Source organism: Amaranthus tricolor, chromosome 6, assembly GCF_026212465.1.
Source record: "Amaranthus tricolor cultivar Red isolate AtriRed21 chromosome 6, ASM2621246v1, whole genome shotgun sequence".
NCBI classification, from domain to species: domain Eukaryota; kingdom Viridiplantae; phylum Streptophyta; class Magnoliopsida; order Caryophyllales; family Amaranthaceae; genus Amaranthus; species Amaranthus tricolor.
This window is the reverse complement of record NC_080052.1, coordinates 20,761,513-20,833,601: the sequence shown is the minus strand read 5'-3', so window position 1 is coordinate 20,833,601 and position 72,089 is coordinate 20,761,513. Positions and strand designations below refer to the sequence as shown.

Genomic DNA, 72,089 nt, shown 5'->3' with positions numbered 1-72,089 from the left:
TAGAATTTTCCTTTTAACTTGCTTGGGAATTTCCTATCACATAGCACTGCGGTGGCTGCTTGCCACTTGAGCCAACCCGCTTGTATACGATGATTTACATCCCTGTCAATCTCCCCATCCCTTTGAATGATCGATCCCAAATACTTGTACTTGGTACTCTTAACAACTGTTTCATCAATGGAAACCTCTGGTTCACCTACTGGTGCTGTCCCACTAAAGTCACAGCGTAAATACTCGATCTTCGTATGCCTAATGCGCAATCCTTTACCTTTTAAAGCTTCCCTCCACTCATCCATTTTGTTACCAACCTCTTCTCTAGTTTCTGCTACCAGCACTATGTCGTCCGCGAATATCATGCACCACGGTACCATCTCTCAAATAGATTTAGAAATCTCTTCCATTATGACAGTAAAAATGAAAGGGCTTAGAGCCGATCCTCGATGTAGTCCCACTTTGACCGGAAAAGACTCTGTTATCCCCACCGGTGTTTGAATGCTAGTCAAAACTCTGTTATACATATCCCGTATGGCCTCAATGTACATTGAAGAAATACCTCTAGCCTTGAGGCTATCTCAGATGACACGTCGTGGTATGCTATCATAAGCTTTCTCCAAGTCAATGAACACCATATGCAGATCTTTCTTTCGCTCTCTATATTTCTCCATCAGTCTCCTCAAAACATGAATTGCCTCAATGGTTGACCTTCCTGACATAAAACCGAATTGGTTCTCTCTAATCACCATTACCTGTCTAATTCTCCCCTCTATCACTCTTTCCCACAATTTCATTGTGTGGTTTAAAAGTTTGATACCTCTATAGTTGCCACATACTTGTGCATCGCCTTTGTTCTTAAACAGAGGTACTCCAACATTTGAGAATCGAATTACCAGATACTCTAAACTTCAACCTATAAAAATGTCGATCAACTATAATGTATGAGGTTAATATATCGCGTCTTCAGTTGAACCCTTATGATTTGGGAATCCAATTACTAGATACTCCAACATTTTGGGTTGAGACATAGGCCACTAAAATAGTTACTTAGCTAACTAGGTAGTCGACTTTTCATCACTTGATACGTCATGTATCCTATTATAAACATCCTTATTGGGCAATAATTTACATTAAATTTATATTTGTAAATTGGTCCAATTCTATAAAAATCCGAAGTCACACCCTATAACAATTACTATTCCAAGTAAAACCTAATTAATATCGTTAGAAATACCTTACCACAAAACTTAATTTTGAAAATTATCATAAAAAAGTATTTAAAAAGTTCCAAGCAAATCGGTGAGACTAACTCAACAAATGACCACACGTATGCCCCTCCCCAACTCATATCGTAGATATAATATTATATTGGAAGAAGAATCCTAATTTGTTATTCCTTATCAATCAAAAATTTTAAAAAACACAAATCAAACCTAAGCCACAAGGTGATGTGGTGTAAAAATTTCATTTGCGGATACTTAAATGAATTCTGTTGGCATGAGATAAGATTATGGTTTTCTAGAATTGCCGAATAATAATGAACCATTTATATTTTAAGAAAAAAACAAAAAATTATGCTTCACGGGTTTATGAATTAAAAGTCCTCAATCACGAGAGAACATATTGAAATGCATCAAGGAACCCACTACTATTACTCTATTTTATACTCTTGGTTTCAACGTTAGGTTATACAAGGCCCGGCTCCGAGATTTTAGATGATCAGAGTGAAATATTAAATATGGGCTTTTAAATACAAATTATTATAGCAAATATTGTATAAGACCGCTGCATAATTAGATGGGTTATTATAATTAGCTTATTTCTCTAATAGTTCACTTTAAGATTGTAAATAATCTCTTTAAGGTTATAAGTGATAGGTATTAAAGAATGCAATGTAATATCCCTCAAAAGAAGAAATACAATGTAATATGATATTAATTATTATAATCTACGCTAATAGGGGAGAAAATCAAGGGACAAATATGATATACATGATTTATTCAAATAAATTAATAGTGATTTGCATAATATTAGGACAATATTACTTAACATTTAAGTAGGGTTGTATGAAAGAAATCAAGTTAGATAGTGATCAATCAAAGAATATCTCTAGAATTAAAATCCATCAATCATAAAGAAAAACATAAAGATGCAATGTAGCTATGACCGTAGTTTTTAATTTTCTAAGTAACGATTACATGAGTTGTGTAATTGTAGCTATTAAATATTAATCTTTTAACAGTTAAATTAAATATTTTAAATATTAATCTTTTAACAGTTAAATTAAATATTTTTATTTATTAATAATAATTATTATGTTAGTTGTTGGAATGTAATTTTTTAAGAAAAAAAGAAAATATATTGAAATGTTACTTTTAATTTTAAAACACTAAAAGTTACGGCGTAAAACACCTATCACCACTACTAATGGTCACTTAAACTATTCCTTAATCCAACAATAATAAAGTTTTTTTTTTTATATTATAAAAGTAGTGTTTTAAGTTCATTTATAAACTAGGTAATTAAATTGTTATGTCGAATATGTTCACATCTTATTTGAGTCATGTTCACTTTAATGTATTTTTTGCTTGAATTTTGAAGAAAAATTGAGCATCATGGTTAGCCTAATGGTTGAGGGCTTTTTCTTTCACTGTTGTGAAGGAATTCAATTTTCACCATTCATAAGAAGGCATAATTTTCTCTTTCCCTTGCCAAAATATTTATCCTACTCGAATAACTTTTTTATAGAACACAAACTATCAGTAAAGATTGTCTCATAGTGTGATGAAACATATTTGGCCAGGCCTTTTTTTAATTTTAACCTACAAGAAATCAACTCTGACCTTAAAGTGACCAATTTCAACTTAAAGTGTATAACTTCAAATGGATCAATTATGATCTTTTTAAAGTGATCAATTCTGATCTTAAAGTGATTAATACAAACCTTAAAGAGATCAATTATATATAACAACGGACAACTTTAACTTGATAACTAACAAGTTTAAAAATAATCAATTACAACCTTAAAATGATCAATTTAAAGCTTAAAGTGCTAAATATAAGTCATCACTAGTATACCGATCAATTATAATTTATTATCTTAAACGAGTTCATTATAACTTTAAAGGACAACTACAATCTTAAAGTGATTAATTTTGACGGTCAAGTAATAAATAATAAATGATCAGTTATAACTTTTGAAAGCATCTTTAGTAATCGTATATTAAAAGAATTGAAATAGAATCTTGTCGTAAGGCGATCTTTCACAATACTTACTGTTTAACGAACTATTACAATTGGACCTAAGTTAGGTGTGATATCCATACAATAAAAGTATTTTAAATAATAAAAGTTGAGATTATAAAGGATAATGAACATGTGAACCATCAAAGACTATTAAGGCACTCTTGTGACCACATTCTCTTGAAAAAATTTCAAACAAATCTTGTTTTCACTTAACAAAATCAATATAAATATGAGCATTTCCTTTGGCTTAAGTTCAACCATATTTTTGGCATATACAACTTCTTCATAAAACCATGAAGCCCTATTACATTCTCCTACTCTCTATTTCCACTCTATTAACCCTCTTTTCTTTTCCAAACCTCTCATTTTCCAACCAACTACAAGTCTCCCCACTAAACCCTAACGAAAACTACCTGCAGATATACAACATTTCCAAGCAACTTTGCTTAGGTTGCTTGGCCGAATCCCTTGAATTCTTAGTCTACCACAACCTCGTACGAGCCAAAAAGTTTGAACTACCAATGGTTTGGGACACGAAACTCGAGAACTATGCAAAGTGGTGGGCAGAACAAAGGTACCAAGATTGTAAACTTCAACATTCCTTTCCCGAGGGAGGTTTTCAACTAGGGGAGAACATTTTTTGGGGTGGTGGAGCACAATGGAGAGCTAGAGATGCTGTTCTAGATTGGGCTGATGAAGAAAAATATTATGATTATGGATCAAATAGTTGTGCTGATGGACAAATGTGTGGGCATTATACCCAAATTGTTTGGAGTAGTACTAGGAGTGTTGGGTGTGCTAGGGTTGTTTGTCAAGATGGGGATGTTTTTATGACTTGTAATTATTATCCCCCTGGCAATTATTTAGGTGAAAGGCCTTACTAATTTGGATTTTAGGATGTATAAAATATAATAAGTTAATCTAAAAAACTTTTAATTGAATCAATCATTTTAAAAAATACTATAGCATATATATATATATATATATATATATATATATATATATATATATATATATATATATATATATATATATATATATATATATATATTATTACACTTTATTTTGTGTTTTATAATGCGGATATGTACGGTATTTTTATTTGATATAATATGTATATTCATTATAGCTTACTAGGTAGTTAATGAATACGAAAATTATGAATTTATCTTTGTGCAACTAGTGCTTTTGTTTTGTTATCAAATTATTCCATATAGTTATATATGTTAGTTATATAAACTTCCTTAAAAATATTAATAATGAATTTTAATTGTATATAAAAGGTTCTTTTGTATTATGATCATTATAACGTTCAACATCTTAAGTGGATACACTAGAGTATATAAATGAACCTATGCAAGCAAACAACTCATTATTGCTAATAGAGAAAGCATAAATATATAATGGTTATGGTCGTGGTGATTATCCTAGTATTCCACATAAAGTCGGGGTCTGAGAAAGAGATAACGGACATATTATATTCGTATTCGGCTCTTTGAGAGAGAAGAATGCGCACAATCAATGTAAACTCACTAATAAATAATAGAAAAAAGTTATAAAATTAATTAATTAAATATACGTTATGAATATTTGATCAAAGTATTTCATCAAAAATTTTAATCAAATTATGAACGTTCAAATAATAGGGAGTTTTTTTTAATCAAATGTACGTTATAAAATACTTTGAACAAATACTTCTAATAGGGAGTTTTGATGACCAACAAAACGTTTTGGTCAGCACATATAAAGGTAAGAGCAGAATTATAATTAAAAATAGAAACTTCTAGACTGCTACAAAAAATTATGTGGTACGAGTACATGGATATGTATCTTTTTGAGCTTTACAAACCACAAAAATTTAGGGGATTGTAAAACGTTGGTGGACAAATAAGGAGGAATTAGTAAATAAGGGTAATTTGTGAAGTTAATAAATTATTTTTATGCGGTAGGATTTAATAGGGTGAGAGTTTTGTTATTTTAATTTACCTTTTTTAATGTTGTTTATTTTATTATTATTTTTTTGTCTTTTTGTGAAAATTTACAAATCACAGTTATTAATTACAAATTATAATAGATAAACTATTTATGTCCCCTGTAAATAAGACTTCAGGACGTATATAGATGAAAAAATCAAAATAATAATAATAATTGAGTGTGTTATAATATATACTTAATTATTTTTATTTTGGATTGTTTTTTACTTTGCAACATTTTCATTTTAGATATAACCATTAGTTTTTTTAATTTTTATATAATTTACTATTATATCATTGTCATAGACACAAAAGAGTATTATATCATTTCTCTTGGTAATAGGATACTATATCTCCATGATTATATCTTCCTAAATCAAATTATTCTCCTAGATTAATTGAGATATTATATTTGATTAATGGGAGATACTTGGAGAGTATCAAAGAGACTATATATAATTATGCTATATGTTTTTTTAATTGTGCTATATTAAATGATATAGTATTATCGAATGTGAATAATTATGTAACTTTAAATTCATCTAGCTTAAAAAATTCACATTGAACAATAATTATGTGATATGTTACTTGGACTCGAGTATTGATGTTGGATACATCTAAATATTCAATTTTACGTTTAAAATGAAGTGTCGAAGTGCCACACCAATGTCCGATTATCAAGAATCGGACACGGGTACGTGAAGCAAAATGAAAAGTTCGAGTAACATAGCTTATGTAAGATAACAATTTGATCTACTCTGAGCATTTAGGCTTTCGACTTAGCAAACTTATCTAACATTTTTGAGCGAATCTTCAAGTGACAAGCTGAATATTATGGTATAGCCAATGTTGTCTCAAATTATGTTGGTTACGCAACTTACTTCTTGAGTTTTATTGTTCTATCTCTCAAGCAACTTTGGTATGTTATGATAATATTAGTGCAATCTACTTACACTACAAAAAAAAAAATGCAACTTACCGACTATATATTTCGACTACCCTCAAACAGTCGGAATTTTCCGACCAACACTAGTGGAAAAAAATATTTGCTGCTTATCATTTGCTGCGTATTTTGTATATACGCAGCAATAAATAGGAAAAAGAATAAGAAAAAAAACCATTAATTGCTGCGGTTTTAGGCCTTGACCGCAGCAAATACTTAGTAGCACAATTAATTGCTACGGTTTTTTTGGTGACCGCAGCAAATAACACACTCAAATGCTGTGGTTGATGGTGTGCCCGCAGCAAATAGTCCACGAAGAATGTCAACCGCTGCGGTTCTTGCTATGACCGCAGCAATTAACTGTATTAAAATGGCGCCTTTTAAATTTTAACGTATATTTTCATGAGAGAACCCTTAGCTTCTGTTTCATTATACCACAAACGAACACAGTACACACACAAACACAACGGTTTTCTTCTCCCTCCAGACTTCAAACTTCAAAGTTCTACTGTTCTTGTTCATCAACAAACTTCAAACTTCGAATTTTCATAAACCCCCTACTATTCTTCTACTGTTCTTGTTCATCATCATTCTTCAAAACCGTTTGAAACCAAAGGCATTTGGTCTTGTTCATCTTCAAAACTCACGAATTAAGGTATTATTTCTCTTTTTAATTTCAATACATACGAAAAACCTTTAAAATGTGGTTTGTTAATCTACTGCATACGAAAAACCTTCAAAACTTAAAGGTCTTGTTCATCTAATACTGCTTTAAAAATTACTACATACGAATTAAGGTATTATTATATTTCTCTTTTTAATGTGGTTTGCAAGTTCAATATATACGAAGATTAGTGCTAATTTTTTTTTCTTTGTAGATTATTACATAACCAATCCACGAAATCAAGGTAATTTCTATTTGTTTTGTAAATTTGCAAGTTTATATTTTTATTGTTTCACTTGTAATTTAGTAATTTAGTTAAAAATGTGGTTTGTTAATTAATTATTTGCATATTTAGTAATTATTTGTGAATGTGGTTTGTGTGGTTTGTTAATTATTTGTATATTTTGTTAAAAATGTGGTTTGTTGTTATACTTGTCTTTAATTATTAGAATTAGAATACTTATATTTCTAAGGTTAAATGATTTAATTTTATTATTTATATTTTGAATGTTATATTTCTAAGGTTATACAATGTTAATTATTCAAAGTATATATTTTTAGGGTTAAATATGTTTGTTATAAATAAGTATATATGTTTAAAAGTTGTGTATTAATTTTGTTTTGAATTAATTAATCACACTAATTAGGATGACAAAAGATCGTTCTTGGATATATGGAAGCATTGAATCGTCGGAATTTATTGATGGCGTATAAGAATTTTGTAGTATTGCGGTTGAAAATCAAGTTAGGACGGCGGGAGTTGGTTTTTATTTCCCATGTGTCACTTGTGGCAATGTATCAAAGGTAGATAGTGTTGATATCCTTAGGGAGCTCATACTTCGACGTGGGTTTAGGCCTCAATATCATGTTTGGGTTTGGCATGGTGAGAAGGGAGTTTACAAAGAGAAAAGTATTGTTGAGGACGTCAATAATGTGGCCGATGTCAATGAGGATGTAGTAGATCATGTTGATGGGTATGAGACAGATGAAGAGAATGTCGATGAGGACGTCCTCGTGTTTTTGACTTGTTGACAGAGTCTTCTCAAAAGCCTTTGTACCCTGGATGTACAAAGTTCACCAAACTAACAGCAGTGTTGACAATTATCAACATTAAGTCAAAGTTCAATTGGAGTGACGCTAGTTTCACAATGTTATTAGAAGCGTTAGGTGAGATGCTTCCTGAGGGAAATGAACTTCCAAAGTCGATATATTATGCCTAAAAGCTCATGTGTCCTTTCGGCTTAGAGTACCAGAAGATTCATGCGTGTCCGAATGATTGTGTGTTGTATCGGAATGAAAATGAGAACTTAGAAGAGTGTCCTAGGTGTGGGTTATCGCGCTACAAGCGTAAAGGGGCTCGGGATGCTAAAGGGCCCCCGGCTAAGGTATTGTGGTATCTTCTAATAATACCTAGATTCAAGCGATTGTTTTCTATAAAGAAAGATGCGTCAAATTTGAGGTGGCATGCAGATAGGGTGAAGAAAGGTCACTTGCTCACACATCCATCTGATTCTCCGGAGTGGAAGAGTATTGATAGGTTGCATAAGACTTTTGGGGACGAGGTTCTTAATTTAAGGCTCGGACTGTGTACGGATGAAATGAACCCATTCAGCAATCTTAGTTCTCAACATAGTACTTGGTCGGTACTTTTAGTGATCTATAATTTGCCACCTTGGTTGTGTATGAAGCGTAAGTACATTATGCTTTCGCTTCTTATCTCGAGTCCTAAACAACCTGGCAATGATATAGATGTATATCTTGCACCTCTCGTTGAGGATTTGGGAAAGATGTGGGATGAAGGCGTTTCAGTGTTTGATGCATATGCTAATGAGGAGTTCACCTTGCGTGCAATGTTTTTATGCACCATTAATGATTCTCCGGCATATGGAAACTTATCGGGGTATAAGAACAAAGGGAAGAAAGCATGCCCAATATGTATCGATGACATGGAATCCACGTGGATTCCTAAGTGCAAACACGTATTCATGCACCATCGAAATTTCCTCCCACGAGACCACCAATATCGTAAGAAGAAGAAGATGTTCAACGGGGAGGTTGAGGACCGTGTAGCTCGTCGACCGTTGACCGGTTATGAGGTTTATGAACAGGTTAAGGGAGTTGAGACTATATTTGGTAAAATAGGGCAAGTGCAAGGGGGTGAAGACCGATTATGGAAAAAAGAATCAATCTTTTGGAAGCTTCCATATTGGAGAGATCTATAGGTTAGGCATTGTCTTGACGTTATGCATATAGAGAAAAATGTATGCGATGCCATACTCGGGACTCTCATGAACATTCCGGGTAAGACAAAGGATGTTAGGGTCGTGCGAGATTGGGTTGAATGTAAGGGTCTTCGTCCGGAGTTGTGGGCACATGTTAAGGTGAGTAAGAAAGGAAATAGAGCTGATAAAGTTGGTGGCAATAAGAAGAAGATGAGTAACGATAAAGTTTATTTGCCTCCAGCTTGCTACACATTGTCCAAAGCAGAGAAGCGGACATTTTGTGAGTGTTTGTATGGTATTAAGGTTCCGTCTGGGTACTCATCCAACATGAAGAGATTTGTGAGCCTAAATGGTGAGCTGAAGTCAGGAAGCATGAAATCTCACGATTTCCATGTAATGATGCAAGTGTTCTTACCAATTGCAATCCGTGGAATACTGCCAAAATATGTGAGATATGCTATTACCGAGCTATGTTCGTTCTTCAACACAATTCACAATTTGTAGTAAAGTTCTTGATCCTTTTAAACTTGATGCACTTCAACTCGACGTGATTGTAACTTTATGCAAGTTTGAGATGTATTTTCCACCTTCTTTCTTTGACATAATGGTTCATCTTATTGTCCATCTCGTTCGTGAGATCAAGCTTTTGGGTCCAGTATTTTTAAGGTGGTGTTATGCTTTTGAAAGACATATGGGTGTTTTACAAAACAAGGTGAGGAATCCAGCACAACCCCAGGGGAGTATGATTCAAGGCACTGTGAGCGATGAGATTAGTAACTTTATAGCCGAGTATTTGGCCATGGCAAAGCCTATTGGACTTCCCACCTCTAGACATGAAGGAAGGCTTGAGGGAAAAGGAACAATTGGCTCCAAATCGGTCACACCTCCTCGAGACAGCCTTCTACAAGCACACTTGTATGTGTTGCATCATATTCCGGAAGTTCATTCTTTTTTGAGTGAGCATCTTGATATATTGCGCGCAAAAAATCCTTCTAAAGGGGATAGGGCATTGATGCAGTTGCATAACAAGACGTTTATTAATTGGTTTCATAATCAAGTAATATGCGAAGAACTCAAGGGTGTATCCGAAATTGTTAAGTGGTTAGTTTTTGGTCCGCGTGATGATGTCAACAAATATGAGGGTTACGATGTCAATGGCTTCACATTTTGGACTGAGGGTCAAGACAAGAAGTCATCTTATCTATAGAATAGTGGGGTTTCTATTTTGACGTCATCTACATTTTACGCGAGTGCGAAGGATCAAACGCCGGTTGATGCTAAATTGGTATACTATGGGAGAGTACATGAAATATAGGAGCTTGAATACTCTACTTTCAATATTGGTCTTTTCAAATGTAAGTGGGTAGATAATAATCGACGATGCATAAAAAATGACGACCCTTGTGGATTCACTCTTGTAGTCTTAACTCGTTTGCATGATAGTAAGGAGCCATTCATACTAGCCACACAAGCCAAGCAAGTATTCTACATTGTAGACTCGTCTGATAAAAAATGATCTATTGTTGTAGCCACAATAGATAATACTATTTGCTGCGGTTTTGAGGCTGACCGCAGCAAATAATGCCCCTTTTTGCTGCGGTTTTTAACCGCAGCATTTAAAATAGGCCATTTGCTGCTATCACTATTGCTTGGGGCCAAAACCGCAGCAAATGAGATTTTTTACACTAGTGCAAATTACCGACTAAACTCAAACAGTCGGAATTTCTGACTAAATTTCTCCTAACAGGTTCTTGGTAGGAACTTCCGATTGCTTACCGACTAAAATAAGAGTCGGAATTTTTCCGACCGCCATAATTGTCGGAAGTTAGTCGGTATTGTTGGAGAGGAGAAGTTTGTCGGAGGGTTATCGGTGATTAGTCGGAAGAACTTATATTCCTTCTATAAATACCCTCAACCAACGAAACAATTTTTTTCACTTATTTCACATCTCACTCTCTATAAAACTTTTTTTCTCCTAAATACTTTAATTTCTTTCATACAAAATTATTATATTACATTATCTCTTAAAATTAACAAGTATTCTTAACACTATCAAGGTATGTTTTTTTTTTTGTAATTACATCATTTATCGTTTCATGAATTTTAATTATATTTTCATTAATTTAATTTTAGTTATATCTTAGCTATATGCATTATTTATTATGTTATGATATATGTTGTATTTATTTTGAAAAAAAAATTTAATAAGCTTTTAGGTGTTGCCATTTTTTGTAATAATTATAAGTACTTACCCGAAATAGTATTATTTTTCTTAATTATATTTTTGTATGTACTATAAAAATGCGTTAGAAATGACGAAAATATGTTCCTCAAATCTAAGGAAATTCAGCATCGTATTATTTACTTATATTAAGTTGCAATAATAAAATCTTACTAAAATTAGTAAAAGAATAATTAGCGAATTGAAGATTTTAAATTGCACAGTTGTGCTAATTACGGCCTATATGTTTTTCTTCAAGGCTGTGATTCGCAAAATTGCGCAATTTTAAAGCTCTGATTCGCAAATTATTCTTTGTAAAATTTGATGTTCCAACAAAACCAATAAGTAAAATTTATAATAAAATAATACATCTGGTCAAATATGGTCAAAATCATTGACTGCATTTGACCAAATTAATTATTTTAATAATAATATTTTCCGAATAAATACTGACTAAATTGTAGTAGCAATTCAGTCGGAAAATTTAACCGCCTTTTCTTGATAAAATCTAGTCAAATTTCAAGTTTGACTTTTCCGACTAAATATCGACTACATTCTAGTAGCAATTTAGTCGAAATCTGTAGGCTGCCTTTTTCTGGTAAGATCAAGTCAATTTTGCAGTTTGACTTTTCCGACTTAAATCCTACTATTTATTAGTCGAAAAATTAAATTAATATTTTAATACCCAATTTTCTAAAAAAATCAAGAGAATTTTGATTTTCTGATTTTCCGACTAATCTCCGACCAACCTCTTGTCGAAAAGTTGCGACTAAAAAATAGTAGGAGATCGGTCGAAAATTTCGACCAAATGCCTACCAGCTCAATTAGTCGTAATTCCGAATAAATACCTACCACCAACATTTTAGTCGGAATTCCGATTGATATACCGACTAAATGCGATTTCCTACCATTCTAAGCCGACCGTTTTGGGCATTCGGAAAGTTATTGTTTTTTTTGTAGTGCTATTAGGCAACCCGGTGAAACGTAGAAATGGACATACATCTTTTTCCTGAAAGGGTAGCAAAAATCTTCATCTCATCCTATTTTAAGATTTTTAAAGACAGCCTCAGCGTTCATTAAGCTCCCATTTTGACTGCGGAGGTGCAATGAAATATAATAATACTGCTCGATATTATATTTTCTTCTTAATATATTTTTATATTGTGTATATCTTCTTTTAGGTAGATTAGTATATTGTAATGCAAATATTACTTTCAAAAACTTCTAGGATAAACGTTTTTAAATATTGGTTTGAGATTCATTGAGGGTGAATGAGTCGATCGAGGCGAAAAAGCTATTACTAAAATACATATCTTTTGAAATCCTTGATATAATTGCATTAAACTAATTAAGATTGGTACATTTCTAAATTTGATCTAGCATTATGATGAACATCATCAAACTTGAAAATATTGATCTAAAAGCACAAGAATTAGAGTAATAGTAATTATAAATTTTTATCTTTTCGCCGTGAATAATTTAGTTTTGAATTATATTTAAATAATAATAACATTTGTCATTTATGTGCCCATAACATACCATATAAGTATATAACTAATAATAGGTAATAATATGGTATGCTGTCAAAAAATCTAAAAATAAAAGTTGGATTATTCACATCACAGCAAACTAAGGGCAAATATTGAATTATTAGAAAATAATCTAAAAATGGAATTACTCACAGCAACAGACGAGTAAAAGGATAATTTATATCAATTTTTTCCTTATATGTTTCTCTTATTTTTAAACAATTTTATGCACAACTATTTTACCTCACTTATAGTCATGTTTTTGTCCGTATTTTATTGTTTGTATCATATATTAATTGAAAATAAAATGATACTTCAGATAATATAAAATTTTCCTATTAGTCATTTAAAATATATTCTAGCTTACATAAAATAGATAAGCAAGCACAAACCACTTATATTTTTTTAATATTATTTTTCATAATAGGATAGACTGAGAGAACGAGTGAGTTAGATGAGAATCAAATCCAAGACTTTATCTAAGAAAAGTAATACTTGTTCCTAACTGACTGAATCTCTTTTAACCCCATGTACTAATAATGGTCATCAAACTATTTGTAACCCTTGGGCTTACATGGGGCAAAGCCACTTATTGGGCCAAAAACTAACATTTTTGATGGATAATCAGATATTTCCTAATACACAAACTGTTATATAATGCCTCATATGTAGATTAAATAATACATCACATACATATTACATAAATACAAACTCCTAATTTGAGACCGTCTCATCGAAAATCAGTCTTTTAAAAGAGTATCTCTACTTAATAGGGTCTTGATCCAATATAGTTACCCGGTGGGTCATAATTACAAGTAATAAAAACACCACGACCATTATAACAAACAACCTTAGCACAACCAACTCTTCTAGAATTTCTCCAAACAATTTGGGTGTAATGTCCACAATCCTGTCCATAAGAACAAGAATTAGAGTAATAATTATAATACTTTCCCTCAGCAACCCAATATTGTACTGCAAAAGCTGGTGACCAATTATCACCGCTCCCCCAAAATATGTTCTCCCCATATGGTCCACTAGAGTGCCTTAGAGCACAGTCGTAACGCCGTTGGTTAGCCCACCATTGCGCGTACGCTGCTAGACGGTTGTCCCACGACAGAGGGGGCACTCTGACAGCGGCCCGAGCAGCATTTTGGCCGTTTAAGTATAGATAAATGTCGGTTGTTGGCTGCGCTGGAGGAAGATTTGGGGTACTATAGTAGGTTGTAGGAGTTGGGGAGTAACTATATGTTCTAGTTTCTGAAGCATAGGTGGTTGAGAGTAGTAAGAGAAAAAAGTAAAAGGTGGTTTGAGTCATTTTTGTTTAGGGTGTGTTTGGTTTTGGTTATGAGAAAAGAGGTTGGTTATGTTGCTTTATATAGGTAGAAAGCTTTTTTTTGGTTTAGAGTATCCCTATAAATTTACAGCAAAGTAGTGTCTTCTAATGAGATAGATTTACATAATGAGTCTAAATTTGAAAATGGTAATTATTATATGAGATGGTTTTATCAAGAGATATATCTTATACTTGCGCTAAATAGTCCGTTTAATATATATTATGAGAATATAAACTCCTTATTTGAGGTCGTCTTCACTGAAAAATGGTCTCTTATAAAAGTAGCTCGTTGAGTGTTTTAGTATTCAAAATGAATATTTTATTTAAGTTTATAAGACTATTTAGCCCAATTTAAAAGTGTCTTGATCAAGAATTTATGATAAATTTATCTCATTTACTTAGTAAATAAAGAGTGTTGCAAATGGGTTGATTAGCTTCATATGATTAAGGTCTTTGGTTTGGTAAAAACATATTTTCGTCAAAAAATATTTTTAAAAATTTTCATTCTTTAGTTCTATGATGACTTTAAAACCAAAAATGTTAGGTTAAAATGTGCTTTTAATCTCTTTGGATATTCAAAGAAAATAATTTTCTCCACATATTCATCTCCATATGTACCCAATTAGATTTAAGGGAAAATCTTGTTAGAGCTTGTACTTATTTAAACCGTAGTTCAGTTTATTTGATTAAAAATCTTAGGGAAATTTGCAAAGAAACACCTTTTAAAACCCCTTTTTTGTAAAGAAACACCTTTTATAATTTTTTTTTGTAAAAAAACACCTTTTAAGAGACTTTTTTTAAAAAAAACACCTTAAATCAGTTTCCGGTGACTTTTGTCAACTTTCCGGCGTTGACTATGCCAGTCAACGCCGGAAAGTTGACAAAAGTCACCGGCATCTGGTTTAAGGTGTTTTTCTTTAAAAAAAGTCTCTTAAAAGGTGTTTTTTTACAAAAAAAATTATAAAAGGTGTTTCTTTACAAAAAAATTTTTTTTTTTAAATTATTATTTTTTTTATTTTGTTATTATTATTATTATTATTATTATTATTATTATTATTATTATTATTATTATTATTATTATTATTATTTTTATTATTATTATTATTGTTAATTTTTTTTTAAAATTTTTTTTAAAATTTTTTTTTATATAATAATAAAAATAAAAATTTTTTTTAAAAATAATATTAATAATAAAAATAAAAATAAAAATAAAAATAAAAACAAAAATTTTAAAAATAGTTAAAAAAAATTAAAAAAAATTAATAATAATAAAAAAATAAAAAGTATAAAAAAATATAAAATAACAATAATAATAATTAAAAAAATAATAATAATAATAAAATTAAAAATAAATATAAAATTTAAAAAATATTTTTTTTAAAAAAAAGAAGAATAATAATAATAATAATAATAATAATAATAATAATAATAATAATAATAATAATAATAATTATTATTATTATTATTATTATTATTATTATTATTCTTTTTTTTTAAAAAAATATTTTAATTTTAATTTTATTTTTAATTTTATTATTATTATTATTATTTTTAATTATTATTATTGTTATTTTATATTTTTTTATACTTTTTATTTTTTTATTATTATTAATTTTTTTTAACTTTTTTTAAAATTTTTGTTTTTATTTTTATTTTTATTTTTATCATTAATATTATTTTTTGAAAAAAATTTTTATTTTTATTATTATATAAAAATTTTTTTTTTTTAAATTAATAATAATAATAATAATAATAATAATAATAATAATAATAATAATAATAATAAAAACAAAAATAAAAAAAATAATAATTTTTTAAAATTTTTTATTATTATTTAAAAGACACACCTTTTAAAACCCATTTTTTGTAAAGAAACACCTTTTATAATTTTTTTTGTAAAAAAACACCTTTTAAGAGACTTTTTTTTAAAAAAAAACACCTTAAATCAGTTTCCGGTGACTTTTGTCAACTTTCCGGCGTTGACTGGCATAGTCAACGCCGGAAAGTTGACAAAAGTCACCGGAAACTGATTTAAGGTATTTTTTTTTAAAAAAAGTCTCTTAAAAGGTGTTTTTTACAAAAAAAAAATTATAAAAGGTGTTTCTTTACAAAAAAGGGGTTTTAAAAGGTGTTTCTTTGCAAATTTTCCAAAATCTTATTAATATTAAATTGTGTAATATGTAAAACAGGAATTAAGAACAATAATTGATCATTGTTTAGCAAAATATGCAAAGGCGAGTGCTCCAAAATTCTTAAGATTAAGTCAGAAATTCACAACTTCTATTGTTATATATTCCGCTTTTATTTAGACTCAACACATAAGTATATCATGAATTTGTCGCTGCTTAAATTAATAGTTTTCTATAATTCTATCAAACTTTACATAAGGAAACCAACAATCATTTGCTTTTTCTATTAAAAAATAGTATTAATGAAAAATAAATTCTAAGAAAAATGTTTTTTCACCAAATCAACCTCCTCCCTAATTTAGATATGCTAATTTTATTGGTATAATCATGTGGGAGGTGGTAGCTAAAATTAGAAATCAAGTTCCATTAACAATTTATTCTTTGTGGGCAATTGTGGCTCTCTATATGATCCACAACTATAATACATAAACTTAATAGGTACCAATCATTAAAATTAACATCTATGCTGAGTTATTGGTTCATTTTGTGTCTTTCTAGTTATGTTTCATTGTTTTTATAGAAATTATAATATTTTTGTATTTTTTATTAAAGTGATGTTTGGACACGCGAATGTAAATATTTTGGTATGCTAAAATAAAAGGAATTATTACCAACTATTATTTTTATATATATCTTTTAAGTAGCATAAATTTTCTTCTTTTATTTCATAATATTTATTTTATATGAAATTTTAAAACTTTTATAATCATTTTCATTTACTTAGAGGCTCAATCTGAACCCAAATATATTTCTACTCAAAATTATCAATTATTAATGGAAAAAAATGTATAAACTACCAGTTCACTAATATTCACAAAAATAATAAGAATCAAAAGTTTCATTATCCAATCAGTCTAAATACGTACAAAGCTTACTAGTTGTCCAATATTTTTAAATGAATATTGAGTACTCCTCTATCTCATGAGATTGCTCTAGCAAAATGGCACAAATCCTAATAAAAATTAGAAAGTGAATAATTTTGTAGGATATTTATTTTTTTCTTTAGTATAATAATTATTTAATATAAAAAAAATTATCGATTTTAGTGGAATGGTGGAATTACAATGATCACTCTCAAAAATAATAATATATGGGGCAAAATCAAAGCCAGAACAAATTATATGTGGCCAAATATAAAATTTACTTTTTTTTTTGAGATGATATAAATTTACCTAAGATTTTTTAAATTTGAACTAAAAGTGAATGGTTATATTATTTTAGTTGTAGATTTGTGCATGCGTAGTTCTACTAATTCTGTAAGCATTGGATAGGATAGTGTAAAACAAGTACAATCCAATACTTAGTGCATCATATGGAATATCATTTGATTGCAATGTTTATAGAATTATGGCAGACACCTAAAAGGGGATTATTAGCCCATCCATATGGGAAGAATTAATCAACACATACATCAATTACCTTAATTAGTACCCCTCCAATTCAAAGTAAATATCTCATGTAAAATTTGCAAGAAAGGAGCCACAATTTAAAGATGTCTACATCTATCACAATAAAAAGCTTCTCAAATATACAAACTTAGAAGGACACTACAAAAAAATATCCACATGTACAAATTAAGGAGGGGATCACCACAAAAAGTGTCCATATGTGTAAAAAATCATTACTTAAAATAAAAATGAGATAATTAAAGAAAACAGACCTAAAAAAGGTATGAGATATTTACTCTAAATTGGAGGGAGTACTAATCATATATGTTGGGATATTTTAAAGGAGTACAATATCAATCAATTATGTAAATAAGATGGAGGGTCTTATTAATCGTAACTTATATATTCTCTACTATAAGGGTATAAGTTTATCATCTTCAATCTAATTTTCGTAAATCTTGTTTATGATTTTTATGAGCCAAATACACCAGATATGATGATGATGTAAATTAATATGAAGTTATTTTTAATAAAGTTATCTAGCTTGTTAATATTTTTAAAGTTAGTTACTTTAATCTTAGCATTGGCGAATCTGAATTACCACATAGATACCAATGTACGTGAACGTTAACAAACTTAGCTAGTATAATCACACAACTTTGTAGGAAAGTGCATAAATCAAGTTAATAATTATTCTTTAGGATATTTGTAATCTTTCTATTGTTACCTTATTTACGAATTGTTATTGTGTATAAATTAAAGATGTAACAGTCTATCAAAGTAATACAAATAGTATTTAAAAAGTGACTATACATGCAACATGAAATTGAATTTCACCTATATTACTTTGGTCTCTCTAATTATAGTTTCGTACTAGAGGTGTTTATTCGGGTTATAGGGTTGATTTAGGATAAGATGTTTCGGGTATTCTATCCATATTGGTTTTTAAATAATTATTAATTCATTTTTAAAGTTGGAACAAATCGACATTCAGTTACAATGTCAAATAAATATCGAATCATCAAGTCTAATTTAAACATCTCTAACTTTGTAAAAAAAAAATGTCAATGCAAAGGATAAATTGGTGACAGCTGATAATCAATTTTGTTTAACAATATGTCTTAGTGATAGAAGTCATAAAGGTGTATTTGACAAAGGATAATGTGCTTATTAATTCAAAAAGCTATTGGAAATATTTGAGAAGATGAAGAAACACTCACAAATTGAATTCATGAGTACTGCAACGACTTTTTTCCTTATCCCAATTGCCAAGTTGAACCATTTTCGCCGATGATTTTGCACGGCGTTGGACACCATTTGCATACCGTGATGAGGGCCAGGATTTGTGGTAGACTAGTAGGGAGTAGGGCATGCAATATTAAAATTAAAGGAACATTATCTAATTGACTTTTGATTTTGCTTCATCATATGGGATTGAATATTGTGTAAATATTTTTGTAAAATTCTAAAGAAGATAGTTATACTATTTCACTTCTTGACTATTTTAGTTGCATTACCTTTTCTTTTTGTTTTAGAAAATGTAATGAGATTGTTAATAGACTAAACTGACTAAATGTTTTCTTTCAGTATTTGTGGTAAGGCTGGGTTGATGATGGTCCTAACTAATTAAATTAATAATATTATAGCTACAAACACTGGCGGATGCACAATGGGGCATTCGGGCATGTTCTTCTAGGCGTTTTTTAAAAAAGAATTTCAAAGTATACTTTTCTATTGGTATGAGTAAAGTGTAAAATTAATGCTGAAGTATTTTGATGATAAATATTTCCTCATTTTAGTAGTTTTGTCTTATTTATTTATTTTGTCCTTTTTTTATTAGGTCAGTTGATATATTTCGGGCATTAGGTCTTGTATATTGTCTCACCGTGAGATGAGCCCATACAAGCAGCCTATTAGTACAAAAAACATTAAATAAAATAATGAAAACTAAATTCACACTTGTCTATGAAACAATTTTTTAAAAAATAATCTAAGCTGACCTAATTGAGGGCGTCTCACAGTGAGTCGACCTCAATAATGAACGTTCACTATTTATTTACAGCATACACATTATTTTTAGAGTATATTTAACTTTTTTTCTAGTTACATTATTTTGAATAAAGAGGAATGGATTTAATAAATAAGTTCAAATTGTTATCAATTCAGGTAATACGTATGATTAAGATAGATCTTAATTACTAGCATTCTTTTATTCGAAAACACTATTTAATTACAGGAAACTCTTTCAAGAATAAGATCATACGTGTCATTTTGCAGAAACAAAAAAATTAATTGTTAATTTTATAAACGAAACTCTACTGAAATTTCGTCCTTTAGTTAATACCCTCTGGAACTCCGAACTCTAAATCCGCCACTGACTACAAACTTTCAGCTTTAATGAAATAGCCTCACTTTTTCTTTAAAAGAAACATTTTAATTTTATAGATATTTTTATGAATTTTTTCCCAAAATAATGCCAAACACAAAAATATTTCCCAATATACATGAAAGGGAAAAATATTTCCCTGAATAATGTCCACGTAGGACAGCTAGGGGAATATTTTTTTTCTTTTTTTTTTTTATAAAACCGCTACCTCGAACAGCGGTTTGCATAGGAATTTTAACAAAATCGTTAGATGAAATAGCGATTTGCAGTACATGGATTTTTTTTTTTAAAAAAAAGGGTAAACCGCCACTTGAGATGGCGGTTTTGTTGCTGTACAAAAGGAAAACTACTGCCTCATTTTTCACTTCATCCTATTTTCTTCTCATTGCTGCCGGTTCTTAAAAAAAAAAAGAAATTTCTACACTCCTAAATTATTTCATATTCACAATTCCTCTCATTCAACTAAATTAATCAACTCCATTGTCATATTCTCCTTCGTTACTTGTTCATTATCATCCTCATTTAAGGTATGAATTTAACCCTAAATTTTTCAATTTGTAAATTGATTTTTTTGTTCATAATTGTTGTCATTTGAAGTTATAATAGATTGATTGCTTGAAACATTCTCTTGATTTCATGATTTAAGCTTACATTTTACACATTTGTAGTTGAATTTTATGATTTGTTTTGTATGCATATAAAGTGTTCAATGAAATGCTTCAATGAAAGTTTACTACTTTGTAGGGTTAGTTTAATGGATTTAGTATATATTCATGGTATTGTTAGCTTTATATTTGAATTGACCCTTCTAATAAATGTTGTAATACTTTAATTTTACACATTCTTGTGTACACATTTATACTTCCCTTACTCACAATGAACAATAAAGTGTATGTGAAATCACATGAAAAACATGTTTGTGTGTGTAGAATATGGATCATTATCCCGTTATAGTGTATTGGGGTGGGGAAGTAAGTTATACTGGATCCGATGTTGTGTATAATGGAGGATTGAATGCAGTGATGTTTATCCATCGTTAGAATACTACTTTTGAGGTGTTTCATAGCAAAGTCTATGATGTAATTGGTTGTGATCGCAACTCTTTTATATTAAAAATGGAGATGAAATATCCGGTGACTGGGAAAAATGTGTTAGTCCCGGTTAATAATGATGAAAGCATAAGTGCTCTTGCTTATGCGGCATCACAAGCCCCTGGAACGACAATGGGGGTTTATGTCGAAATGGTTGCAAATTTGGGTAATGCGAGGGAAGTCATGACTAGTATGAAACTTCCAGAATCAGGTTCTAGTGTACGCTATGATACATTCACAGAAATGTTAACTAACCCAAATTACGTTAATGAGCACTTAGATGAGTTTACTTCTCCAACTCATTCACGTGCCATTGGTTGTGGTGCAATGAACATCTTCTCCATGACCCACTTGGGTAGGCGTAATGCCAACGAGGTTGACTCTTTAGATCAGGAGGATGAGCATATTGATTCTAATTCAGATGAGGATGATGAAAAAAGAGAAGCTCTAGATGCAGCGATTAGAGATGGTGCTCCATCTCAAGACTGGCTTAGAATTGATGAGGTTGATCAAAGATTGATTGATGCATGGATGACCTGGAATGATGACAACTCCATGACTGAAAATGGTGACTTTAGGATAAGGCAAGAGTTTAGCTCCTTAGACCACCTTAAGAAGAATGTTAAAGCATGGGCGATATCTAACAATAGAAACTTTCGTGTAATTGAGTTGGAGCCTTCCAAGTATGTTATCCAATGTGCTAATGCGAAGGAGAAAGTTTTTTATGGAGGATGCGAGCTATCATGACAGCCACTGGCTCATTTAAGATTGTGCGATATAGAGGTAGTGGAATTAGCTGGTTTTAGTTACATTCATAGGTTGTTGGACGGGGGTCTGGAGCTCGATCGAGCTCTTATCACTGCATTAGTGGAGAGGTGGAGGCCGGAGACTCATACATTCCACCTTACGGTTAGCGAGACAACAATTACGTTACAAGATTTTGCAGTTATACTTGGACTTCTGATTGAAGGAGAAGCCATGATTGGTCATGGAGAGGGACATTGGCCAGCCTTAGTTCTTGAGCTGCTGGGGGTTTTCCTGAAAAACCCTTAAGACCCCACGGAAACGAAGATCATCACTGGATCCTCGTTGAAGTTGACTTGGCTTAGAGAACATTTCAGCGTTCTAGAAGACAATGCAGATGATATTACAGTCGAGAGCCATGCGTGCGCGTACATTTTGTACCTGTTTGGATGCATCTTGTTTCCAGACAAGAGCGGTGACTCGGTTCAGTCTAGTCCATATTGAGGACTTTTTTTTATTGTGTTAGCCAAATAGGAATTTTCAAGAATTTGAAATCGATATACTTGATTGAAAAACTGATTTCTTGTCGGCCGCTTATAGTAATAGTTCAATAAGGATATATAAGGATTTTGTTCTATAAATCGGTTAGAGCTTTGTTAGTGACTTTTAATAAATGTCGTCAATGATGATATATCTCCAATCGATTATAGATTTAAGTTCGATAAAAGTTTTGAGAGTATGCGTCCATGTTCTCCCTTCACTTTAAAAGACGACAACGGTACTGCTTAAAGGTATATTTTAATACTTTTTCATTGAAATTGATTGGTTTCTTAAACAATGTAGCTACGCTTTGGTTGAACATATAAATCTTTTGATACTTTTTCTTCCCTAACTATACATCTTCAGCCTTTAAATCCTTCAAACCTTTGTCACATGTTGACATTATAATATTTTAATTTGAGTTATCGCTAATAGAAGTAAATAAAACAACATTGTGAAATTTGATAGTATACCCACGCGGCCCCACAACTGGTTTAGACAAGAATGGGTATTCGAAAGCTCCATTGTAACAGGCTCAAATTTCTTAATCTTAATCTTCCGATTAATTATTCTGAAATTTTTTTTCGAATTCCTAATCCTTTGGTTATCTAATTCAAATCACCTTTAATTCCTAAACCTTATTCCGATTTTGTAATTTCTTCCAAATATTAAACTTAATATATATATATATATATATATCTATATATATATATATATATATATATATATATATATATATATATATATATATATATAGATATATATATATATATAGATATATATATAGATATATCTATATATATATATATATATATATATATATATATATATATATATATATATATATATATATATATATATATATATATATATATATATATATATATATATATATATATATATTCTTAAATTTCTTTATAAGCACTAAAATATTATTTTATTATTTTATACTACGAAAAGTTAAATTTTAATATTATATTTACGGTTTTATTAAAACGTTACGTTTCAATTTCGTTTCCTTAAATTAACTTTACTACTTATCATTTTAACCTTACAACTTTGATTTAATTATTTTATACCTAAAAATTAACTATATTTTTTTTATTAACTTTAAGAATAGTTTTAACCAAAATTTTCTAAGTAAACTATCATATTTTCATAATCAAACCTTAATCATACTTTCCCATTAATTAAAAACATTTCACTAGTATAGACTAGAACAAAAATTTGATGAACCAAAAAATCCTTTCTACATCAATCCATAATGTTCATCACTTACACAAGCTATCACCATTTCCTTACACAAGTTAACCTTCTTCTACACTCCAAACTCTTACACATCCACTTACACACTCCGACTCTTACACATTCACTTACACACTCTAAATCACTTACACAAGTTAACCTTCTTTTTCATACAATCTTATGAACTAAAAAGTTGCCCAAAACCCATTATAAATACCCCTCCTTAGCCATAAGATCACTCGCACCCCCATCATCAAATCTTTCTACCATTCTTTCTTATATCTTCACTTCATTAACATCTTACTAACTTTATACCCTTTTTATTAGTCGAAGAATCAAATGAAGATGGAGCTTGATCTTATTACTTCTTAAGCCAATAATCATCAACTTTTGAAAAGTCAAATATTATCTTTTGGAGCTTGGATATCATTTTCTTTTGGGTAATTGAAGATCTACTTCTTTGAAGCTTGGAGCCTTGAAGACTTTCTCTTTTGGACCTTATTTCTTTAAGTTCTTATTTTCCTATTATTATTCTCTTACTTGGTTTAGCACCACCTTTGGAGGAAAATGGTACTCATTTTCTTAACTCTCTCGTTATGTGATATTTATTTATGGTTACTCGATAATATAAAAGCATCATCAACATGATGTTATTTTAATCATTTAAAATTTACATGGTAATATTAAAGTCATATCCAATTTAGTGATATTTTCGTCAAAATAATAATACTTTTGGGACACTCGAAAAAAAGTCATATATATGGAAATTTTTGATTAATATGATAATATAGATATATATGAATTTTACTAGGTAAATAAACTTATGTCTTTAAAATGATTCCATATCATCTTGGTGTTTTGATAATTTTTTTTATTTTGGACTCAAGTAATTATAAAGAATTATTAATCGGTTTATCGGTAAAATAGTCAAACAAATTTGTTAAAATGCTTAGCGTTGTTTTTCTTGAAAACTCATTTCATTTAGATTTTGGACTCTTAATAACTTGTCGGAGTATGTTTTTTATAATTATGATAGATCCGTTTTACTATGTTATTGGTTATTTGATAAAATACGTTACTAAGTACTTAGAAATATTACCCTTGACTTTTATGATTATTTATGACATAATAATGACTTAGTTTAGCCTTAGGAATCTTAGTATAGCTACGAAAATTTGTTATTTAATTAATATTAATTTATTAGATACTAGTAATTTGTTTCTATTAAAAGGGTAGAATTGTCAAAATTTTGACTAGTGGAAGTTTGACTTATAAGAATGTAAATTATTTCGGTTTAGAGTCTTGTTTGATATTGCATGATATTGATTGTATGACTCTGATAGTAAGGTAACGTCGAACCATGGACCGGCATGTAAAATCCCGGCGTCTGTGTTAACCGGCATGTAAAATGCAGTGTCAGACAGGGGGTCCGAGAAAAACCCATCCTGTGAAGTCTCAAGCATGACAATATTGAGAGGAGTGACGACTCCCACCACAGTTAGGGTTTAGGACTACGGTCCTCACCTAACCAGACCCTTACATATATCAGTTGTCATTATTGTTGTGATCTTGTGATGTGCTATGATGGTAAAGTTATGAGGCTTAATTGAACTTGATTAATTAAGCATTAAGGTTACCAAATATTTAGTAGCAGTAATGAACTTCTGCAAGTATTGAGAATGTAACTTAATGGCTTAGTAAAGGTCAATAATGAGTAATAACCTTCTATATTGTGCTTGATGATTATTTTGTGAGCATGATTTAACTATCGCATCATAAGCTTGTTGAGAAAATTGTACTCGGCTTTATCGCTGACCGATTTAATCGGCTGTCATCCGTATTATGGATGATAGTATTTTGCAGGAAAATTTAGCTCAGGTTTCGATCCAGGCCGCAACTTTAATTATTCTATCGAGGACTTAGCTACATTGATTTTACTTGATGACTTTGATGACTATATTGTAATTATGTTTTTTTTTTATCGTATTTAAGCAAACCTTATTTTCTCAGTTGTAAGATTTTTTTTTTTTAACTTATGTTTTGAACGGTTTTAGTTAAATGGTTTTTAGCAATTTGGCGTTTTACACTTCCTCATTACTTATCTTAAGTATAATTATTAATGTTAATTATGTATCGAGCGTGTCGCTCCTGCTACATCCATACTATTGGTATATTCCATATCATATGGCCATATAGTCAAATAGGCGCAACCATTCATCAAATGAAAATTTTAGCAGCTAGTCTCTTGAGAGACGTATTTCAAGCCCAGTCCACTAAAAGATTATTGTCTACTTTATCGTATTCTTAATACCTACTTACTGTAACAACCTGACTTACCGTTGACTGAATAAACAGGGTCATCACGAGGTTAATTTCCCAAAAAACTTAAATTTCAATTCCAAAACTTGTGCAAAGGGGTCACCAGTTCTCTGACATAACTGTATCAGCTAATTTTCAATCCAAATATCTAACTAAAACACAAAGTAATCATAAAAGTCATTATAAAAATCCAACATAACCAATACAATCTAGTCCAATATACATTTACCAAAACCTAATACAAAGCTACAACTTCTCACGTACTCATCTCAATTTAACATCCATGTAACTCTAATTATCACCGCTAACCCATCGTTCCCGACTGGTTACGATCTGAAGACAGTCTAAAAGATGGAAATAACAGAGGGTCAGGTTAAACTGAATGAGAAGTAACAATCCAAAACAACAAAACACAGTAATTCAAAACATAGGTTTAAAAGCAATATCAGTTTCCTAAATCTATAAGCGCACAGGGAGTCTACTTGAGAAGAGCATCCATAGCTCTACTTTTAATATTTTAAATGTCTACTTACTTCATTCTTAATGAATATTTACAATATTTTAAAAAATATATAATGGGCTGACCCAATTAGAGATGGTCTCTCGAAGAAACCGTCTCTCACAAGAATTTGTGTAATTTAGATTTATCTACGCTCATATGTTTAATTGACATAATTTTAATATATTATTATATTATGTTGATAATAATAAAATAAAATATTAATATTAATTAAAGGTTCTAGCATTACTTTTTTTTTTTTAATCCAAATCTCTCCCTCCTCTTCTCACAAATATTATGCTTACCTCTCACTCTATTAAAAATTTAGTTTCATGTTAAAAAGTTTGCATCATAAAAAAAAGTTGTCATTTTGGTGAATGTTCATTGATCCATTTGGTTAATAGTACTAAATGGTGGTAATATGAATGATTTATAGTTTAAAATTTCATGAAAAGTTTCATATCATTCTCATGGTAATGAAACTTAAATAACAAAAAAGTTTTTAAATTTCTATTACCACTTAATACCACCTCTCCCAACGATAATGCATTAGAATGAATTTTATGAATAAAATGAGATTATTGAAGTTAGATAAGCATGACCATCAAGGTAGCCAAGAGATATTTCAACTAAAATTACACTATTTTTTCATTTTCATTACAACCATTTATTACTACCTACTAAACGAACCGTTAGTGCTATAATTGTTAGAAATTAAACTTAATTTCCGATTGGATTTGGTTATCCAATATTGAGAGACTACATCTTATCCTGATCATAGTGCTAGACTAATTTTAGTATGAATTAGAAGGCATCTTCTCAATAGGCAATTATAGGTGTTGACATGAAGTTGTAGAAATTTCCATCAAAATGTTGGAAGCATAGACCAATTGTACTCAAGATCTGATCTTCCTATCATTGATACAATTGTTTTGTGTTTTTTTGTGATTTATTAGTTTTTAAGTATTTAATTTTCATTATCAAAAATCTTTATTTAATATTTAATCGATAAATTATAATTTCTACACCAGATTCATCCAAGTATTTTTTTTCCTATGAACTCGACTCTTACATCCACTAAGCTACCTTAGTTTAGGAGTAAGAGAAATTATTTTTTAATTAGGACAAACGATCGAAAACGTCCTACCAATTAAGGACACAAACTTTCAAATTTTCAATTTTGTATATCACAAGGAATGCACTTAGCCTTTTTGACCATTATCTAAAAAGACCACATATACACATAAAACTTCAAAATAAACATTTTTCTTAGGAATCTCATAATGAGTGTGGGATCACATAACATAAATTCTTCTTCTTTCTCCACACTTGAATTCTCATTGTTCAATATATTATTTTTAGGTAATGATGACAACCAATCAACTTATCTCATACTACCATTTTATTATTTTGGTCTAAGAACCAACCCTTCTCTAATTGTTGTAAGGTTTTTCACTGAAAAACGATGCTATATTAGAATTCGAACAATGTGTTTTAAACTCCAATATTGCCAAGATCGAATGTATGAGGTTATAAGACAAACAAATTAAGCTATCAATGATATCGATGTTTGTAGGAGAAAGTAATGCAATAAAACGACACAAAAATTTAACGAGGTTCACCCAACTTAGGCTACGTCCTCCGGTATGTAGTATCTCTTATATTATCAAAAGAGTTCAAAGAACTCTCAAATATGGAGAATTACAATAGAGAAGAGATATAAGCTAGTGTTTGGCTTGGGGTGTATTTTTGTGGATGATTCTTTATGAGTGAATGAGAGCTCTCTATTTATAGGAGAGATCTCACTAAATAACATTAAGTACATTAAAACTACGAATTTGTGATAATGAAACATCCCCAAGTACTTGAAGAGTCAAAAACAACATCCTAGGAGTATTAGAGACTTCGCTCGACCAAAACAGGGGCTTGCTCGGTCGAGCGGTTTGGTCGAGCGGACTACAGGAAGTTTCTGGTTGCATTCTATATGCTCGCTCAACCCATTCTGAGCTCGCTCGGTCGAGCGAGCTGGTCGAGCTGCACTTCAGAAGGTTTCTGACAGTATTGCTCGACTTGCATAGTAGAGCATCTTGAATTAAACCTTTGCACTTCTTCATTAAGTCCCATAACTCCCATGAATAACTCATACTTCATTACCTCATTAATCCATACTCTTAATCACCATCATAAACCACAATCATCAAGACTCAACTTAATACACCTATATTAACATACTCATTGGATTCCAAACCCAAGAGCCACACATGAATGCACACACCAAATGTGCACTCAAGTCACACCATTCATAACATTCACAATTCACCAAATTTAGCATAGCCAATAATCCTTCTAAAAAATGTCATCACAATTTCTCAATAATGTTTATCTATAGATTTTAATTAAGGAAAATCTTATGCATTGGAGACTTTTAGACAACTTTTATATTTTTAGAATTTATAAACACCTAAAACCTTTATAAAAAAATCTAAGTGATGATATTTATTTAATTATTTTTAAAACTTTTGAGGAATATATCAAACAAAGTTTCTTAATATTTGTCGTATAAAGATAGTAGACAATCACTCATAAATTTTCAATACTTAAATGCAACATATCATTAATGGGATTATAGAAATATGCAAAGGTCATGACTTTTATTTGATTTCTTTTTTGTTTTGAAAATCAAAATAGTCATTGAATTTTTGAGGAAAATAGTCACACACTCAAATATGTCATAACAAATAAAAATTCCAAATCTAGAAATTGCTCTTCAACTTCCTAAAAATAACCTTTCCAAAAAGTCACAATCTTGCTCTTTCCCTACCAAATAGGATAAATAACAAGGAGCAATACAAATAAAATAATTAATAAATATAATTCAAATAATTAAGAGAAAAAGGAAAATGTTTGCAGCTTTGTGGAGCCAAAAAAACCAAGAAAAATCATTAACAGAAAAAACTCCCTTAATAGGTAAAGAACAACAACGCCACTCTAGTCGACGCTTCTTCCTTCCCACTCTTTGTTCATCTCCTCATTCCGTCTCTTTCGAAATGGCCGACGCTGTTACTGCGGCACCTCTTCGCACTGTCTACCTCGGCGTCGATGTTGGTACGGGCAGCGCTCGCGCAGGTCTCTCTTTCGACATCCTTGATGTCGTCTTTCTTATTTGTTTTCAATTGCTTTCTTATTTTTGCGTTTTTGATGTGATTAATTTTTTTTTTCGTTTTGGAAATTGAATTTTTCACAGTTTCATCACTGTTACACTGATTTGATCATGTGTTTGCGTATTGATTTTGATTAATTTCACTGTAAAATGGTTAAATGTTTCAATTAAAACCAATATAAATAGATTGATTTGCGGTTAGTGTCACAATGCTTTGATTAAGCTTCTTCATTGTTCAGACACTATTAGGTACTGATTAAATTGCAGAGTCAGATACTTGGACATATCTCGTATTTGGCGCAAGTAGTATTGCTTAGGACTTAGGAGTTTTGGATGATGGATTAAATTGTTTTGTATTAATTTTTCAGTGAACTGAGTGAAACTAGTTGAAGCGTTGATGAATTCTCTGTGGTGTCCACTTTTTTCGAAGGTTAGATGATAGTTGAGGAGTATACTACCTTAGTTAGCTAGAAGGATGAGTTTATACAGTTTTAATATCAACAGAGAATGCTAATGGAAACTGAGTCGATGTTTTACGCAGAAGTATAGACTTACTTCAAAGTAATTAGCATAATACCACCCTATTGCTCAAGGGAAATGATTAAGTCTTAGGGTCCGCTTGGATTTTTGAGTGTAAATATTTAAGGGGTAAATAAAAGTTTATGTAGGAAAACAAAGTTATTTAGATAGAAGATTAAAGGAATTTGATTGTTAGAGAGGTGGAAGAATTGGTTAGAAAGTAATGTAAAATGGATAAAATACCCTCATTTTGGGTTATAAATTTATCCGAGGGGAGGGTGCAGAAATACTTTTCTTCCAATTGAGGGAAATCATCCTTCTTTTTTATTCATCTTTTTTAGTTTACTCTCATTTTACCTCTTTCTCAATTATTTCAATAACTTCATTTGCATTTCTATTTATCTTTATTCTATTAATTTCACTTTTTTACCCCCTTAAATGTTTACACTCAAATCAAGTGAACCCTTAATAAAGCTAAACTTAAGAGAAATGTTTGAAACAATTCTAAGATGTGTGAATAGTGCACATACCTTTGATGTATTGGTGTTTCTATTATTTTTTATGAAATAAAACCACATAAGACACCCTTCTGCTTAAAATGTTTTGAAACTATAATTATGCCTAGCTTCTAGAAATGAACATCGAAGAATGCGGATGTTCTTATTTGATGAACTAATTATAATATAATTAAGTACGCCTTTCTTCTAAATAGATTGTGTTTTTTAGGTGTCACATGATTGCATGATTTCAATTGTGTTGTTAAATGTTGAGTGAATAGTAGATAAGAGAGGAAAAGCTATGCATCCTGATACTCTATATGTTATAGCCTTAGTAGATATCCTTATCAGAGAGCATTTTATATATTAAGTTACTCCCTTTTTTCTTTGTTCTGCAAGATAATAACGTGAATGTAGAAGTCAGAATGATGATAAAATGTGTGATATTTGTGTGGCAAAAGTGAAGCAGTTGAAAAGAGGGATAAAAAGAGAATTGATGCAAAGAAGAATTATCATGCTGTGTCCATAATGCTGATTAACACATTTTCTTTCCATTTGTCTTAGGTACAACACGTTGTATAGAAAGTGATACTTTTGGGATGTGATATGATAATGTAGTCTGGCTTTTCATCCTTTGTCGTTTCTAACTAATTTGTGCTGCTACAGGTTTATTTGATGAAAATGGAAAACTTCTTGGTTTTGGAAGCTGTCCCATTCAAATTTGGAAGGAAGGTGATTGTATTGAGGTGAGAAAGTCATGTTGTAACTTTAAGGGGCAATGTATTTTTATCCTTAGAAGATAGTATGTGTTACTAGTTATATGAGACGCTTCATATACTTGTGATTTTCATTTTTTTCTTATTACTTTAGTTTCTACCTTTCTCCCTTTTATTTTACTTTAGGGTGTTGTTTTACTTCTTTCAATCAGCAATCTTCAACCGATATCTGGCTTGCTGTCTGTTCAGCTGTGAAATCAGCATGCTCCCTTGCTAATGTTGATGGAAAAGAAGTAGCGGGGATTGGATTTGCAGCAACTTGTTCCCTTGGTGTGTTAGATGCACTCTACTACTTTTTAGATTTATTTTATTAACTATAATTTTGAAACTATCGTAAATATTTTCCATCTCTGCAGTGGCTGTAGATGCTGATGGATCCCCAGTTACAGTTTCCTGGAGTGGTGATTCCAGAAGAAATGTTATAGTGTGGATGGACCATAGAGCGGTAAAACAAGCTGAAAAGATCAACACATGCAACTCATCTGTATTGCAGTACTGTGGGGGATCTATTTCCCCTGAGATGGAGCCACCAAAGGTAGCAGTCATATTCATTATATTCATATCATGCTGCAGTGTCCTGCATGGGCAACAAATCTGTTGAAATTTTGCAATGCTTTATCATATCTTCTGAAGCTGATTTGAAGATGTCTGTAATGATGGCTGCCGGTGGTACACCACTGGGAGGCTGCAACCACTGTGGACAGGGGAGGTGAAAGCTGAGTTAATGAGGACAGTACAATACAGTAGCAAAGAAAGAACCGTAAGTAGAGGGAAAGATTGAGAAAAAGGTTGTATATTGATAAATCAAGCACTTCGAGTGGCTTTCACTCCGAAATAGCCAAAGACATTACACATCCAAAAACATAATAATCTTCTTCCCCTCCCCTTACGTATATATACATGAAATGGGTTGGCTTCTTTAGCAAGAAATAGCAAAGTAATAATTAATTGAAATAACAAAACTAAAATATTGCTTCTAGAGACTTCTTTCTCAACTACAAATATTGCCCTTTGTCCTTTTGTGGGTGAATTTCCAATTCATGACAATGTGCTATGGGAATCTTGTAACAGTATGCATGGTCTACTTCCTCCATGCCAACTTCTGGGCCAAAAGGTTTCGTTTTTTCTAAAAATAGAATATAATAGATAATTTCTTCAGTCCCAAGATCTCATTTTAGAGCTAGTTTTGCATGAGAAATGAACAAAAGATAACTTTGAGCCTAAAACCCCATGCACTTTAGGTATCTTCTTAGATAAAGTTTAGCACGCTCTATAAATCTAGTTCTTGTATTTGTTAACCTTTTGCTATTTCTTGATGAATCAAGTTTTATCTTGCAACCTACCTTGCAACAACATCTTTACAAAGGCATATATTTTTGGAATAACTGTCAGACAGAGGCAAAGGTTATAAATTAAAAGGTTGACACCGTATATTGCCCTTTTTTACTGGGACAAATCGTTATGACCCAAATATCGTAATTGTATTTTTTTTTTTTTTGTAATCTAAGTAACTTTTATGGGATCCCATGGATAGGTTCAAACTGATCTATTGTTTATTAGACCTTTTTTCAATCATCAGTTTCATCAGAGTCTTTCCACAATATTATTGATTGCTGTAGCATTTCAGATGCTGTGAATTATTTCAGAAAATATTGATACGGATCCAGCTTCTGCGTATTGATGAAACACGCATCCCTGTTATCTCACAAAGTGTAGTTAAGTGGATGAAATGAAACGGAATAAATAGATAGCTGCCAGCTGTGTATGGAGGTTGATGAGCTATGAGGGTGATGCAATATTTCTTCTTGCGGAGTGGGGCCTAATGATTGGCTTGGGTTACAAAATAGCAGAAACTGATGTAAAAGGCCTTGCTGTGTGAGCTTGCTTTATTATGTAACGGATCTAATGCACACTGGCATAATTCAGAAATATACTTGGTGTCTCGATCAACGACCTTGGCTTGAGGTTACCGAATGAAGAATGATCAAAATCCTAAGGAGAGGAAGATATCATGAATAAACTCAGCACATACCAATTAAAAAATCATTGGGTTTACTTAGTTGGACAAGCTTGAGAGATCGATAACGCATGCATAGAGTTTTAATTTTGTTGAGATTTTAATTAGCACTTATCTTTTTAGGAGTAGGAAGTTCTTTATACAACTTTGGAATATTTTCTTTTGACCCATTTTTGCTTTGGAATCAAATACCAAGAGTTATCAGCATATTGGATAATCATAGTTTTCGTCCATGCTCACATTCTTGAGTTGCGGATTGGGTGGTAATGTTTAAAAGTCTTTGCTGCAGCTTTTGTGGGTGAAAGAAAATCTTAAAGAGTCCTGGTCGATGGCATTTCGGTGGATGGACTTAAGTGATTGGTTGTCCTATAGGTACATGGTTTTCTTATTTTTTGTATATTTGATTTAACATTTTCTTTATTCAAAATTGAATTATATTCTAGGGCAACTGGCGATGATACACGGAGCTTATGCACTACTGTTTGCAAGTGGATGTATCTTGGTCATGCACACCTTGAGCAAATAAATGAGAAAACTTTTCGTGTTATGGAAGCATGTGGTTGGGATGATGATTTTTGGGAGGAGATTGGCTTAGGTGATTTGATCGATGGACATCATGGCAAGATCGGTATTTACCATAGTCCATACTTTAATTTGGTGCTGAAAGCTAAATCTTGAATTTGCTTAACGATTTGAACCCTTTGGACAAGCTGATGGACTCTATGGTTTTGAGCTCTTAAGAATTGTTGTCTATTGACTTATTGGTGTTCCTTGATGTTAGAAATAAGGCTAAAAGTTTTAGTTTATTGTTGAAGCAATGTGTGTGGCTCTTTAATCTAATACTCTCTTAAGAGTTCTGGATTTTTTCTTTATTTCCTCCAGATTTTGCTAATATTAACAATTAACTTGAAAATTGAAATAAAGAGTGATTTTTATGGAGGACTGCATTCTGTAGCACATCTTTGTGCCAAACCCAGTTGCTGCTTTTGTTTTGAGTCTTTTCTTGAAAGATTATGGTTTGCTGTCTTTTATAATATTTAAAACTCACATACTTATAATGTTAATGGAATGATCAGCTTCATGTTTGAAACTTCGTCCATTCTCCATATCTTGGTGTCCATTGACATAGTCATTCAACTTCATTCTGGTTATATGCATTATATCATGGATCATGTTTACTCTTTTCCTGTTAACGCTTGTCTAGTATATCCAAACATTTACCGGGGCTTTAATGTCTGAGAGATAGGTATATATCTCTAATTATGAATTGAATTTGAGTACAGTTTAATTTTACTTTGCCTTTAAATTTAAAGATGTGTCTTATAAGTTATGAACTCTGATTTCTTCTCTATTTTTGTTAACAGGTCGAAGTGTAGCTTTTCCTGGACATCCATTAGGCTCTGGTCTAACACCAGCTGCTGCAAAGGCAAGCAATTTTATACTGAAGAATTGACATTAATTTCAAGTGCCACTTCCTTGAGGTCCTTTTACTATAGCATAATGCTATATCATTTTGGTGGGCTACATAGGGTATTTTACATGAACATTTTGGATAAATGTTGTTGCTTCACCCTTTTCAGAAATCATGCTTTACAGGAACTTGGTTTAGAGGCAGGCATTCCAGTAGGAACATCTTTGATTGATGCTCATGCTGGTGGGGTTGGGGTCATGGAAAGCAAACCAGCATCTGATTCTGAATGTGAAGGTATATTTTTCTTATGAGAAGCATGTTAGCATGCGAACTATGATTTGTCTGATTGTAAACTTGTTCAGATGATGAAAATGAAGGAATTTGCCATCGTATGGTCTTGGTCTGTGGAACATCTACTTGCCATATGGCCGTATCTAGCAGCAAGAAGTTCATTCCAGGCGTTTGGGGGCCATTTTGGTCTGGTACACTTTCAACCATGTTTTTCGCTCAAATGTTTGCTTTTTTTTTTTTTTTGTCAAACCCTTCTTTTAGTAGGTTTCTTTTCAATAGTATATCTAGCGTGCACCTGCTAAACTTAATTTACTTTTTCATGATCTTGGTTTTGTTTTTTTCATTCTTTGAACAATTTTTTCAAGCCTGTGCTGTGATGCCGCAGAGTGCAGTGTGTTTGTGAGTAAACTGGATTTGAATTGATTTTATATTTTCGTTTCTACTTTTTCAGCAATGGTTCCTCAATATTGGCTTACAGAGGGTGGCCAAAGTGCCACTGGGGCACTCTTAGATCACATAGTTGAGAACCATGTAGCTTCTCCTAATTTGGCAAATCGTGCTGCATCTCAGGGTATGATATTTGCGTACTTTATTAAATTGATTACCATTAGTTTTTGCATGTTCAGCTTTAATGAATTCAGCTGGTAGTTTTTTTATGAAAATAATCAGGGACCACAGTGTTTGCACTTCTGAACAAGATGTTAGAATCAATGACGACAGAGCTGAACCTTCCATTTCTTTCTGCTCTGACGAAGGATCTGCACGTTCTTCCTGATTTTCATGGGAATAGGTATATCGTGGCATAATTTTTGTATCATTAAAATCTAAAATTTAAAGTGTACCTGGGAATTTGAATCACTGAATTTGGCAAATGGCTTAGATCCCCTATTGCAGATCCAAATGCAAAAGGAATAATCAGTGGTCTTACACTTGAGACAAGTGAAAAGCAACTTGCTCTTCTATATCTTGCCACTGTCCAAGGTATTGCATATGGCACGCGCCACATCATTGAGCAATGTAATGCCAATGGCCACAAAGTAAGTATGCATGATTCTCCAATACTGAGAATTGCAGATCACGTACTTTACTTGTAAAGTTACTATGGTTTACTCCTTTTGCACCTAATAATGTCATATATACTGTAGGAAAAATTGACAATATTAATAAAATTCATCATCCTTCAATATATGATGTAGTCTTTCTTGGGAATTTGATGCAAGATTATGTTTGCTTTAGACATGAAGTGTTTTAGACTCATATAACTTGGTGAAGAGATTGTTTTATTAGCTTTTCGTTGTGGGTTTGCCACTTGAATTAACTGTAATGGAAACTTGCAGCTTTTTTATGTAAATTGTAGATCTATCTATTCTACAGAATCCATCCGGATTCTGAGAAATCCTTACCTGTGAGGAAATACTTGCTTTAATTTGTTGACAAGCTTAGTTTTTATTTCACAGGTCATGCTGTACTCCTAAACCTCTCTTTCTGTTGCAGATTGACACCCTTCTTGGTTGTGGTGGACTAGCAAAAAATCCATTGTACATACAAGAGCATGCAAATATTACTGGTGTGTTGACAGTGTACTTCTACTAGGAGAAAAGGAGTGAAACTTAGATAATTTAGAATTTCAGCTGTTTTATCTTGTCACACTATCTTTGCTGTTGGTGTGCTTTTGCTGCAGCATGCGATTACAGACAATATTTTACAGTTGCTTTAGGTCAAATGAATTAGTGGTGTCTGTTTTTTTGCTTGGATATGTTGATTTTAGTTTCAGTTTTTTCATACAGATGTATGATTTCCTTTACCCCCAAGAGGACGTTGAAAATGAATAGTACACTTGCTAAGAAAAAACTGAATTTTATGATTGATATTGGAAGTAATGTTGACCATTCTCATTTTTTGTATTGCTGACTGCGTGCTTGCATACAATAATTGAGACTTTGTACTCCATCAAGGATCTTTGAATGACTTTTGCATTTCTAACCAATTATATCTTACACAGGGTACCCAGTAATTCTTCCTCGAGAAAATGAATCTGTACTATTGGGAGCTGCTATACTTGGTTCTGTTGCAGCGAAGAAATATCCTAGCCTTCACAAGGCAATGAAGGCACTAAATGCAGCAGGCCAGGTAAGATATTTTGATCATTGAAAGTTTGGAAAGATATGGAGATGGAATTGTTCAAGTCTTTTGTATCTTGTAGTGTTTTTTAGTCAGTAAGCAACACAAGTCGTGTTTTGGAAAAGGAAGCCAAAAACTCTTACAGCCCGTTTGGTGGTCGGTATTAAATTGTGAAAATGGTGTTAAAAGTTAGTATAATTTTGGTAGGAAAATTTCTTAAAAAATCTCATGGTCATCTTGTTCTATTTCAATCATCTCATTTTCTTCACAAAATTCATTCCAATGCATTATCATTTGGAGAGGTGGTGTTAGGTGTTAATAAAAATATGAAAAAAAAATAATTATCAAAGTTTCACCATGGCAATAGCATGTTTTTTTCAATTTAGTACCAACTACCAACAATCAAATGGGCCGTTAAAACATACTTTTTGCGGGTATTATATGTCATCTTTAGCTTAAGTAGCATATGACAATACAACCATGCTTATGGACGCCTTTCCTTGGTCCTGTGCGCAGCCTAAACCATAGATAAATAAACACCACACACACCAATATCTTCCCCTACTGTAAAGATTGACGTACATGGATGTACTGTTCCTGTTGGGGTTAATTTTTTAGAAAAGGGTGCTAGAGTGCTTGATGGCTATGAGATATGAACTGACTATCCAAGGATTATGGAATTACATCAACATTCTGTTGGAAGAGTGACTAGAACATGAACGCATACAAAATATTTGTGAAGGGATATAGAGTCAAAAAATAAAAAAGAATTTTGCGAATAAGGAGTAGAGTGGAATCAGATAATGTGGTGCTGCTTCCATTTCTTGGTTATTATTTTTGGATTCCCACGCTATTAGGTTGCACTAAACATTTATATTCTGTATTTCAATTTTCACGAAGTTCTAATTCATCTTGTACATAAAACTATATGATTAAATAGAACTATATGCATCATTTATACAAGTCATCCTTTTTGGTTTGCATTTAACAATGTGTGCAGTGTCTAGATATCTTTTTACTTGGTAAAGTCATAGGTAGTATCCAACTATCCATTGATTGAGTTCAAACTATTTTACTTTAAAGTTTTTGTGGATGTAATCTTTTGGCGTTTTTATATATGCATTCATACTACCATGGGGCCAAATATTTATAGTTCTTAGGCTTCGCCTTTCGGATTATAATGGACTATAGTAAAATAACTTATTATATCATGCGCACTTTTTATTTGTGTGAAGCTGCACATGATGTTTGCTACTAATTGTTTATTGGAAATAACCTCTTTGTTAGTGTTAATGTTTAGGCTACATACATCCGACCTCCCAAACCGCACCTTAAGTGGGAGTCACTTAATGGCATTGAGGTTATGAACTATTGTACTCTAGCTACCAAAACTAAGATGTGATATGTGAATTGTTGCAGGTTGTTTATCCATCAAAACATCCCAAGGTGAAGAAGTACCATGATGCAAAGTATAAAATTTTCCGTGATCTTTATGAAAAACAAGTCTCATATCGGTCCATCATCACTGAAGCTTTGAATTAGATCGAAAGGCAGCGTCTTTCAGCTAAGGCAAAGGTCCATAAGAGTGTTCACAAAGTATCACTTTTCTTCTTTCTTGCTCTCATACACGCTGTATGTTATAGAAAAATTGCTCATTTGGAATATAATTTTTTTTCTACCCCTATTTTACTCTTGTTAATTTTGTTAGTGCTTAGTATGAATGTATTTTGCTGTATATCTCTGTAGTTCTTTCTTTGGTTACAATTTATTTTGATTGTATAGTTTCTTTTAGCCTTAGTGCTTTCCCGTAGAGTGACCTTAGATTTATCCAGGGATATCAGTAGTATATCCCAGGAACCTTGATATAATATTTTGTTCATTAAACAAGATAAAGGCCTTCCATTGGCCGAAAGAGTACCTCAACGCTTCAAGAATGTGTTAGGCGTATAGGCGATGAACCAGGAAGTGGCTGGTTGTGGAGTCAGTGGCTTCTTAAACCTTTTTCACGGCGATCAACTTACTCATGATCTTTGTCAATGTTTGGAAGAGAATAAATTTGTGAAACAAAGGTTAGAACTAGGAAAAGGATCAAATTTAGTATTTTTATGCTAAATTGTGTACAAATACAAAACTGGACTGGAGTAAAAGTATTTTTAAAACTCACACGGTCACACTGACCATTGTGAATTTCAAGTGACGTCTAATCGCCTTTTCAGTTACCAATGCTCTGTTTATTTTTCAAATTTGGATGAATCAACTTTTATAGTCTCTTTTGGAAAAAATAGTGCTTGTTTTATTTTTTTTTAATAATAGAGTGTTTGGCAAATTAGTTAATTGAGCAATTTTAGCTTATTTTGATATAAATAGAGGGTTGGATAGTCAAATCAGCTAATGCTAGTGTTTGGTGAATTAGCTGATTAAAACAGCTTATTGATACGAATAAGTTGTTTTTGAACAAGCTGCTTTTAGAGCGGGTTTAAAATCAGCTGGTCAAATTAGCTAATAAATCAGTTGGTCAAATCAGTCACTATATTTAATTATTAGCTACGAGCTATTACTCATTTGCCAAACACCCTCATTATTTTTATAGCTAGTCTCTTGAGAGACCATCTCTTTAAGAGACGTATCTCAAGCCCAACCCGAAAGATTAATGCATACTTACCATATTCTTAATGTCTACTTATATTATCTTTAATGCTTACTTAACATATCTTTCGTGTTTACTTTTAATATCTTAAATGTCTACTTACATCGTTTTTAATGCCTATTATAATATTTTAAAAAATATATAATAGATCGGTCCATTTAGAAATGGTATGTTAAATAGACTATCTCTCACAAGAATTTTGTGATATTTTTATTAATAGTGAGAAGTTTTACTGGGCATTGAAAACACTTAAAGTTGTATTTGATTTAAGGAAAATTTGATTTTTTGGTTGTTATTTTTTAAAAGTTTGACCTTTTATTTACTCTATGAAAGTCTGATTTTTGCATGTCATTTGTTCTAAAGGATTTATTCGGTTTCTTTACCTGTAGCAGGTTATTCCAAAAAAATGATGTGTACAATTATTATTGATTGATATTTTTTAGAATTTAAAAAACTAAAATAAAATTTATTTCTACTATCATACATCGTGAATATTTTTTATTAATTAATTGCATTAAGTTATACATACCATGAATTTAATTATCAGTCATATAATCATACAAAAAGATATTCGTTTGTTTAAGAAAAATATATTAATATTTCTTAATGTATACAAATTTTTATTTAGGTATAAAAAATTAATACAATAAAATATTAAAATGTTTTATCTAATTTAGCTTTAATTTTAATTACTACTTTTCAACTAGTTCACTTAACTTGCAATTAAATATTTTATATTAATTTTTTAAATTTAAAAAGGAAAAAAATTAAATAAAACCCATTTAATCTAATCAATAAAATATCATATTGAATAAAAATCAACTTTAAAGTTCATTCCAATGAAAACAATACTTCAAGTTGAACATGTTAAACTTTGAAAATTTGAAAAAAATAAGATTATTTAACAACTTTATAAACAAGCGTTGTTCAAACTTTATTCCCAACATAAGCGTCATTGGCTCCAAAGCTAGGCCTGGTGTAAACTCACTCTTGCTAACAGCGAATTAAAACAAATAGTCAAAATTTTAGTCAAGGGATATGTCGTTGTTACTAACAGCGACCTAATGTTTGATTGGTCAACAAGGTCAAGTCGCTGTTAGTAACAACGACTTCATGCGTGTTAAATTTTTCAGTTCTCCTTCTTCCTCATTTCAGTTTACTTCCTCATTCAACCTACGAGATCTCCCTCTTCTTTCCACCATTAAAATCAACTTCAATTAATCTCATCAAATTTCAAGTTTCTACTACTAATTAGTTCTGTCATCTTCCTACATTCACTTAAGATACTAGTTTTTTGTATTTATTTTCTTTTTTCGAAAAATTAGGGTTCACAAATTCTTAATCAACTTTCACATAAATGTAGGTTCATAAACTTGCAATTTACTACTTCTTGTTGATCTACAGCTTATTGAGGTACCTTTTTATTATAAATTTTTTAGTTCTTGTTGTTTTTCAAAATGTATGTCATTTATAGTGGTCATATAATATCAAACTCTATGAATATGTCAAATGTACTTGTTATTTGCCATGATCTTCATATTGAGGTTGTTTGTTCATGAATTTAATGTAGAAAATGTTTTAGTTTAATGTAGAAAATGTTTTAGTTTAATGTAGAGAATGTTTGAATGCAACCCTAAATTTGAGTTTAGTTTAGAGAATGTTTAAATGCAAAACCTAAATTTAATCAATGTTGTTATGTAGTATATATTTATGAACTTGATGGAGATGTTGATTTTGTACGTATTGTTGTAGAAATGGCTTCATTTATTTCGTGTGACTGTTGTATGTTTTTGGAATGGTTCAATTCGATCAAGTAGTAGCAATGTTAAGTATGTTGGGGGAAGACGTAAACTGTTTGCATGCAACTCAAACATGGATTTGAATGAATTTAAACATCTTATATGCTCTAAGATTGGCATTGACACTACAAGAAGTACTGCTAATGTAAGTTTTAAGTACAATATGAGGGTATAGGTATGGTGTTACTAATACCAACTTAGCCGAAGTATTCAATAACGTGATGAAGGGTGTACGTTTCTTGCCTATAACTACTCTTGTGGAGTTCACCTTCTACCGTGTTAATGATTATTTTGTTAAAAGATGCGAGAATGCAAATGCATGGCTAACTGGGGGAAGTAAGTACACTTCACACGCCACAAGAATTATCACCCGTAACACTGAGAAGGCAAACTTCCATGAGATCGTCGCATTTGACTACAGACGAGGCCTTTTTCAAGTTAAGACTGGACGTGGTAATAAAGGATCCGCCAAGGGTGGTAAAATACAAAGTGTGGATATGAGAGAGAGGAAATGCACTTGTAACAAATCCTCCATATATCACTTACCTTGTTCTCATGTTCTTGCCGTTTGTATTAAAAGACACTTATCGTATGAGCGTTTTGTGGACTCTTACTACACTACCCAGAGCTATGTTAATACATATGAATCCATATTCATGTCGTTGATTAATAAGAGGTCATGGCCTCAATACACCGGTGTTGAGGTGATACAAGATCCAGATCACATTCGTAGACTAGGAAGACCTAAGTCAAGAAGGATCACCAACGAGATGGACGAAGGATCAAGGAGACGCAACGCTTGTACACGGTGTGGTAGTGAAGGTTACAACACTAAAACTTGCACGTCAAGGTAAACAGTATTTGTATTGAGTATATAAACATAAAGACTATGAAACAAATAAATAACATAAGTACACAATTTGAGTATTTCTTAAGTCTTTTTACGTATAATCATAACTATAACTTAGTTATTGTTGAATTGCAGTAGAGATGGATCCAGCAGCTCCAGGCCCTCGAGACCCTAGTGTACTGACGATGCAGGCGAATCACAGGAGCAGTGTACTATGGGATGTCCAGGTTAGTGAACTTAGTATTTTGAATGTACATGCCTTTATACTTTAACTTTATGCTAATATAATCTTTGCGTTTAGGTGTCCGACGTGGAGACCATATACACCAGGCATCCCGACTCTGCTCCGTGGGCTATTGACGCACGGATCATCCACTACCTTCAGCGAGCGAGGTTGTACGACTTCCACCTCATCGCTTATAGGAGAATCGATCGGGGGCTAGTCACGGCTTTAGTCGAGCGGTGGCGCCAAGAAACACATACCTTCCACCTACCTCTAGGTGAGGCTACTGTCACTTTACTTGACGTAGCTGTGCTTACACGGCTTCCCATTGAGTGACATGCCGTTTGCACCGTTGGACGCCAACTCGAAAGTTGGCAAGATAAAGTTCATAGATTATTAGGAGTCCGACCTTCGCAAGGGTAGCCAAAGGGAGTGTGTTGCGCGTAACATGGCTTGCGCAGAACTTCTCGCACCTCCCTGAAGGTGTTGATGAGGCTACTGTTGAGAGATACGCTAAGGCGTATCTCTTATATCTGATTGGCGCTGTCTTGTTCTCCGATAAGACTGGCAACAGGGTACAGCTTTTGTACTTGACGTTGCTTGATGCGCCATGGGAATCTCCGGTTACAGCTGGGGTTCCGCAGCCCTAGCTTATCTATACAGAAGACTGCGTGAAGCTTCACGGAAGAACGTGAAGGAGATCGCTAGGCCCCTGATTATTCTCCAGGTAATACTAACTTTACATGTTAATGCTTTTCTCTTAATTTGTTTTTGAGAGTCGTTTACTTACTTATATCTGTAATTCATAGCTTTGGGCGTGGGAGCACATTCTCATAGGGCAACCGATGTGGATTGTGGGACGTGTTGCATTTGCGCCACCAATTCTTCCACCCCCACATGTGTCATATGGATCGCAGTGGTCCTCTGATAAACGTACAAGGACCCACACAGGATCGAGTGTGGGGTTCTACCGCGATCAACTCGATCTACTTCGAGCTGACCAGGTAAAAACTTCACTACAACTTGTCTTATAACTATCATATTGCTTAATTTATTAATTACATTTTCACGTGTAGTTTCGATGGGACCCTTACCCCGCTGAGGCATACGCTGCATTGCCTCGGCACTCAGGGATCTTGTCAGGGGCTTGGAGAGCCTCTGTACCTTTGATATGCTTCGACATAGTCGAAGTGCATCTCCCTGAGCGCGTATTGCGCCAATTTGGGATGGTACAGGTCATCCCGCCGCCTTGTGACACAGTGGCGGATCTCCATCACAGCTCACGCAAAGGTCGAGAGCCCAAGAACTGGTTGGAGATCAACTGGCGCCATATAGCTCGTTAGGATCACAGGCTAGAGCTGCTGGCCCAAGGTGCGCCGATTGAGGCTTTAGGCGCACCTACTTTGGCAGATTACATGCCGTGGTTCCTCTCCATCACTCATCGATGGATGACACCACGAGGTATCATCGCGGCAACTCAGTACGCTCTCGCAACACCGACGATGACACACTTTATAAGTATTCTTCAACGTTGATTATTATCCATAGAGCTTACATGTTATACATTTCATTAATACTTCAGTCTTAATGCAGGCACAGGGCATTGCATCTGTCATCAGCTCCACCCAAGAGGAGCCTGTACGGGAGATTGCCCAAGGCATACTCCTAGGGACACAGTTTCAGCACTTCATTCCAAAAGTTGTTGTGCCCGACACCACTATGGACAAACAGGGGTCATCTCCTCATCATGCCGACGTTCATCTTGAGGAGGTAGACTTAACGTGCCCCGACTATGGTGACGGGTCCTCACAGGGTGCTGGAACATCACAGTATCAATCACCTCCCCTACCCGAACGTCATGCGACGGCCTCTTACTATCGTAGGAGGCGTCGTAAACCATCACAGTTAGACAGGGTACAGGAGGAGGATTAACATTAGTATACTGTTTGTATATATTGAACATTAGTGACATTTTGTATATATTGAACATTTGTACATATTCAATATTTGTAACATTTGGACTTTTGTGTATAATTTGTAATATATATGTAGATGTATAAATTTTTATCGTATTATCACACGTTTATTATGAATGAAATGATGTTAAGTACTCAGAGTTTTCGGCGATGAATCATTCCGCCAAGAATGCAGTATGAATTTAATCAAAAACAAACAGACAATCATATTCAATTAGGGAAAATGCTCTCGAAAATTCAACACAATTTTATTCATGTTCAACGAATCCATATCAAATTACATAGTTCATTCGTTAAGTTAAACCACCGCCGTTAACTAATATTGCTTCTTCAACTTTCTCATAATTCTTTCAGTCTCTTCTTTCCTATGTTCCATATCATCTATTTGTCTCTTGAGATGCAATACCTCATCTTTAAGCTCTTGTTTTTCTTTTTCAAGCGATTTGGTAGCCTTCGGAGCAACCAACCTAAAGTACGTGCATCCGAATCCTTCATCCAAGTAGAAAGGACAAGCAACAAAATCACGGCCAGGATTGACGTCGCTCCAATCTGTATTAATCTCAACTTCATAACCATAATCATAAAGCTCTTCAATAGAATGCTCCTGTGACATCTACGGAACACATATGATATAGTAACATAAGTAAACATTTAAAAATAATATTAACATTTATAAATTGAGAATAATACTAACATAATACTTTATGTTACCTTTAAAATCGATTAACTAGAACAAGAATGATGGAGTTTGGATACAATGAAGTAGGGAGATGATGGAGATATTTATAGAACATAATAACAATGGCTATTTTCAACTTCATAACAGCTATTTTTCAATTTTACAACAGTTAGTTTAAATCATACAAAAAGATAAACAAAAGTCAAACATGGTCAAAGTTTATTTCGCTGTTACTAACAGCGACATTATGTTTGATCAGTCAAACAATAGGTCGGTGTTAGTAACAGCGAAATAAACTTTGACTAAAATTTTGACCATTTCATTATACTCGCTGTTGGTAAGTGCGAGTATTTACCAAGCCTAGCTTCGGAGGCAAGGACGCTTATTTTGGAAATAAAGTTTGAACGAAGCTTGTTTTTTGAATAAAGTTATTAAATTATCTTATTTTTTTCAGATTTTCGTAAACTATCTTGAGCCATAGTTCTGCATGCAATTTCTCCTAAAATAGATCTACCAATTCCAGAAATAATAACGTGAAAATTTTAAAAAGTTAATGGACTGGTCTCAAATCATTCTAACTTGGTAAAAAGCTTTGCAGTATCCTATTGGAAAATTGTTCAACTAAGATTGTTAGAATCGTTGGAAGGGGTAGCATAGATTCTAAAATCATATGATACTACGAATATGCATTAATGTGCTTTGTATTATTTATTATCAATTTTATTTGTTCCTTTTCCAAGTTTTAGGGTGTAAATAAAAATTTATTTCGAAAAAGAATATTATATATATATATATATATATATATATATATATATATATATATATATATATATATATATATATATATATATATATATATATACATACGAAATACATGAAAATATTTTACGATTGAAACTACCGTTGTAGGATCAAACTGTTAGATCGTAGGATTGTAAAATCGTGTTATGATCCTACCACCAAAACTCTTGAGCCGAGTAGGATCACACGATTCTACAACATTAAAAACCTACCTAGGGTTCGGATCGGTCGCTTATTTTTAAATCATAGGATTGTAGAATCGTAGATTAGAATTGAAATTCTAATAACCATATTAGTCCAATAAATGCTACATAAAGAAATAATGTAATACCAAGAAAATGTGTACACTTATAATGAATGCGATATTGATCAACAGGTTTCAAGAATGTAAAATTCATCTAAATTACAATAAGATTAGTTGAATGTCAACCATATTGAGGATGGTTGATAAGAGAAAGTTCTACATGTAAAGCCCTTCCGGAACGCCTTCTTTCTTCTTGTACATCACCTTTTCCTTGGCTTTCTTAAAGTCGGCATGGGTTACCTGGCCAACATGTATGCATGTACTCATCAGCATCCGAATCACACAAGACACATTACGAGTTTATAACAAATACTATTACACATTCACTCGTGAAATTTACGCATCTTAAGAGTCTATTCCCGAGATACTACGTGTTATCATGGAACATATCTCGTTGCAACAAAAAAAAAAACCCAGAAGAAAATTGACCCGACAACCCGAATGAACACCTCTAAGTTTGGTCTGCTGTTTTGGTCGGGTCATTTTAGGGTTTTGCAATGTGCAGCTTGCATGTCAATTCAATTTGCAGTAATTTTTGAGAAAGGTTCATAATGGTTCAATTTGACCCGATTGGGCAGCGCTAATTTCATCCATATCTAAAAATACCGAAATTTCAACTGAAGAAATTGAAAAGCAGAGGAATTACTTTCATACGCCGCTCTCTTAAAGCAAGCAATCCAGCCTCTGTGCAGATAGCTTTAATGTCTGCTCCAGAAAACTCATCTTTTGTCATAACAAATTCTTCTAAATTGACATCATCGGCTAATGTCATCTTCGATGTATGGATCTACATTATAAGCAAACAATTTTGATATTGTTAGACATAATCTTAATTCTTAATAGCAAAAGAATAACCTCAAACAATTTTAAATTTTTAGACGTACCGTAAAAATGCGTCTCCTGGTCTTTATATCTGGTAGAGGAAACTCAATCTTTCGATCAATTCTACCGGGACGAAGTAATGCGGGATCAAGACTTTCAATTTTGTTAGTCGCGAGTATGACCTTCACATCTCCTCTAGCGTCAAAACCATCTAATTGATTCAGCAGCTCCAACATCGTTCTCTGAATCTCACGCTCACCGCCTGAATTAGCATCATATCTGCAGTATTGAGCACGACACAAAGAAAAAGATGCAAAATGATTAGCATAGAAGATTACCGATTCATGGTAAAGCGCAAAGTGACATGTACCTCTTTGTTCCCACTGCATCAATTTCATCAATGAAGACAATTGATGGGGAAAGTTCATCTGCAACCCTAAATAGTTCTCGCACTAGTTTGGGACCGTCACCCAAGTATTTCTGAATTAATTCACTTCCAACAACTCGCAAAAATGTGGCTGAAGTTGAATTTGCTACAGCCTGGATCAGAAACCACAAGAATAGGCATTACATCAGAGAAAGAGATCACAAATAAGAGAATGATGGCTTTACGCTTTAGTTATAATGTGGAATTGGTGCACATTAGAATTTCAAGTGCCAATTACAACCAGTTCAGCAATTAGCAAACAAACAAGTGTATGTGTGTAATAGAGCTTCTCCCAATTATCAAGTGTTTTCCAACCAATTCATAACTTAAAGATATTTCGTCCTCAATCACCACGAAACACGATCCAAATCGCTCAAGATGACGATATTGAATTTTACAACAAAGCGAATATCTCATTATAATCAACTCCTTCTTTCTGTTGAAAACCTTTGACAACTAGTCGAGCCTTATACCTCTTCGAATCATCGTGCTCCTTTTTTGCTCGATATATCCATTTGTTATGAAGGGCCTTCTTACCTGTGGGTAACTCAGTTAGTTTCCATGTATGGTTTGAAATTAGGGATTGCATTTCATCTTTCATTGCAAGCTCCCACTTTCTAGCATCTCTGGTTTGAGATGCTTCATATAATCTTCTGGCTCCCTTTCATCAGTTAATAACAAATAATTCATATATTTTCTATTAGGCACATGTGGTCGAGTACTCCTTAGTGTAGGAGTTGGACTAGAAGGTTGTTGTATGTCATTTGATTGCGATGTACTGCTCTTTACAATTTGTTCTTCTTGTTGCGAAGTACTTATTACAGTGTACTCTTCCATTCTACTATCTGGGGCATAATCCTCATCAATGAGTGTAGATTCCTTTTTATTTGTGTCATAACTCTCAATTTTATGTCTATCTTTGTACATGACTCTCTCATTGAAAATTACATCTCTTGAACGAATAATCTTTTTACTTTCAACATCCCAAATGCGGTATCCGAACTCATCTTCACCATAACCGATGAAAGTGCAAACTTTTGATTTGGGATCAAGCTTATTTCTGCCTTGATCACTAATGTGCACATAAGCTACACAACAACAATTTGATCTCTTTGCCGCTCCATACCTCCTCTAGTAATTTGTATTCTAATGGGGTTGATGGTCCTCGATTGATCAAGTAAGCTGCTGTATTGACTACTTCTACCCAGAATTGTTTTGGTAGACCTGACTGTATACGAATGCTTCTGGCTCTTTCTATCAATGTTCGGTTCATCCGCTCAACTATACCATTATGCTGAGGCGTACCTGGTATAGTTCTTTCCATCTTGATACCATGCATGTAGCAAAACTTCTTGAATTTGGTGTCCTCATATTTTCCACCATTGTCGGACCTGAGCCTTTTGATCTTCAGACCTGTTTCATTTTCAACCCTAGCTTTCCATCTCCTGAAAGCTTCAAACACTTCGGACATGTATTTTAGAAAGTAAACTCATACTTTCCTTGAGTGATCATCAATAAAAGTCACAAAGTATTGTTTTCCACCAATAGACTGGATGGTTGTTGGTCCCCAAACATCAGAATGAACAAGCTCCAATTTTTCTTTCATTGGAGTTCTTCCATATGTCTGAAAGCTTACCGTCTTCTGCTTTCAAAGTATGCATTCTTCACACATGTCTAAAGCCACAAATTTTAGACCAGGGAGCTTCCCAATTGAATGCATGATCTTCATTCCTTTCTCACTCATGTGACCAAGTCTTTAGTGCCATAACTTGGAGTTTTCATTTTCTGTTGCAATTGCAATCGAATAACACACTCCAGCTATCAAATAGAGAGTACCATTATTTTTACCATGAGCAACTGTCATTGCTCCCTTTGAGATCTTCCAATCATCACATTGAAAGATTATAGTGTAACCTTCATGAGCCAACTGCCCAACAGAGATCAAGTTTTTCCTTAGGTCGGGAACATGTTTGACATCCTTCAGCTCCCAAGTTGACCCATTTAACTTAATCTTGATGTTACCTTGACCAACAATATCACAAGGTTGGTCATCACCAAGGTATACTTGTTCAAGGTTTCTATGGACATACCTCTCAAAAAAGTTTTTATTTGAAATAGCATGGAATGATGCTCCAAAGTCTAATACCCAAGACTCTTATTTGCTCTCCAATGAGCATATCAACGCATCATCACCTTCTCCGGTAGGAGTGACATTTGCCTCTGCCTTCACTTCTTCGCCTTTTGGTGCTCCCTTACACTGCTTTTTATAGTGCCTAATCTTTCCGCAATTCCAACACTCAACAGTCTTTGAGTTTTGAAAATTATTTGAATTCCTAGATTTTGACCTCCTATCTCTAGATTGTCCTCGATAGTTTGATCTTCCGCGTTCATTCCTTTCTGATTAAATTTCTTCCTCTTGATTTTGTATGCAATATTGAAGAGGATGAAGATTCACCCGATTCTCTTCATCGAATTTCCTCACTGAGAACCAGATCACGAACGTCATCAAACTTCAATTTGTTACTTCCCGATGAGCTACTCACAGTTGTGACTATAGCATTTCAACTATCTGGCAAGGAAGATAAAAGTATTAACGCTAATACTTCATCATCAAATTTGATTTCAACAAAGCTCAATTGGGTTGTGACATAATTGAGTTCATTAAGGTGTTGAGCTACCGATCCACCTTCCGACATCCTCAAACTAAATAACTACCTCATCAAATGAACTTTATTGGAGGCTGATGGCTTCTCATACATATTAGAGAAAGCTTTCATGAGCCCTGCCGTTGTGGTTTCCTTTGCAATTTTAAACGCCACATTGCGCGATAACGTCAATCGAATAACTCTGAGAGCTTGTTTATCTAAAAGATTCCATTCTGCTTCTTGCATGCCCTCTGGCTTTGTCTCTTCCAGAGGTTGATAGAGTTTTTCTGGTGTAAATAATCTTCAATCTACATTTTCCAAAATCCGAAATCATTACCATCGAATTTTTCAAGTTTAACTTCTCCTTTGTCTGCAGCCATTTCTCCCACTCAAATTTGACCTTTTCTTTTAGGATCTTTTTTTTTAATCGTAATGTGGACTAATTGTCAACCAAGCTCTGATACCAATTGTTAAGAAAATAATGTAAATTTTCTATTGAATCAAATTTGAGGGAGACATAAATAACATTAAAAAAATGACTTTATACCAAATTACAATAATAAATCACAACCCACTAAGCTTTTCTGCTCTTCTTTCTCTCTATGCTACTTTTCTAGGATACATTGAAATGAAAAATACAATGTCGAATTTATAGTTTTTCTAAATGAATAGTAACCACCTATAATTTAGCAACTAATAATTGAAGTACCATTAATTTTAATGGCAATGCTTCATATGCTTGACATCATTTAATTTTAAGCAAAACATCTAAAACACTATAGGTTTTCCTTGATCTATGATAGCTAATAAAAAGGATGGATGTTATTTCTTCAACAGCATACATTTGACCCTTTAGGTGAAAGCTTATGTGGATCCACTGAATTGCATTACGGTAATGCAAAGTTATAAAAAAAATAACATCAAAGTGAGTAACTCAAAAAACAATGTAGAGACAAAGTATCAATTGGTGTCTGAATGATTAAATACAAGCCAAAAAAGCCAAGTATAAGTTGGTGTCAGGGTGATCAAATACAAGAGCAATGATAAATGTTTTTCAGTTAATGAGAAGATACAATGTCCGTTGCATTTGTTTTAAGTTACACTTATGCAGCAGCTATAGAGTTTAAACACAGAACTCAAAGTATTCATTGACTAAAAATAGTGGAAAGGATAAACAAAGCTAAGCCAATAAAGACATACATTTAGAAACAGGAGAACTATATAAAGAAGAGGGATAAAAGATAAGTGGAAATATAACAGGCAGACTCTGGTAATTCTGATTGTAAGAATTTTTTTTTTTGTCTCGCTCCCGAGCCTGCTCAAAGGGGAAGAGAACTTAGAATCTAAATATTAAAATTGATGTAAAATGGAATAACCCAAACTCTTTTAACCACCAAATGATAATTTTTAGACAGCATATTACCTCCAAGCTACTCTCCTAAGCTGCATGCATAAACCACCAACCCACAAGGTGAATTCTCCATTTCTCCTCTCTTCTAATCCACACCAATCAACCATTGAGTTATGAGCCTCTAATGACACGATTATCAGTAATGGTTCAAGAGATCCTAAAATATAAGTGAAAAAAGAACTAACTACTATAGAACGGCTTATTTTTTACTCGTAGAATGTAAGACTTCTTGCCTTCTTTCTACCAAAGCTTCATAAGCAGGTATTTCTAAGCAAGGGTGAGTTAATGAAATCAGAGTTGTACTTCTACCAGCAATTTCATCCTCAAAATAAGCCACGGGAAAAACCTTAATCAGTCATCCTTACCCATGACTAAACCCAAATTCCTGAAAAAAGGAAACATAAATGAAGACTTAAGAATCCATCTCTTTTTCTTACGAAGTCTCTAAGACTAAGGATATCAAACTATCCAATGAACAAAATATGTTTTCTGCTATTTTGAAGCACTTAAATGAACATATACGCAACCACACACATACATAGACTACCAGCTAAAGAACATCATCATCATTAAACTAAATACTATATGCTTCATCCAGATATTTGATTAAAACTAACCTCTATTTCAATTAAATAAGACACATTTGATCTTTTCTCTTATTTTGATCAAAGCTCGACAGCATAAGTTGCAGATCCAGAAGGGAAGCAATCACCTTCTTACTCCTGAATAAAAATCTTTTCATAAAAGCCAATCTTGAACACCAAGCAGTATACAACAAAAATCTCCATAACACAAGGAAAAATTAACATCAGATAAGGGAAACCTATTTTATGGGCAATTTTCTAAGATCTTCCTTTCACTCTAAGCATGACCTCAAAGCAAGATAAGATAGAATTGCAATGACAACGGCATAATATATGTCTCCGTTGCCTCGCTCAAATAAGTGATGGTGGGTATAAACTGACCAAAGAAGATGAAAAATATGCAAGCATTTGTCTTTCCCTTTAAACAGAAACCCATGGTCTAAAAGAGCTCGTACATAACGAAACTACATAAGATGAAAACAAACATGTACGAAACAATTCAAATAATACAGTTAAGCAGGCACCAAACAAATGCACCTAAGGCTTAGAATTACCTTGGCCAGCAAAGTCTTCCCTGTCCCAGGCTCACCATATAGTATAACCCCTTTAGGAGGCCTTATTCCAATGTCTTCATACAATTCAGGATGAGTAAGAGGAAGCTCCACAGCTTCTTTTATTTCTTGAATCTGTTGATCTAATCCACCAATGTCAGCATATGACTCCAATGGAGCTTTTTCAACTTTCATCACAGACACCATTGGATCCACCTCATCTTGAAGAATTCCAACAACCGAAAGAACCTAAAATGAAGACAGCTTGTCAAAATTAGTGCAACCCATATTCAGAAACGGAAAAAAAAGGTCATATCAAAATTGAATCATAAATATACCAAAATGGCCTCTATTCGCGCAGAGAAAAAGGCACTAAATTTTCTTTGTCCAAATCTCTGAAACTTGGGCAGTTTCATTCATCACATTAATGGGGGCCATGGGAAATTTGCTATTGATACCAAGAAGGAGTGCAGCTTCATCAAAGCGTCACATATACACACTCAATGGTGGGAATCACTCATATTACCTATTTAAATCAAAATCCATCAACCAACAGTAAACCAATACACTTAATTAGACCGGCTTTTAAATTAAAACTAACCTAATAACACAAGCCCCATGTATTAAACTGCCCATTTCAAACAAGAGTTCCCACACCCAAGGTCCTGGCCCAAAATATGACAAAGTTTTGGAAACTCAAAGCAGATCAAAAAGAAAATGAAACACCTAAAACACCATGTCTGACCCTCCCTCAACTTACATAATATTCACTTCCTTAAAAACAAACAACAATAAAACCAAACTATGGTTAGAAACCAGTTTATTTATTCAGAATCATCAAACTAAATACACAAAATACAACGTGGTAAACGAGAATTCCATCAACTTATAGTCACAAACTAGCAACAGAGAACATAGAAATGCAATTTAGGTTACAAAAAACTGCTTTTCAGCTAATGCTTCCTCTGTTTACATCTAAAATTAACAAATTTTTTCACACAATCAATCCAAACCCCAAAAATCATCCTTACAGATCTTCCTTTTACATAATTATGAAAGTATAAAATCTAATATTCACAATTATAATCACATAAATCACAAGAAATGAAATTCAAAACCAAAATGCCAAAGTGAAGGTTCCTACTTTCTCCAAATCAGAAAACAAATCGAAGACATCACATATCTAATCTTTCCATAACAAGTTAATATGTGAATATCTAGGCTCCAACTGATCCTGAACAACAAGAGACATAATACCCACATAACTTTTACTGCCAAAACATACCAATGCAATTCATATTACTAACACTATTTTTTTCCCCTCAAATTCCCCATGTTTACCCTTAATATACACTTAACTTTTTAACACAGCTAATCCCAAAACACAAAACTTACTGAAAAACAAATGCTGATATTTACAAATAAGATTACATACAGATACAGCAAAATATCTAAGCTAACACCAGATTAAAGTTACCACTTTCCTCATAACAATTTACAGCAGAAATCAAACTAAAGAGAACAAAAATAAAGCAAAAATCAAATCTTTTCAAATAAAAAAATCAGAAAAAAATAGAAAAACTACCTTATTATGCATCAAAATAGAACATCCAGGCTCCAATTGATCCTTATCAACAAAAGACATAATACCCACATAATATTCAGGTCCAACAGAAGAACTAACAATAGCATGATTCTCATCAATCAATTCTTCCAAATTTCCAACACTCATAGGAGACCCACGAAGGTCATCAACTTTAGATCGATCTTCTTCGGTTTTCTCTTCTTGGGGTTTCAATCTTTCTTGGTTAGACACAAATTCTTCCTCCATTAAAAGATAATCTTTAACTCTTTCAAGTTTAAGAAGCCTTAATTTGCATTTAGTATGAGGGGTAATAACAGGTACTCTAGCAGCTGCATCTGGGCCTCTTTGTTTGCGTTGTTTACGACCCACTCGAGAAGGAGGAGCAGCAGGCTCGAATTTCTTGTCCTTTTTGTCGGAGTTTTGGTTTCTGTCACCGGAATTCGATGGACGATTTAAACCTGATGATCCTTGTCCCATGGTTGTGGAGTTTCCAGGTCAAACAAATTGAGTGTTGGAGTAAGGATGACGAACAAGGGTTATAAACAAGAACGGACCAATTTTAATAGAAGAAAATTTGAATCCTGCTGCACAAGAAAAGAATATTATTGTCATAAAAAACAATAATATTCAATAATAATAAAAAAAATATAAAGAACAATAAAATTCAATAATAATAAAAAAATATATAAAAAAATAAAATTCTTTTCTAATTTTTTTTAAAAGAAAATTTTTATTGATTATTATTAATTTTTAATATAAAGATATAATTACCTGTCGATTTGTTTTCTATACGTCTCACATCAAAAATACAAAATAGTATATATTACTTTACAAGTTTGAAGAATTACTCTTATTACTACCAATCATCATATTATTAACTAAAAGAACCAAAAAATTTCACGTGACATTCTGACAAAGATTTGCCAAATGAAATAATAATTAACTTAATTAATGATACTATTAACTAATAAAACTGAAAAAAATTTCATATGCCTTCATCACAAAGATTTGTCATCATATCATACTATTAACTAAAAGAATCAAAAATTTTCATGTGGCATCCTCACAAAAATTTACCACAGGCATAAAATAATACTCAAAATAATTAATGGCTATATTTATTAAACTATCATACTATTAATAAACAAAAATTGTAAAATTAGTAACATATAACAAGATGTAAGTAATACAAACTGAGAGAGAGAGTATTTGTTATTTTGTTAGGTACCGTTGCATTTTATGGTTTATGAGTTGTATTTTTAAGTTAATATTTGTATACGTTTTTATCTATTATTATTTTTTATTTATTAAATAATGTATTATAAAAACTCTGTGTGTCCTATGAAATTAGTCCCAAATATATATTTTGTATAAATCAATAAAATAGAGGGAAAATTGTAAAAAAAAAAAAAAAAAAAAAAAAAAAAACTCCCTTTGTGAGCTTATCCCACTTATTTTTGACATCATTTGTTATCACTCTCATTGTATATTATTTTTATTTTTCGACAATGACCCACTACTTTATTTTTATCTCATCCATAAATTTTCTAAAAAAACTCAATTCAAAGATACGAAATAGTATACTTTAAAGGGAAGTGAAAAAAAAAATATTTATTGTCAAATTACAATGTTATATTATAATTATATTGGTTATAAAATTATAATGTGAAAATTTTAACTTGATAACAACAATATATGATTATATCATTATTTAAAAATGATAATACTTTTATATCTAAATACTAATAAATCCGTGCATTGCACGTGATTTTTTTTCTAGCTAGTTTTAAGTATGAAGCTCCTTCGGGCTTGTAATTGATTACCTCTTCTTTTACTTTTTTTGGGTTGCCTATGATTCTGATATATGATTTTGCGATCCTACGATCCGAAAATAGACAACTAATCGGAATAGTAGATAGAATCTTAATGTAGTAGAATCGTACGATCCTACTTAGCTCAAGAATTTAAGTGGTAGGATCATAACACGATTCTACTATCCTACGATCCAATAATTCGATCCTACAAGAGTAGTTTTAATTATGAAATCTATTCATATAATTATGAAATCTATTCATATAATCCAAATTTTACTTATGTATAGATATATATTTAAAATAATTATATCAATACCTCTATAAAATTCAATTTTTTTTAATTTGTAGTTTAAAATGATTATATTCGTTTTCAAATTTAATAGATCGAGTCAAATAAGTTTTTTACTTACACCTTAAAACTTAAAAAAAGAACAAATTTGATTGATAATCAGTAATCCAAAGAACATTAATGCATATTTATATGTTCAAACAATCCTACGATTCCGATTTCAATCTTAACCCCTCAATCATCTTAGGTAGAATATTGATCCTGATAAACTTTATCATGATATTAGAGCTCAATTTGTTGATAGGCTTTATAACTAGGCATTTGATCTTACAATTGGTTAAGGGGCTATTTATTGGATGTTTATTTTCAATAGGTTTGTAGTTCATTTGGTAGGCTAAAATTCTAAAGACACTCACATGTGTATTAGAGAATTAATCTAGAAAATTCTTAAGATAATTAGAAAAAATATGTATACAAAATATCTATGTAAAATATTTAAGCTAGAAACATCTAGGATATATATCTAGAATATTGTATAAAAATATCTAGCTAATGTCACCAACATAACCTACTATAAATAGGAGCATATACTTGCATGTAATAACTTAAGCATTACGATAAATCCATTGCATCATTATTGACTCCATAATACAAATTCATCAATTACAATTCCACTAAAAACTCACCACATACCTACCCCTCAAATTTCTAACAATTGGTATCAAGAGCCAATTTAATCCAAAGCCTTCACTTTTTATCATCCATCTTCTAACCGTCATATCAACATTATATTAACTCCACAAATATATATATATATATATACATATATATATACATATATATATATATATATATATATATATATATATATATATATATATATATATATATATATATATATATATATATATATATATATATATATATATATAGAATGGCCTCCTCTACAAACTCAAACACAAACATAAACATTTTTAATCCCCAAGTTAATTGGGTACCTATATTTAAGGGGGAGAAATTTGATCAATGGAGTATGCAAATGAAATCAATCTTCATCATCCAAGATATTTGAGAAATTATTGAAGATGGCTACGAGAAACCCAAAGATGCCAATGAAGAGGCTTTTTGAGATGCCTCAAAGAGAGGCCAATATAAACAAAACATAAGAAGGGATCATTATGCCCTTTCCATAATTTATCGTGGGATAGATGAAACAATACTACCTACGATCATGGCCGCTACAACGGCGAAGGAGGTGTGGAGTATCCTGGAGACAAAATATAGAGGCTCGGAAAAGGTAATACTCTTTAAACTTCAATCTTTGTGGGGTCAATTTGATAGCTTAAAAATGACAGATAATGAATCAATTCAATCCTATGTTGATCGAGTCTCAAGTATTGTTAATCAAATTCGATCTAAAGGAGACACAATTGAAGATGTTAAAATAATCTGAAAAATACTACGAACTCTTACAAAATAATTTGATCACATAGTGACTGCTATAGAAGAGTCTAATAAAGATTTAAGATTGCTCAACATGACTGAGCTAACTCTCTATTGGCTCATGAAGAAAGAGTGCATAGATTTGATGAGCAGTCGGTAGAATAAGCCTTTCAGGCTAAATTAAATTTTCTAATGGAGAAAATAAAAATGGTCATGAAAATAATTTTCAACCAAAAAAGAAAAATTTTAGTCGGGGAAGAGGAAATTATAAAAACCAAGGGAGCCGAGATAATAACTCTTTTTGCATATTGTGTAAGAAAAATGGCCATAACACAAGAGACTGTTGGTACAAATGCAAAAGATGTATACGACACTCTCATTTTGAAAAAGATTGTTATTTCCGGCAAAAAGAAGAGGCCAATTTTATAAAAAATAATAACTCTAATGATCAATTATTTTATACTTGTTTAAATGCTCAAGAAGAGCAAAATGACACATGGTACATTGATAGTGGTTGTTCCAACCACATGACCGGAAATAAAAATTTCTGTCACTCTTGATGAAAATATAAAATCACAAATAACTCTTGGTGATGGGAGTAATCAGGAAGTTTCCGGAAAGGGAACAATTGTTGTTAAAACAAAAAATGGCTCCTCTAAATTCATCCCCGACGTCTTTTATGTCCCTGGGCTAGCAAAATTTGTTAAGTGTGGGTCAGTTAGTCCAAAAAGGCTATATGGTAAAATTTGATCATAATCAATGCCACATATATGATAAGAAAAAGGGACAATTAATCACTACCACTAAAATGGCTCTAAATAAAATTTTTCCACTTAAAATGCAATTGGAGTCTAATACTGCCCTAAGTACAATGGTGAATGAATCCACATTGTGGCATTTGAGATACGGACATTTAAATTTTGACAGTTTAAAACTGTTAAAAAATAGAGAAATGGTGATTGGGCTACCACCAATCACTAATGAAATGAAAATTTGTGAGGGTTGTATCTATGGCAAAATGCATAGATCACCATTCCCAACCTCATCTTGGAGGGTTAGAGCTCCATTAGAGCTTGTCCAGCTGATATATGGGGTCCTACCAAGAATCCGTCTCTTGGCAGAAAAAGATACTTTCTGTTGATTGTTGATGATTTTTTCACGCATGATGTAGGTATATTTCTTGGAGAAAAAATCAAAAGCATTATCCCACTTCATGCAATTTAAAGCCCTCACAGAAAAACAAAAGTGCGCATTCAATAAAGGTTCTAAGAACCGATCGTGGGGGATAATTCACAAGCAATGAATTCAACAAATTCTGTAAACAACACGATATCAAAAAGGAGCTCACAGTCAGACGCACACCACAACAAAATGGTGTTGCAGAAAGGAGAAACAGGACAATTGCTGAAATGGCTCGGAGTGTGATGCAAGGAAAAAATTTGCCTAAACATTTTTGGGCAGAAGCTGTCCACACAGTTATTTACATACTTAACAAGTCTCCCACAAAAGCAATAAGAAGCATGACGTCGTATGAAGCTTAGCACAAAAGAAAGCAAGGGTTGAGCACCTCAAAGTTTTCGGGTGCATTGCATATGCCCACGTCCCGAAGGAGAATCGAGATAAGCTAGACGGAAAAGGAGAAAAATATATCTTCATTGGATACAGGGACGAGTCTAAAGGATATCGTCTCTATTAGCCCGAATCCAAGGAGTTGATCATCTCCAGAGATGTCATATTCAATGAAGGAGAACAGTGGCAATGGAGCAAGAGCAATCCATAAGTTCACAATCCAGAAGTTCCAGTGACAGTCATTCCACCTCCAAGCCCAGACCAAGGCGAAGGCCCAAGCAGGCTAAGATCAACTCCAAACAGCCCAAGATCACCACCAAGCAACCCTAGATCACCATCAAGCTCAAGTCCAACACCAGAATTAAGTCCAACACAAGAAGTTCAACGATCACAAAGACCCAGACGTCCTCCAGCCTACTTGGATAAATATCAGTGTAATCATGCTATCATGGCTCTCATTGCCCGCGAACCACAAGGCTTCCAAGAGGCAGCACAAGAAGAGGAATGGATTGACGCCATGAATGAAGAAATCAAGATGATCAAGAAAAACCGCACATGGGAGCTTGTTGACAAGCCTCGAGACAAAGAAATAATAGGCCTCAAATGGGTCTATAAGATCAAATACAATGAAGATGGCTCCATTCAAAAATACAAGGCTTGCCTAGTTGCAAAAGGCTATTCACAACAACCCGGAGTTGATTTCAACGAGACATATGCTCCAGTTGTTCGAATGAAGACGATCAGGTCAGTCCTTGCACTCGCAGCTCAACTTAAATTACAAGTTTTTCAATTAGATGTCAAATATGCTTTTCTTAATGGCGAGTTAAAAGAAGAAGTATATGTTGAGCAACCGCAAGGATATGTAATCAAAGGCAAGGAAGGAAAGGTGTATCGCCTTCGAAAGGCCCTCTATGGGCTCAAGCAGGCTCCTCGTGCATGGAATAGCAATATTGATGGCTATCTTATTCAAAATGGGCTTACAAAAAGCCCAAGTGAGCCATCACTTTACATCAAGACACAAGAGTCACATGATTTTCTCATCTTGTGTCTTTATGTAGATGATCTCATTTACATGGGCACTAACTCAAAAATGATCGAAGATTTCAAGAAAGCAATGATGTCGGAATATGAGATGACCGACCTTGGAGCTATGAAATACTTCCTTGGCATGCAAGTTAAGCAAAGTCCAGGAAGAATTTTTCTCTCACAGGAGAAATATGTTGAAGATATGCTCAAAAATTTCAACATGAGCGATTGCAAGCCAATGACGACACCAATGGCTACGAATGAGAAACTTTCCAAATATGATGGAAAGGAGAAAGTAGACACATCGCTCTATCGTAGCATGGTCGGATCTCTCATCTATCTCACAAACACAAGGCCCGACATAGTACATGCAGTTAGCATTGTCTCTAGGTTCATGAGTGAACCTAGCAAGGCACATCTTGCAGCAGTAAAGAGGATTCTCAGGTATATCAAAGGAACGAAGAGCCATGGAATAATGTACGATTCCGAAATCGAGTACAAGCTCAAGGGCTACACAGACAGCGACTGGGCTGGAAGCATTGATGATCGAAGAAGTACGAGTGGATACGTGTTTCAGATAGGATCGAAGTACATCTCCTAGTCATAAAAAAAACAGGCAACGGTGGCACTATCATCATCAGAAGCAGAATACATATCAGCTACGAGCGCAGCATGTGAAATAATCTGGCTCAGGAGAATTCTTCAAGACCTACGACAAGATACAGAAGATCCAACTACCATCTATTGTGACAATATGTCGGCCATAGCCATGACGAAGAATCCAGTTTTCCATAGTCGCACTAAGCATATCGAGATAAGGCACCACTTCATTCGAGAATTGGTCGAGAAACAGGAAATCGAGCTACAATTCTGCAAGACGGGGGAGCAGCTCGCAGATATATTCACCAAGGCACTACCAATAGATAAATTCATCCAGTTCAGAAAACAGCTTAGTGTTCAAGAATTTTCATATTAAGGGAGAGTATTAGAGAATTAATCTAGAAAATTCTTAAAATAACTAGAAAAAATATGTATACAAAATATCTATGTAAAATATCTAAGCTAGAAACATCTAGGATATAAATCTAGAATATATAAAAAAATCTAGTTAAGAATATCTTAGGAAAAATCTAGATTAATAATTCTTCTAGAATAGACTACCTAACTTGAAGAATATGCTAGGTAATGTCACCAACATAACCTACTATAAATAGGAGCATATACTTGCATGTAATAACTTAAGCATTACAATAAATCCATTGCATCATTATTGACTCCATAATATAAATTCATCATTACAATTCCACTAAAAACCCACCACATACCTACCCCTCAAATTTCTAATAATGTGAGGGTGAGTGTTATTGTATCCATTTGTTACCCCCATATGAGTTGTCAGTATAAATCCCTTTATAAACTTAAAGAATAGCTACAGCTACTATCAATTGGTTTTATTAGCAAATTTTTTTTGAACTTGTAAGTGGATTACCTATGCTCTTCCGATCCTTGTTTGGCTAGTCCAGACCTATTGTTTCAATTCATCGGGACAAAGTTCATGTTTACAAAACTTGTGGTATCGTAATTAGTATCCATCTAAAAGGGGGTTTTTTTAATTCCCAAGTAAAAGTTGTGAATTCTACTATAAATTTTAACCAATAGAACATAAACCACGTTTAATGGCAATTATTTGGCTAGAATTTGACCGAACAAAGCAGTCGAATTATTTTAGTTTCCAAACTAGATTAGGAATAAATTGTGTGTAAGTTGAAACAATAAATCTTGTACATGTTCAATTGGTTCCTTTCTTTTGCACTGTGAAATACATATTAAAATGAAACAATTAAGGATTATATTTAGTGAAGAATAAGAGTAAAAACAATAGAGAAAAATCGAGCATAAATAATGGAGCAACAAAATAAGATTAAGAACACAAAAATGATTAATGAAGTATCTTGAATATCTTTCCTTCAAATAAGATTGTATTTCATTAATTAACCAACATTACAATTTCTAACGGTATGAATAATCACATAAAATATTTTTAAAAATCTATTTAGTAAAACTCTCAAAATAATGCCATAATAATGTAGGGAGTATATGTTCAATCTAAAGTAACGCTTAGATTATTATATGTTTTATAGATGTAAAACATTTAGGGATTACAAGCACCGAACAGAGATTACAAGTCTTTACAACCTAATACAAAATACTACGTAATGAAATTACAAATAAAATAAATAACTTAAACTAAATAAATAACCTTATATCGAAGATCTTTTAAGACAATACTATCTACGGAAACTTGATACCAAACTAAGGCACGATCTAGTTTTCCTAAAATCGTTATTCTACATACTTGGTGTTTAAGCTTAAAAATTTGAAATACACTTTTGAGATACAATGGTTTGTAATTAATTATAGGAACTATATAATTAATCAATGTGAAGAATAAGAGTATATGATGAACAATTCAAGAAAGTGAGGAGAGTTTACAAGATTCCTTCACTATTAAGAACTTGTAGAGAATAAAAAACTTGGAGAAAGAATAAAATGACAGTAGAAATTTCAGCCCTTATGAAATTCTGATTGAACCTCCTTATATAGTAGGAGTAACCTCCCATTAATCCCGTCATCTCACTTCCTCCGCTTAATTAAAGATGAATTAGAAAAACAGACTAGTTTAGAAGTCCGTGCAATGTAAATAGTTTACTTAGTATAAAGACATATATAAATAAAATATTCAAAGAATATTGCGAGAAAAAATACTCTTTGGTTTAAAAAAAGTATGTAAATACTACAACTTTTAATAAAATAGTTACTTTAGACAACAATATAACTTACTAAAATATTTTATCTAATTTAGCTCTTAAAGTTTACTAAAATATATTTTTGATGGTCTTCTAAAGTTCAACTAAATAAAATAAACTAATTCAATTAAATAAAATAAACTAACTATTTATAAATGAATTAAGCATCTTTGAGTCGATTTAAACTAATTCATTTGGTTTTAATTTTAAACTAAATCAAACAACATTTAATAATTTAAGTAAATATACTTTTTAAAAATAATTTCTTACTTTCGTATAAAATAGTTTTTTTTTTTGAAATAACTAATCTCTTAAAGATTCTTATTTTGGTATAAAGAACTAATGTTATGAAATCTTTTAAATACTTATCTTACTTAGTTTTAGATTTTTTTAGGAAAATAAATTTCACAATAAATTGTTGCCTTACGAAATAAATACATTTGACAAGACTCTAAGAAGTTGTCATTTGCTATTTTTCAGCTCTTTATATTATTATTCATGATTATGATTATAATTTAAATCAATATATATTTTAAAAATAATTTCTTACTTACGTATAAAAATTTTTCTTAAAACAATTAATCTCTTTAAATTCTTATGTACATATAAAGACTTAATGTAAAATATATTTTACATACTTACCTAATTTAACTATACATTCATTTAGGAAAATAAATTACTATGTACACAATCAATTATAGTCCTAATAAATTAATTTAATTGGCAAAACTATAATGAGCCTCCATGTGTTATTTTCAGTTCTTTTATTAGTATGAATTATGCTTATGATTCTTATTTAGATATAAAGAGTTAATGTAAAAATATATTTTACAGACTTACCTAATTTAACTATACATTCATTTAGGAAAATAAATTACTATGTTCATAATCAATTATAGTCCTTATAAATTAATTTAATTGGCAAAACTCTAAGGAGCTTCCACGTGTTATTTTTCAGTTTTTTTATTAGTATTTATGATTATGATGATTTATGATTTATAATATGATTATGATTATGATTAAATAAAAAATTACAAATTCTTGTATGAGACGGTCTCACCATGAAACATGTTTCATATTTGGGTAAAATAGTTCAGTAACAAAAACTTTTTACTTATGGGCTTCTTATTTTGACGTTGTCTCACTGTGAGCCGGTCTCATACAAGACGGGCTGATAAAAAATCAGCTCGTCTTGTATGAGACCGTCTCACGATGAGACGAGTCCATATAATAGCCCAATTTTTTCAATTGTTTACATTCAGATCATAAGTAATCGTTTTAAGGTTATGAGTAATCACTCTAGGACTATAGAAAGTGGTTATATTAACGTTATAAGTGATCATTTTAAGATAAAAATGTATATTGGGCCTTCTCAGTAGAGATGGTTTCACCGTGAGACCGTCTCATTTAAGAACACAAAAACTTGGGTGAGAACGTCTCACTTGTGAGACACGTCTTATTGGGCCGGTCCAATTGTGTAACGGCCCGGTTAAAGTGACCCGGAAAAAAATCATGTAAAAACATGAATCCGGTTCACAAACGGACGCAAGAAAACTCATCCTTACTCGGATCGTCAACATTCCAACGGTAAAGGAATATGGTCAACAAAGAAAAACAGCGCCAAACAAAACAAAACAAAACAAATCAGCGGAAGTCTTTACATACAACTCGAGAGCCCACCGGCCTCTAGACTAGCTAAAAGTTGTACGAGATAAAAAGAAGACATCATAAACTTTGGTTACATAAACTAAGTTATTTCGACTCATTACAAAGTATGTCTAGACTTGATAGTTACGGGTTCTAAGTTGAATCCTCACTCCAGCCCCCTCCTGCAGTCAACCTGCTGCACGTCGTATGATAACACGTAGCAGGTTCCAAAGAACAACCAATACACATCAGAGACTTCATACATATATTAAACAGGTTGAATACAAGCATTGTGTTTACCCTAGCATGCAAAAGCTCTAATACATATTCTTTATTCAATATTTCTAATCTTGTAACGTTGCCCGTCCTGTTCGGGTCGCACAAGAATAATTTCAAATTTGTTTTGGTGGAATACACTTGGGAGAGCTAATCCCAAGGCAACCACCTACCTAAGACGTTGCCCGTCCTGTTCGGGTCGCCAAAGGCTAAAGTATGCATACCCCCATGGTGACCGTAATGATCCACAACTGCCATGGGAAAAATAATTGATAATATTCCAATTCATTTGTTAACCCTTTTGGGTAACATAACCATAAATTCTCAATTTCCACATAATTATTTCATATTATTTGAGGTGTCTAATCCTTATGTGATTACAATGCCTCGATTAGGAATAAAACAACATTACTTGCACAACTATATAAACAGTATGGTCTAAGCGTGTACCTTTGAACGCTGCAAACACACGTTGTTCAAGCACAATTAGAATTTCGCCCTCTTATGAAACGAGGTTCTAAATAACACACACACAAAACGATCATGTATTAGACCGTGTTTAAACATTTAATCCACTCAATACCATTAAGATATCACTAAGACTTGCTAATTTCAAATGATTTCATCCAACTCCCAATAGCTCCAAATTTTACATTCTGACCAGAAACTTTTATGGCCATTTCGGACAGTTTAGAAAATTCAAATTAAAAATCCGACTTCACCGCTGCGTCCGGAACGCATCAATTACCTTGGGTACCAAATTTCATAATTTCTAGCATCCGATTACTATTTTTAATTATTTTAAGCGTTTTAACGAGTTTTAAAACGCATCGGTTAAATAAAACAACAACGAAACACACCCAACACTCGGATCGGGACGCCACTACCGAGGCAGCAGCTGCTGTCCATAAATTCCTTCTACTTTAATTATTTTTATTTTATATATTTTTTTTTCCTATTTAAATTATTTAATCCTTTTTAAATCTCCATACCAAAATACACCTAACCAAAACCGAATTTACATTTTACTAAAATAAAACAAATAAAACCAAATCTCTTATCACACAACCACTTGATATTTCCACACATCTAACAATACATAAAATCCCATCAACAATCTAAACCATCATCAAAAACATAAAACTAGCAACTTAAGACATACTCATCCACAAGATCCTTCAAGAGCAATTAAAGTTTCATAAACCATGATAATTAAATTAAATACTTGATTTTCTTATCAAATTAAAATTTTGTAGAGAATCATATATCATCATTTTTGAATCAAAACATATATATAAGGACAATCCTTTAAACAAATCAAATTTTGTTAAAGGATTTATAAACTCATGGATACCTACATTACTTAATCCATACACTTAAAATTTCTTCTAACAAACTAAAATCTTGCTAGAGAAATATAAATCATAAAATAAATCCATTTTTAACCTTTGAATAGACTTTATTCTTATAACAAATTTAAACTTTGTTAAAGAATGCAAATCAAGGAAAATTTTATATAATAGAAATAGGATTAGTAGAGAAAATTATATATAAAAGAATGTGTATTCAATCCTCCTAAAAATCATAGGATATCATCATACATAAAATATATTTCACCTTAGAAATCTTATGAATAAGATTTATAATAACAATTTAAATAAACTTACCCCTTGAACAAAAAATTGAATTGAACAAACCAAAAGAATTTTTTTTTTTCTTTGAGGCAGCCGAAACCAAGAAGCAAGGAGGAGAAATTTTTCTGAATTTTTTTTATGTTCAAGGGATGTTTAAAATGGTGATTAAAGATGCTTGAAATGCCTTAAGGATTAATGAAGAAATTAAGGACCCATCTTAAAAGCCTGATACATCATTATGAGAGGAGTTACAAAAACTCCTCCCATACTCCCCAAGACCGGCAGCCCCTTCCAACTCCCCACATATTTTTTTTTTAATTAATTAATTATTTAGTTAATTGAGTAATTATTGTGTTATTATCACAATCGTAACAAAACGTCATGCGATAAAACTCGTTACCGTTAAAATTAACCTACTTTGTTACTTATAATTAACTATGTAAAATAATATAATTTAATATCACTTATTTATTTTATTTTGTTATATTTTATTTTATTATATTTTATTTATTTTTAAACCCGATAAATTACGGGGTGTTACAGACTACCCCCCTTAAAAGAAGTTACGTCCTCGTAACTTGTGTGGCAACGGAAAACATAGAACACACATGCTATCACAACTATAACTCCACATCATAACTCATGAGTAAAACACAACTACCAAAACAAAGATTTAACATTCCTCGCGCGAAATTCCTATCGCCCTCTTTCCCCCTTAAGAAGTTACGTCCCCGTAACGCTACTGACCTGAAAAAGGTGAGGGTACTTTTCTCGCATAGCGTCTTTTGTTTCCCAAGTAGCCGCTTCACGCTGGTGATTTGACCACAGGACTTTTACCATAATTATATCCTTCCGTCGAGTGCTACGAACCTTTTATCCAAGATTCGAACCGGTTGCTCAGGGTAAGACAAGGATGCATCCAAATCTAAAGGTTCAAGATCTAATACATGAGTGGCTGCGGCATGATACCGCTTTAGTTGAGACACATGAAATACATCATGTACCTTTTCTAAAGAGTTTGGAAGAGCTAACCGATAAGCCACTTTACCCACACGTTCCAAAACTTCATATGGCCCTATGAACCAAGGGCTCAACTTTCCCCGAGCACCAAAACGTACTACTCCGCGCATGGGTGATACGCGAAGTAACCCCTGTTCTCCCACGGTGAACTCCTCTGGCCGTCGTTTCAAATCAGCATACGACTTTTGGCGATCCTGTGCCGCTTTCAAACGATCCCTTATCAATCGTACCTTCTCATTCATCTGAAACAACAATTCAGGTCCTAAGGTCACCGCTTCAGTGAAATTGTCCCAATAAACCGGGCTACGACAACGACGCCCATACAAAGCCTCGAATGGGGCCATCTGTATAGAAGCTTGATAACTGTTGTTATAAGAAAACTCAACTAGATCCAAATGTTCATCCCATGACCCTTGCCACTCCATGGCAATAGCACGTAACATATCTTCCAATACCTGATTCGTTCGTTCTGTCTGTCCGTCCGTCTGCGGATGAAACGACGTACTAAAGAGCAACGTTGTACCCATTGCCTGTTGCAAGGTTTGCCAAAACTGTGACAGGTATCGTGTGTCTCTATCTGACACAATAGTACGGGGTACACCGTGGAATCGTACAACATACTTAATGTAGGCTCGTGCCAATTGTTCCATCTCCCAGCGACAATTCATAGGGATGAAACGTGCCGATTTAGTTAAACGATCAACTATAACCCATAACGCATCATTACCTGCTTTTGTTCGAGGTAAACCCACAACGAAATCCATAGAGATATCATCCCACTTCCATACTGGTACCTCTAACGGTTGTAATAACCCTCCTGGTCTCTTATGCTCACTTTTAACCTTCTCACAGGTCAGGCAACGTGAGACATATTCTGCAATATCCTTCTTCATCCCCGACCACCAAAACATTAACTTGAGATCTTGGTACATCTTGTCACCACCCGGATGTACTGAAAATTTCGTACAATGTGCTTCATCCAGGATACGTTCCTTCAAAGATTCCTCCCCCGTCGGTAAACACCAACGACCCTTGAACCTCAAGCTTCCATCCTCATGGACAAGGAACCCCTCTGCTGTTCCTTCCCGTGCTTGGTCCTTTAATTTCAAAAGTTTCGGGTCTTTATCCTGGGAATTCAAAATTTCCTGAAAGAACGAAGGTCGAATAGCCAAGGCGTTCAGACATCCCTGTAGTTCACCTTTACGTACTACTTCCAAGTTCAGTCTAGCAAAATCCCGATGCAACTCTTCAACTCCGTCCAAGGCAGACAGTGAGTGACTAGACTTCCTACTCAAAGCATCGGCCACCAAGTTCGCTCGCCCCTCATGATATATGAACTCCAGATCATAATCTGCCATCAACTCTAACCACCGACGTTGTCACATGTTTAAGTCAGGTTGTGTATAGAGATATTTCAGACTCTGGTGATCAGTGTAAATCCTACACCTAACGCCATACAAGTAATGCCGCCATATCTTGAGAGCGAAAACTATAGCGACTAATTCCAGATCATGGGTCGGATAATTAACTTCATGTACCTTCAGTTGTCGTGATGCATAAGCAATCACCTTACGGTCCTGCATCAGAACACAACCCAACCCTTTCTTCGACGCGTCACTGTAAACAGTATAATCCAACTTAGGGTCAGGTAGAGTAAGAACAGGGGCCGTAGTTAACTTTTCCTTCAAAGTCATGAAGGCCTGTTCACATTCATCCGTCCACTCGAACTTCTTCTCTTTCTTCATTAACGAGGTCATGGGCCGAGCAATACGCGAGAAATCCTTAACAAAACGACGGTAATACCCGGCCAAACCTAGGAAACTTCGTACCTCGGTGACGTTCTTAGGTGACGGCCAACTTCGAACTGCCTCCACCTTTACCGGATCCACCGAAATACCTTCCTTAGAGACAAAATGACCCAAAAACGATACCTTATCCAACCAAAATTCACACTTTGACAACTTCGCGTACAACTTATTTTCTCGCAGGGTTTGCAGGACAAATCGTAGATGTTCCTGATGTTCTTCTCGGTCCTTCGAATAGACCAATATGTCATCGATAAAGATAACGACGAATTTATCCAAGTACGCACTAAACACTTGGTTCATTAAGCACATGAACGCGGCTGGAGCATTTGTCAACCCAAACGGCATCACTGTGAACTCATAATGTCCATAACGTGTTCTGAAAGCGGTCTTATGTATATCCCCTTCAGCTATTCTTAGCTGATGATAACCCGATCTTAAGTCAATCTTCGAAAAGATCCCGGCTCCTCTCAATTGATCAAACAAGTCATCTATCCGGGGCAACGGGTATTTATTCTTAACTGTTACCTTGTTTAGCTCTCTGTAATCAATGCATAACCTTAAACTACCATCTTTCTTTCTCACAAATAGAACTGGAGCGCCCCAAGGTGAAACACTAGGTCGAATATAACCTTTATCCAACAATTCTTCAAGTTGAGACTTCAATTCCTCCATCTCCTTTGGAGCCATACGATAAGGGGCCTTAGAAATCGGTCCAGTCCCCGGTACCAAGTCAATCGTGAAGTCAATTTCCCGTTGAGGTGGCATTCCGGGAATCTCGTCCGGAAAAACATCCAAAAATTCATTCACCACAGCGATATCCTGGGGATTCCCCTCTTTCTTATCCCCCTGGCTGATATGACATAAATACAAAGGGTGCCCTTGCCTCACAAGCCTTTGCAACTCTAAGGTCGACACCAAATTCGTCCTGGGCCCCTTGGGAAACTTCCTATATCTAACACTTTCCCCACGTGGTCCTTCCAACAAAACTCTCTGCTCTCTGCATTCAATAGTGGCCTTATACCTTCCTAGCCAATCCATCCCCAAAATTACTTCTAAACCTTCCATATCTAACACATACAAGTCGCTAGGAAAGACAACCTTTCCTATCCTTAAGGGTACATCCCTATACAGTTTTTCACAACTGTACAATTTTCCCGATGGTACAACCACTGTATAAGAAACTTTTTCAAAGGTCCCTAAATTCAACTCGTTTACCTTACTCTTTACAAGAAATGAGCATGTAGCTCCCGAATCAAACAATACATTCACAGCTATAGAATGAATGGCGAACGTACCTGTAACCACATCTGTTGCCTGGTCAGCTTCTCTTGCACTGACCGCAGATACCCTTCCGCTCGCCGGCTGTACATTATTTCCTCCCACCTGATTTCCCCCGCGCTGCATTTCTGACCCTTCCACTCGGTTTCCATTTACCCGGCCTTGCCCGCCATAAAAAGGTCGCTGGAATCTCTGACCAGCATTGCCACGATTTCCATTCCCGTACTGTTGGCTGGCTTGACTAACAGCGTTGTTTAAATTTTGTTGTCGGTGTTGACCACTCGGATGTTGACGTCTACCCCCTTTCTTTATGTAGCATTCAAACTCTCTATGCCCCCTTTTGTGGCAAAAGTTACATTCGATCAGATTTCCTTCACAATCTTTTGCCGGATGATTTTTCTTGCACCTCCTACAGAATTACTTCCTCTCATTGCCGTCTCGATCCAATAATGGCTTAGCAGGCTTCGCGTCGTTCCTAATTCCTGAATTCGAATTAGACCCGCCTCCCTGAAAATTTCCAAAATTCCTTGCTTTCTTCTGATAAAAGCCCGACACATTCTCCAATGCCTGGCCAGAAACTTCTTTCCTTTTCTCAGGGACATTACCCTTCTCTTTTTCCTTTTCTTTCCTCAAAATATTCCCTATTTGTGACGCTCGCTTATACATCTGCTCCAGTGTGTTATATCGGTCACTCTCAATATGTTTTTGAATATCGAAAGATAAACCTAGCTCAAAACGTTGCATCTTTTTCTCTTCAGTGGGTACATCATCAGGACAATACTTGAGGTATTCCATAAATTTGTGATAATATTCGTCTACCGTCATACTACCCATTTCCAATCGCGCAAACTCG

At 33.0% G+C, this 72,089-nt stretch overlaps 5 protein-coding genes across 8 annotated transcripts; 3 read left to right on the top strand and 2 right to left on the bottom strand.

Annotated features, from left to right (window-relative positions):
• Positions 1 to 3,520: 3,520 nt before the first annotated feature.
• Positions 3,521 to 4,189, top strand: LOC130814696 (pathogenesis-related protein PR-1-like). The gene has a single exon (XM_057680843.1). The coding sequence runs from the start codon at positions 3,534 to 3,536 to the stop codon at positions 4,122 to 4,124; it is 591 nt and encodes a 196-aa protein (XP_057536826.1). The 5' UTR covers positions 3,521 to 3,533; the 3' UTR covers positions 4,125 to 4,189.
• A 9,018-nt stretch (positions 4,190 to 13,207) lies between these two features.
• Positions 13,208 to 14,116, bottom strand: LOC130814695 (pathogenesis-related protein PR-1-like). Its single transcript, XM_057680842.1, has one exon. It carries the CDS (start codon positions 14,108 to 14,110, stop codon positions 13,559 to 13,561), a length of 552 nt encoding a protein of 183 aa, XP_057536825.1. The 5' UTR covers positions 14,111 to 14,116; the 3' UTR covers positions 13,208 to 13,558.
• Positions 14,117 to 29,404: 15,288 nt separating this feature from the next.
• Positions 29,405 to 39,102, top strand: LOC130814693 (uncharacterized). 4 transcript variants are annotated; one of them, XM_057680840.1, is made up of 15 exons: positions 29,405 to 29,655; positions 31,372 to 31,451; positions 31,634 to 31,751; positions 31,838 to 32,016; positions 33,788 to 33,870; positions 33,942 to 34,126; positions 34,863 to 34,924; positions 35,095 to 35,203; positions 35,287 to 35,391; positions 35,652 to 35,771; positions 35,870 to 35,990; positions 36,081 to 36,237; positions 36,695 to 36,767; positions 37,203 to 37,330; positions 38,741 to 39,102. In XM_057680840.1, exons 1-15 carry the CDS (start codon positions 29,430 to 29,432, stop codon positions 38,861 to 38,863), a joined length of 1,869 nt encoding a protein of 622 aa, XP_057536823.1. In that variant the 5' UTR covers positions 29,405 to 29,429; the 3' UTR covers positions 38,864 to 39,102. The 4 variants fall into 4 exon arrangements, 3 of the variants coding, with proteins under 3 accessions (XP_057536823.1, XP_057536822.1, XP_057536824.1); XM_057680839.1 differs by having other exon boundaries at positions 29,406 to 29,655; positions 35,272 to 35,391; XM_057680841.1 differs by having other exon boundaries at positions 29,624 to 29,655; positions 31,608 to 31,751; positions 35,272 to 35,391.
• Positions 39,103 to 39,274: 172 nt separating this feature from the next.
• On the top strand, positions 39,275 to 42,621 carry LOC130815667 (uncharacterized). Its single transcript, XM_057682157.1, has 2 exons — positions 39,275 to 39,390; positions 42,348 to 42,621. The coding sequence occupies exons 1-2, from the start codon at positions 39,275 to 39,277 to the stop codon at positions 42,619 to 42,621; spliced, it is 390 nt and encodes a 129-aa protein (XP_057538140.1).
• Positions 42,622 to 46,560: 3,939 nt separating this feature from the next.
• LOC130814692 (26S proteasome regulatory subunit 4 homolog B-like) lies at positions 46,561 to 55,197 on the bottom strand. Its single transcript, XM_057680838.1, has 6 exons — positions 54,626 to 55,197; positions 53,044 to 53,289; positions 47,793 to 47,962; positions 47,485 to 47,701; positions 47,247 to 47,387; positions 46,561 to 46,840 (listed from the first exon to the last, which is right to left on the bottom strand). The coding sequence occupies exons 1-6, from the start codon at positions 55,100 to 55,102 to the stop codon at positions 46,757 to 46,759; spliced, it is 1,335 nt and encodes a 444-aa protein (XP_057536821.1). The 5' UTR covers positions 55,103 to 55,197; the 3' UTR covers positions 46,561 to 46,756.
• Between the last annotated feature and the right edge of the window lie 16,892 nt (positions 55,198 to 72,089).

Bases quoted from the DNA above. Each gene is read 5' to 3' on its own strand.
- LOC130814696 (XM_057680843.1), top strand. From the start codon at position 3,534: ATGAAGCCCTATTACATTCTCCTACTCTCTATTTCCACTCTATTAACC.
- LOC130814695 (XM_057680842.1), bottom strand. From the start codon at position 14,110: ATGACTCAAACCACCTTTTACTTTTTTCTCTTACTACTCTCAACCACC.
- LOC130814693 (XM_057680839.1), top strand. From the start codon at position 29,430: ATGTTTGCAGCTTTGTGGAGCCAAAAAAACCAAGAAAAATCATTAACA. The intron at 29,656-31,371 runs GTCTCTCTTTCG...GTGCTGCTACAG, and splicing joins TACGGGCAGCGCTCGCGCAG to GTTTATTTGATGAAAATGGA. The intron at 35,392-35,651 runs GTACACTTTCAA...CTACTTTTTCAG, and splicing joins TTGGGGGCCATTTTGGTCTG to CAATGGTTCCTCAATATTGG.
- LOC130815667 (XM_057682157.1), top strand. From the start codon at position 39,275: ATGAACCAGGAAGTGGCTGGTTGTGGAGTCAGTGGCTTCTTAAACCTT. The intron at 39,391-42,347 runs GTTAGAACTAGG...TTGTATTAAAAG, and splicing joins AATAAATTTGTGAAACAAAG to ACACTTATCGTATGAGCGTT.
- LOC130814692 (XM_057680838.1), bottom strand. From the start codon at position 55,102: ATGGGACAAGGATCATCAGGTTTAAATCGTCCATCGAATTCCGGTGAC. The intron at 53,290-54,625 runs GTAGTTTTTCTA...TCTTCATTTTAG, and splicing joins CTATTTTGATGCATAATAAG to GTTCTTTCGGTTGTTGGAAT. The intron at 47,963-53,043 runs GTAATTCTAAGC...TTTCTGATCCAG, and splicing joins GGAAGACTTTGCTGGCCAAG to GCTGTAGCAAATTCAACTTC.